Here is a 71882-nt window from a genome sequence, read left to right as displayed (position 1 = left end):
TATTTCACAAACTACCCGATGAGCGAACAAGAGACCAAAAAGAATGGAGAATATCTTTCTTCGCCTGTGTCTGTTTCTGTAAAGCATCCTTCTGGTTTTGTCACTGAGCACTGGGCAGAGTCCTGCACTTCTGTGTCACCACGTCAGCACAGAACTTGGCACAGTTTTTAAATACCTTAATTATGCAATGACAATTAAACTTTAAAATGTACTGATATGAAATTCAGTATAATCAATGAATGTCAAATATTTCTAGCTAGAAATCGAACGATTCTAAAACTCCATCATAATGTGTAGCTGTTATCTAAGAGTGCTCAACCACAGGTTTGTGATGAAAACTGGCTTCCTGAAAATTCTGTTCTGTTAGTTAAGCATTATAGAATTTAAACAATTATTCATTCGGAAAAATATTTCTTCTAACTACCTGTGTGTTTATTAAAATTTATTAACCATGAACCACTCGGGCCTTGTAAATTTTTGCAGCAAACCTTTGAACTATACTTACCTGACTCATACTGGTTTTTCATTGTGCATGCCAAGGGACAGGTTAGTGAAAATCCCCGATGCTCAGTAACTGAGAAAGCAACAACCGTAAATATTGTTTTGCCACAAAAAGTTGTGGTGTGAGAACAAAAACAAAAAAAGTGAGAGGTGACACTCATTGATGTCTAGCTTCCTACAATGGACTGTGAACTTTCACACCTAGTTTCAACAGCAAGGAGTCAGTAAAGCAGTAGTAGTTCAAGGTGTATGCAAATATGTCTGTAGTTTGTTAGAGTGGCCTACTTGTAATTAAGTAGGAAAGATGGTGGCCACACATGAAAGAATAGAATTAGACCCATATCTATCACTCTTCACAAAAATCAACTGTAAATTTATCAAAGACCTCAAGTGAAATCTGAAATGCTAAAATTGTGAGAGGAAAACATAGGAAATACCCTACAAGATGTAGGTATGGAAAAGGACCTTTTAAAAAACAGGACTCCATTTGCTCAGGATTTAGGGCCAGCAATTAACAAATGGGCCCCCATAAAACTAAAAAGCTTATGTAAAACTAGGGAAATAATCAGTCAAGTCCAGGGGAAGCCCAGAGACTGGGAGAGAATCTTTGCTAGCTATACATCTGACAGAGAAACAATATCCAGAATATACAAAAAAGCTGAAGATAGAAGAGTCAATGAAAGAAACAACCCAGTTCCTAAAAGAAGAAATAAAAACAGCTAAGGCATATCCTTAGCAATTCAGGAAATTAAAATGAAAACTATATTGAGATTTCATGTTACCTTAGTCAAAATGGCTAAGAGTAAGAAAACAATAGACAACAAACACTTATGTATGTATATGGTTGTGTGTGTGTGTGTGTGTGTGTGTGTGTGTGTGTGTGTAAGAAAGACTCAATGGACTCAGTGGATTGTATTTATATATTTATCCACATGTATATATAACAAATAATTTAAGAAAAAGTGGGTGGGGCATAAGAGGTGCTGGAGGGAGGAAAGGGAGGTGATGTAATTACGTTTTAATCAAATGGCTAAAAGAAAATGACTTGATACTGAGGGAAGTGAAAGCTATTCTTTAAAATACTTGATAATCAAAAAAAGTAAACACATGGCTAATTTACATTACAAAATCTAATCCTGAAAATCCATACTCAAAAAAGAAAGGAAAACCAAAGACTGCACCAAATGTGTAAAACTCCTGATATGAAGGACACAGAAGGCTAATTTAAGTATCTCTCATCTAGTCAAGCTGACAATAAAGATTAACTATTACAGAGTGTATATGACCAGAGACCTATCTTTTGCTTCAAATCTATTGTGAACACAAGGTGACTTAGCTTCTACAGTAGAAAATTCACCCTTTAGACCAGAATAGGAAGAACATCTTTTTTTGAGTATACTGCAAGAGGGGAGCAGGCTGGGTGGTCACCGAAGGACTACTTACAGTGTAGAACAGTGGGTTAGGTGTAGTAAACTCCATTTTGGAAGTCTTTTTCAATTAAGATGAGTCTCAGCTTTTGGAGGTTCCTGACATGTAATTGATGTCATGCAAAAGAGCATAGTTCACAAATGGATGGAAATAGAAAACACTATCCTGAGTGAGGTAAGCCAGACCCAAAAAGAGGAACATGGGATGTACTCACTCATATTTGGTTTCTAGCCATAAATAAAGGACATTGAGCTTATAATTCGCGATCCTAGAGAAGCTAAATAAGAAGGTGAATCCAAAGACAAACATATAGGCGTCCTCCTGAATATTAACCTTCATCAGGCGATGAAAGGAGACAGAGACAGAGACCCACATTGGAGGACCGGACAGAAATCTCAAGGTCCAAATCAGGAGCAGAAGAAGAGGGAGCACGAGCAAGGAACTCAGGTCTGCGAGGGGTACACCCACACACTGAGACAATGGGGATGTTCTATCGGGAATTCACCAAGGCCAACTGGCCTGGGTCTGAAAAAGCATGGGATAAAACCGGACTTGCTGAACATAGCGGACAATGAGGACTACTGAAAACTCAAGAACAATGGCAATGGGTTTTTGATCCTACTGCACGTACTGGCTTTGTGGGAGCCTAGGCAGTTTGGATGCTCACCTTACTAAACCTGGATGGAGGTGGGCCGTCCTTGGACTTCCCACAGGTCAGGGAACCCTGATTGCTCTTCGAGCTGATGAGGGAGAGGGACTTGATCGGGGGAGGGGGAGGGAAATGGGAGGTGGTGGCAGGGAGGAGGCAGAAATCCTTAATAAATATATAAATTTAATAAAAAAAAGAGCATAGTTCATGTTAGCTGATATGCAGTTTTGGGAGATTACTGTGAGCCAATGTGCACAAAATTTCCAGTTGTGTAATCTTTGCTATGTAAATAACAGCCCTTCTAGATGATCATAGTTCAGTCCCGATCAAAGGCCGAGTCATGGGCACCGGGCTTCAGCTCAGTGGTGTATCAAGTTAAAGATTTCTATGGATTTTCTTTCAGATTTCTGCACCATGTCTGTGAAATTCCCTAATGGAGACAGGGTCCATTTTCTGGTCTCTTATTAACAGTGTTTTCTTTATACCGTTGACCTCCTTAAAGGCCAGGAAAACATGGCTGTGTCAGGTAAAATTCAGTGTAAACTCAGAGAAGGAGGAAATGGCTGAAGAGAGACTGCCAGAGTCACATGGATGGAAGTTAAACCTCTGAAATTATAAGAGGACAAAATCCCTGGAGTTGAGAACAGAAGGCAATGTTAAGGTTGAGAAATATTTCCTTTTACTTTTTCAGGGTTCTCATAACTCTGGGATTAGCCATAATTTTTAGTTATGACTGGAGAGATGGCTCAACAGTTAAGTGCACTGGCTGCTTTTCCAGAGGACCTTGGTTTAATTCGTAGCACCCACATGACCACTCACAACCGTCTGTAACTCCTGTTCCAGGGGACACCTTCTGGCTTCCAAAAGTCCTGCGTCCAAGTGGTACATAGACATATATGCCAGCAAAACACTTATGCTAATAAAATAATTTCAAAGTTAAAAAAGGAAGGCAACGGAGTTCTTGGCCTTCACTGTTCTGTCTGTGTTGTAAAGTTTTCAATGTCCAGGTAGGTCTTTCACCTCTTTGTCTAGGTTTATTTCTAGGTGTTTAAAAAAAAGACATGAGTGACAGTTTCCTGATTTATATCACATTAAGTCCTTTACAGACCAGTGGTGTGTGTGTGTGTGTGTGTGTGTGTGTGTGTGTGTGTGTGTGAGAGAGAGAGAGAGAGAGAGAGAGAGAAAATAAACTCCTCATAAAGAACAAAGGGCATCAGTATAATTTAAAGATGGCAGCTTTCTAGCCACAAGGCCCACAATACATTTGAAGTTTTAGACTGCCTTGCAGGTGAACTTGGGAATACTGTGGTGGCAGACACCTTTAATCTCACACTTGGGAGGCAGAGGCAGGCAGCTATCTGTGAGTTCAAGGGAAGCCTGGTCTACAGAGTGAGTTCTAGGACAGCCAAAGATACACAGAGAAACCCTATCTCAAAAACCCAAAAATTAAAAATAAAAAGCATTTGACAAAATACAGCATCCCTTCATAATAAAGGTCTTGGAGAGAGTAGGGATACAAGGAACATACCTAAACATAATTAAGGCAATATACAGCAAGCCAACAGCCAACATCAAACTAAATGGAAAGAAACTCCCAGCAATTCCACTGTAATCAGGAACAAGACAAGGTTGTCTGCTCTCTCCATATCTGTTCAATATAGTTCTTAAGGCCCTAGCTAGAGCAATAAGACACCAAAGAAAGATCAAGGGGATACACATTGGAAGAAGTCAAACTCTCACTGTTTGCTGGTGATATGATAGTTTACATAAGTGATCCCAAAAAATTCTACCAAGGAACTTCTACAACTCATAAACACAGCAGTGTACCAGGATACAAGATTAACTCAAAAAAAAAAATCAGTAGCCCTCCTGTACACAGATGATTAAAGGGCTGGGGAAGAATCAGAGAATCAACACCCTTCACAATAGCCACAAATAGCATAAAATATCTCAGAGTAACTCTAACCAAACAAATGAAAGACTTGTATGACAAGAACTTTAAATCTTTGAAGTAAAAATTGAAGAAGACACCAGAAATTGGAAAGACCTCCCCTGCTCTTGGGTAGGCAGAATTAATACAGTAAAAACGGCAATTCTATTGAAAGCAATCTACAGATTCAATGCAATGCCCATCAAAATCCCAGGAAATATTTCAAAGATCTTGAAAGAACGGTACTCAACTTCATTTGGAAAAGCAAAAAACCCAGGATAGCCAAAACAATAAAAGAACTTCTGGAGGCATCACAATCGCTGACTTCAAACTCTACTTCAGAGCTACAGTATTGAAAACAGCCTGGTACTGACATAAGAACAGACAGGAGGACCAATGGAACCAAATAGAAGACCCAGATATTAATCCACACATCTTTGAACACCTGATATTTGATAAAGAAGCAAAAAATATCAAATGGAAAAAAGAAAGCATATTTAACAAGTGGTACTGGCATAACTGAATATCAACATGTAGAAAAATGAAAATAGACCCATATCTATCACCACGCACAAAACTCAAGTCCAAATGGATCAAAGACCTCAATATAAAGTCAGCCACACTGAACCTTATAGAAGAGAAAGTGGGAAGGACACTTGAACGCATTGGCACAGGGAACCACTTCCTAAATGTAACCCCAGCAGCACAGACACCGAGAAACAATTAATAAATGGGACCTCCTGAAACGGAAAAGCTTCTGTAAAGTAAAGGACATGTCAACAAGACAAAACAACAGCCTACAGAATGGGAAAAAAAATCTTCACTAACCCCACATCAGACAGAGGTCTGATCTCCAAAATATACAAAGAACTCAAAAAATTGGACACCAAAAGATCACATAATCCAATAAAAAAAATGGAGTACAGACCTAAACAGAGAACTCTCAATAGAGGAATCTAAAATGGCTGAAGGACACTTAAAGAAATGTTCAACATCTTTAGTCATTAGAGAAATACAAATCAAAACAACTCTGAGATTCCATCTTACACATGTCAGAATGGCCAAGATCAAAAACACTGATGACAACTTATGCTGGAGAGGTTGTGAAGAAAAGGGAACACTTCTGCATTGCTGGTGGGAAAGCAAGCTGGTACAACCCTTTTAGATATCAGTGTGGTGATTTCTCAGAAAATTAGGAAACAACCTTCCTCAAGACCCAATAATACCACTTTTGGGTATATATCCAAAGGATGCTCAATCATGCCACAAGGACATGTGCTCATTCATGTTCATAGCAGCTTTGTTTGTCATATCCAGATCCTGTAAACAACCTAAATGTCCCTCGATTGAAGAATGGATTAGAAAAATGTGGTACATTTACACAATGGAGTACTACACGGCAGAAAAAAATAACGACAGCTTGATTTTTGCAGGAAAATGGATGGATCTAGAAAACATTATTTTGAGTGAGGTAACCGAGACACAGAAAGACAATTATCACCTGTACTCACTCATAGGTGGTTTTTAAACATAAAGCAAAGAAAGTCAGCCTACAAACCACAATTCCAGAGAATTTAGAAAACAATGCGGACACTAAGAGAAACTTACATATATCTAATCTACATGGGAAGTAGAAAGTATAAAAAGACAAGATCTCCTGCGTAATTAGGAGCATGGGGAACTTGGGGGAGGATTAAAAGGGGGAGAGTAGAGGCAGGGAGGGGAGCAGAGAAAAATGTAGAGCTCAATAAATATCAATAAAAAATACCATCAAAAATCAAATGTTGCCTGAAAAAATTAATACTATTAAAAAGAATAACATTAATTTGATAGAAAAAATTGAATCCATATCTAAGGGTACTAAGAAGTTATCTTAAAGAATTTATACCATTGAATTTGATAATCAAAATTTGTTAAAAATTATAATAAGTTAGCAGATAGAGTGTCTTTCCAGGATGGCAATCTGTACACTATATAAGTAATATCCAAGGATGAGATGTTATCTTTAAAGGAGAAACTTCAGACCTTGGAATCACATGTGGAGAATGAGGACCAGAGGTCAGGTACATCAATTAAATCACTAGAAATATATACAGGCCAGGAGATTCAGGCTTTACAAAAAACAATAAAAAGATTTGAAATAATTGAGGAAATTATTGGTGCTGATCAACAGGGAAAGAAGGCACATGGACAGTATTCAACATCACTAGTAGCTGTCAGAGATAACTTACCCAAGGTTTTAGCTTCCTACCCTATAATTTACTCTGACAAAGCATCAAGTTCTAAAGGCCCAAAAGGATCCAAAGAAGGTAGATGGATACCTACAGGAATGAATGATCTAAAAGAAATTAAACAAGCTGTTGTAACGTATGGCTTGCATTCCATATTTGTTAAGGAGATGAAAAAGACTTGGGCTTCTAGCATCAAAGCAACACCACATGATTTCTTTCAGTTAGTTTCATCAGTCCTGCATGATGCACCTCAATTAATGCCACTGAGACAGCAGGACTGATCTAATGGGAGCTCACCAAGGCCAGCTGGACTGGTACTGATGGAGCTTGTGATCAAACCGGACTCTCTGAACATGGCTGACATTGAGGGCTGACTGAGAAGTCAAGGACAATGGCACTGGGTTTTGATTCTATTGCATGGACTGGCTTTGTGGGAGCCTAGTCTGTTTGGATGTTCACCTTCCTAGACCTGGATGGAGGGGGGAGGATCTTGGACTTTCCACAGGGCAGGGAACCCTGACTGCTCTTTGGACTGGAGAGGGAGGGAGGGGGAGGGGAATCAGAGAATGTTGAGCACCGAAGACACTCCACTTGGAGTTTGTTTTCTTCTTGGCAAAACTGGCCTTTGAGCAAAAAAAACGCTCATGCCTCAACCACTGACAATATACATGATATCCAGAAATGAATAAATAGGACTGTCAAATCTTGCCAAGACAGGAGAAGATGGCTTTGAAATTTTTCCTGCTTCTGAAAATGGTATATCAGTTATTCTAGGCCTTAGCCAAAGTTGGTTGCTTCAATGTTGCTAATGAGACTTTGGGTGATTGCCCAGGTAGCCAGTTGTCTCTGTCATTTGTTGAACATTTTTTGAAGTTGCTTGATTGCACTTCCTGCTTACTGAAGTCATATTATTTCCCTTCTCAGATCTTTGATGGGATTGAAGACTAGACAGTTGTAGTTACTTTCCTCTCATGGCCAAGTTACTTATTATACAAGACAAACTAGTTAGGATAGAATAATTATTGAATATATTTGTACTTATTGTATATAATTTTGTATTAGGCTTAGAACTCTCTTATTTAAACAAAAGGGGGAGGTGCTGTAGGAATTCTTACAGCTAGTGGTTACCTGCCTACTGGGGCATGGCCTCTTATACTATAGATGCCAATGTAAGGCATGTGTCCAGCCTCTTTTCCAGTCTCTCTGTTCTAGTTGTAGGATTTGTTTTCTGATCTCCATTCAAACAGAGGTTTCAGATTTGTGAGTCTACCCTGAAATAAATAAGCATATATTTCTCAATTCTGAGCTAGTGTGGAATTTCTTTTAAGCGTCCCTCCACAGACCCTGACTGCTGTTGGGCAATGGACCCAGACAAGGTCCATGGACCTAGACATGGTCCAGCAGTAGCCCAGGCTTGGCTCCATATGACTGATAGGCCACATAGATTGGCATAGCCCCTGTGGCAGCAAGGTCCTCAAACACCAACATGGCCACAGGTAGTGCTCAGACCCCTGGCATTGGCATTGCCTTCAATTATGTAAGGAGCCATGGACATCAACAGACCTTGGCTACCATAGAGACACATACCCAGACATGGCTCTCAACAACAGCCTTGGCCCAGTCAACACCTTGGCTTCAATGGCAGCATAGTCTTCAGATACCAACATGACCACAGGATATGGCCTAGATCCCATGCATCTGTGTGGCCTGTGGTGGTACCACAAGCCACAAACATCACAGCTCCCAACTTTCAGACATAGTTCCAGGTAGCAGCCCAGGCTTGGATGTCACCATGGCCCCAAGTGGTAGCACAGTCACCCAGATTGGCACAGTACCCACAACAGAGTGGCCCTCAGACACCAACATGGTCCCAAGTGGTGGCCCAGAGCTCTGGCATTGGCATGTCCTTCGATGATAACAGCTCAAACCCTGGCTATGGTAGGATCACAAACATTTCCCTTGACAACAGCCCTGGCTCTAACAATACCATGACCCCAGGTGGTAGCACAGGCTGCTCAGATTGGTGTGGCCCTGGTGGCAGCATTTTTAGGCACTAACATGGCCCAGTCTGGCATGAAACAAGCCTTACCACTAGCTTCTGTTACTAGAGATGGAACTGCCATGTCCCTAAGGCCATGATGGACTAACACCCTAAACTGCAAGCAAAGATAAAACCTTTCTCCTTTTCACCTATCATTCTGTTGCTATGACAAGTATCACGATGAAAAGCAATTTAGGGAGAACAAGTTTATTTCCCTTCACAAGCTAAAGTCTGTCATTGAGGAAATTCAGGGCAGGAACTCAAGATGAGCTTGCTCGCTCTCTCACAGAGTATTATTTTTGTGGAGTTGGAGAATGTAGTGATGAGGCGAGCAGGCCTGCTTTCCATCCCACCCAGCTCCCGCACAGCTAGCTTTACACCCGAAATAACAACACACAAATTGTATTCATTTAAACACTGCTTGGCCCATTATATCTATTCTCTTCGTGGCTAATTCTCACATCTTGATTAACCCATTTCTAATAATCTGTGTAACACCACGAGGTGGTGGTTTACTGGGAAAGATTCTAGCCTACATCCGTCTCGGGTCGAAGAATCATGACATCTGCCTCACTGCCTTCTTCCTCCCAGCATTCTGTTCTGTCTACTCCACCTATCTAATTTTTTGCCCTATCAAAAGGCCAAGGCAGTCTTTTTATTAACCAATGAAAGTAACACATAGACAGAAGACCCACCTACATCAGGAGAATACTGGAAGACAGCATAAACTTTATCTAGTTTTAATTAGTGAAATCTTATTTAAGCTGTAACTGACTGCAACTTCCTTGGTCTAATTGAAGTCTGCCGCCCTGACTGAAGCTGGGAAAAGTCTTGTTTTGTTTTGATTTTTGATTTTTAAAAACTTTTTATTTTTTCTTTCTGTCTTTCATATCATATCTCCACATCATGTCTCCTTATCTCACCCATCAACCTTCCCCCACCCTCACAAAATAAAGCAAAATAAAATTTAAGAGAAGAAAGGGAGAAGTCTTGTGATGGAAGCTGCATTGCAATACAGTGAGTTATGCAGTCAACCCCTTTATCCATACACTTTTACATGCAGGCATTCATCCCAAAGAATCACTGGTCTGGCTCAAGGCACTGGTCTCTGCTACACCATCGATGCTGGGCCTGGACATCCTTTTGCTGTCCTATGTCACAGAGAGCCTGAAGCCCTGGATCTGCAGGACTGACAACCCTCGCCCCTTCTTGTACTCCAGGAGATCACAGATGGGGTGGATGTTGGGGTGGGCTAGCACATAACCCTGTTCTGGGCTTGGATCATAGCCGGATTGGTAAGTCTGCCAGCTCTCCCCTGTTTTTGCCACCAGGGTGACCTCTTCAGCATTGACCTGGCTAGTTCACTCCTTGCAGTGATGAGCAAGGGGTAGCACCATTTCTGGGAGAAGGTTTTTTAAAACCAAAGCCACAGTCACACAACTACTTCATTTCTACAGACATGCACTTTTGCAGGTGTGAGAAAACATCCCAGGTCTTTGACCAGAGGCAATTAATTGAGTTTACAGAAATTAAATAAACAGTTTATCATCTCACAACAGTTAGGCATTGTGAGGAAGGAGTAATGGGATTTGTGAATGGTCAACATTCCTGGTTGAACATTAGTTTAATAGACTGAAATTGCTGACAGGGCTGGCCTCAGGCCTCTAAGATGGTTGCTTTGATCAAAAATGGAGTCACTTTAGCTGCTACATGCCCTGCTGGCTCTGGCTCTTATGAACCAAATCATTGATTCACTTACATGTTGGGTAAAGGTTGATATTGAGCTGGTAGGGTTTGTAAAGTTAATATCTTAACTATGTTCAATAGCCAATTTATGATACAAGGGCCTATGGTAATACTCAGAAGCAAAGGAAGGAGGGGTCCTGTTACTGCAGTTAAGAGGATGGTGATTCCTGGGGACCAAGGTAAAGAGATTGATACTGGTTAGAGGCCTCAGTCCATTCTTTTTCTTTCTGGCCCAGATTCTTTTGATTTGGTGGTAGTGGGGGGGGGGTTGCCTGAGTGATTTTATACCACATGATCATATCAACTAAGTTCTCTTGACATGTCCTCTCTTTGACCTTAGTAAAGATGGCTGTTAGCCTCATGGTTGCTCATGGTTGCTTCCATCTTGATGAAATAAGTCATCAGTCAAGTTGGTAGAAAGCCACATGGTTGTTATTTATACCAAAGTGAGCCTATCAGGCAGACAACTCCTTTTTCTTCAAAAAGCATAAGCAAGAGTTGAGTCCAAGTTCCATACATAGCACACAGTATATTTTTTTAACTATCAGCCCTTTTGCTACAAGTTTCAAGTTAATTTTTGGTGCAGACTTCACAATTTTTTATTTATTTTATTTTATTTTTAAATTTTTTTATTGAAAAAAATTTCTGCCTCCTCCCAGCCTCCCATTTCCCTCTCTCTCCTCCTACTCTTCTCGCTCCTCCTACTCCTCTCCCCCTCCCCCCACACCTCTCTCCCTCCCTCTCCATTCCGAAGAGCAGTCAGGGTTCCCTGAACTGTGGAAAGTCCAAGGTCCTCCCCCCTCCATCCAGGTCTAGGAAGGTGAGCATCCAAACTGGCTAGGCTCCCACAAAGCCAGAACATGAAGTAGGATCAAAACCCAGTGCCATTGTCCTTGGCTTCTCAGCAGCCCTCATTGTCCGCCATGTTCAGGGAGTCTGGTTTTATCCCCTGCTTTTTCAGTCCCAGTCCAGCTGGCCTTGGTGAGCTCCCAATAGATCAGCCCCACTGTCTCAGTGGGTGGGTGCACCCCTCGCAGTCCTGACTTCCTTGCTCATGTTCTCCCTCCTTCTGCTCCTCATTGGGACCTTGGGAGCTCTTTACAATTTTTTAAAACCATACCCAATGAGTTCCCAAATATCGAGGTGCAGAAAGTTTGCACAATAGTCTTATATATAGTTCCTTTTCCTGGGCTTTTCTGCTTTGCTCCCTCTTTGCCTGTCAGATGACCCTCTGACCTAGGTTGAAGATTTTGGAAGGAATTTTTAAATAAGAATGCTTGGGTTGAAAGAGGGAGGGCCATAACACAACTACAGACCAGATGTTTTAAAAAAGAGTAGAACAGCATAAAAAATCTTAATATTGTCCATATCCAGAAAATAACTGAATGTAGGCAGAATTTTCTGTCCTGCCAGCCAGCTCCCCAATAACTACACAGAGACTTATTAATTATAAATGCTTAGCCAATAGCTTAGGCTTATCACTAACTAGCTCTTAGAACTTAAATTAACCCAAATTTCTTATCTACATTCTATCACATAGGTTGGTACCTTTCCTCAGCACAGTATGCTCATCTTGCTTCTCCCAGTGTCTACCGCTGACTCCACCCTCTTCATCCCAGAGTTCTCTCTCCCTGTCTGCATGTCTCGCCTAGCTTCTTCCTGCCTAGCTATTGGACCTTTAGCTCTTTATTAAACCAATGAAAGCAACATATCTTCACAGTGTACAAAAAAATATTTCACAACACTTGAATTCCTTAAAAACTGAGTCTAATGGCAAGAGGGAGCAAGCAGAGCAGACAGAAAACAAAGAAGGCTGAGAGACAAGAGATTCTGAGATTCAATGGCAGAAGCTGTGTCAATCTTCAAGAATTTGAAAATTTAATAGTTATCAAGCTGGGATACAGGGCCTTCGATGAGGGCCACCCACAGGAGCACATGGATCAGCAGGCAGCAGAGCAGGGGTTTATGGCAGTGGAGATGCTCTGTGCTGGGGTTACTGGCATCGCCCTAGCTAGAGCAGAGTAGTGGTGGCAATCAGAGCTCCATGGTCAGAGACAGGAGTCAGCTGAAAGTACAAGCATTTAAAGAAGACAATCTTCAGAAGCAGAGTGAGGTAAAATGATCACAAATAGTAACTCCGCCAGAGGGAGGATTCTAGTAACTGAGAGGCCAAAGGTGTCATACTGAAGCACTTGTTGGCTCAGCTAACTTCCTTATACAGCTCAGGAACTCATGGAAATTGAACAGTACTCATGAATCACCCCTGGGTCAAGGAAGAAATAAAGGAAGAAATTAAAGACTTTCTAGAATTCAGTGAGAATGAAGGCACAACAAACCCAAACCTATAGGACACTATGAAAGCAGTGCTAAGAGGACTTATGTATGCACCAAGTGCATGCACCAAGTGCGTACATAAAGGAAGTGGAGAAATCTCACACTAGTGACTTAGCAGCACCCCTGAAAGCTCTAGAACAAAAACAAGCAGACTCACCCAGGAGGAGCAGACAACAGGAAATAATCATATTGAGGGCTAAAATCAATAAAATTAGAAACAAAGAAGACAATACAAAGAATCAATTAAACAAAGAGCTAGTTCTTTGAGAAAATCAACACGATAGACAAACCCTTATCCGAACTAATCAAAAGGCAGAGAAAGAACATTCAAATTAACAAAATCAGAAATAAAAAGGAGAACATAACAACAGACAGCAAGGAAATACAGAGAATCATTAGATCATACTACAAAAACCCCTACTCCACAAAATTGAAAAATGTAAAAGAAATGGAGAGTTTTCTGGATAGGTACCACATACCTAAATTAAATCAAGACCAGGTGAACGATTTAAATAGACCTATAGCCTGCAAAGTCCTCAGGGCTGCGTGTGGTGGCCTTTAATCCCAGCACTTGGAAGGCAGAGGAAGTAGATCTTTGATTTCAAGGCCAGCCTGGTCTACAGAGTGACTTCCAGGGCAGCCATAGATACATGTTGAGACCCTTAAAACTCAAAAAAACAAAGCAACAGCAAAAAAAAAAAATGTCCTCTCCTAGGACATTTTTACAAGTACTGGTTTAAAGAAACATAACTTATGTCTGATCAGAGAATTACTTATATTTTATGCTGTTTGTTAAGGTTTTAACTACTTGAGAATCTGAGTCTTAAAATTTTATTGAAAATGTTTTTTTTGTTTCTTTTTCTAAGTTTTGTTTAAATATTACACAGAAGTAGCTGACATTACTGTCTTCCGAGATGTTTAAGACCAACAGCTTTATTCCCTCTGCCACTGGGGACAGAGGGATAAAAAGGACAGGCAATATTTGAGTCCATGTCCTCCAAAGTCAGGCAGGACTCGGGATTATAACATCCTTTAAGCAGGAGTTATTAAATGAGGACATGTTTCTTATGTTTCCAAGGGGACCCACATGCATAGGTATATGGAGTTGTTATGGGAACCACAGGGTGCTCTATAAGACCCTAAGGATAATCCCTAAACATCTCAGTGGATCTTATCAGTATATGGTCATAAACACCTGGCAGGAAAGTGTAACCAAAAGACTAAATAATTAGTGATGTGAGAAAACAAAATTCTATGAGGCACTGACCAAGATTCTCATAGTGGAACCTAGTGCTTCTGAAGAAACAGCAAGACAGCTGCTGAGTAGCTTCAGCGGACTTAGAAAGGATGGTACTCTCGTGATGGTTGACCTCCAGGGAACTGCTGTGTTCACTTGTTCAGGATACAATCATATTTTCCAAAAAGGACTCAAAATGCAATAAAGAGAGTCCCACTAAAACACTAAATCAACTCGGCTTGGGTGTTTAGTTCTCCACACTCTAAGCTAGAGTTATATGAGAAGAGGGAGCCACAATTGAAAAAAAAAAACGCCTCCATTGGATTGGCCTGTAGGCAATTTTCTTAATTAGTGATTACTAACTCCTAATTAGTAATTCATTAGGCCTGTGGGACATTTTCTTAACTAGTGATTGAGATGAGAGTCCCTTCCCTACTGCACTGGTGCCATCCCTGGGCCGGTGGTCCTAGAGTATAAGAACACAGGCTAAGCAAGCCATGGGGAGCAAACCAGCGAGCAGCTCTCATCCTTGGTTTCTGCTTCAGTTCTTGCCTCCAGAGTTCCTGCCCTGACTACCCTCAGTGACGGGGTGTGACCCGAGAGTTGAAAGCTGAAACAAACCTTTTCTTCTCCAAGTTGCTTCTAGTTATGATGTTTTATCACAGCATCAGGAACCCTAACTAAAACAGCAAGTAAGGATTTGCACTTTGTCAATAAAAGTGACTCCAAGGGCCAACTTCAGATAATCTACAAACCTAAGGGTGTGGTTTGAATGAGAAGTATTCTCCAGAGGTTCGTGTATGCGAGCGAGCCTCGTGGTGTAATAGGAGGCTCAGGGGAAGGTGTTTCTGAACTGGTCCTTGCCTAATTTTTCTATTCACCGTTAGTAAAACAAGCTAATGTGAAGAAAGCAGTAGCCGCATGGTTGAGAGGGGACAGGCAGCGGAGAAGTAGTGGTGACAGCGTCAGCATGAGCCAGTAGTGAAGTAGCAGCAGAGACAGTAGAGGAAGCGTCTGTGACATTGGTAGTGACAGTGACTTAAAGGAACAAAGGTTTCGGGACTCTAAACTGAAACCATGGCAGTAGCCAATGGCAGTGGCTGAAGAACTCCACACCTGCTGGACCTAGACAAGAGCTACGATACGCGTCACTCTAGAGCTAAGGGTTCTAATACCCAAGGCCCAGACACGCACTGTATCAGCAGAATGCCACCTGCTGCTCAAACTGTTCCCAAGACTTGCTGATATCAGAAGTTGAGGGTTAAAAGTTGCCAAGCATCTAGTACTGGCAGTTTCTCTTCACGGCCCTGTGGTTTCTACCCTAGCAGAGCCAATGAACCCAGCCCAGCGGTAAGTGGGAACCTATTGAGAGTCGTCTCAGTTCACATGGAGGTACTGGCGAAGTAGGCAAGCTGAACCCACATTCCTCACAGGGTATGTTAAAGGAATGTTGACTGTGTGCCCTGAGAGGTTTACCCTCTAAAGCAATTTTACAGATGCCTCTGGGCAAGTGGCACTTGTCATAGCTCAGACAATCCCTTCTTAACAGCTGTGTGGACTGCGAGGCAGGCCTTGCATCATGGTCATTGTGGGCTACAGCCAGCTCTTCTTTCTGAACCATCTTCAGTAGTATGTTGGCCGCAGACACATTTAGTCCAGAGGACTCTAGTTCGTACACATAGGGGAATGGCAACAGTACCTATCACAGGACTGCCTCGTGATGGGAGAAAACAAGCAAACCGAGTTCTGTGTTGAAAGGGACGGGGACATCAAAACATTTGTCAGCCTCTGTCAGCACTTTGACTTGACTCTCATGACATCATGTGAGACTGGTCTTGCCCATCATCACAGAGAGGTAGAAACACCAGCCAATTATTTCTAGTCTCCTGTTCACAGTCTGGGATTCTGAAGCTCAGGGCTTCGTGTTGGACTCTTCTCTATTTCCTATGAAAGCCTCCTGTCCCGTTGATGCAGGTTTGGGATTACTCCATGTCTTCTCATTCCCAGAATTGTTTGGTTCCTAAAACTAAAACCCTCTTCAGGTAGCTCCTGTTAGAGCGCTCTGAAAGTATTATAACAATGCCATGTATTTCTTACCTAAAGCTGTTTTGCAAGGCAGGAATCAGGAAGTTCCTAGAAAATCAAAGTCATTCTGTCAACTAACTGCTTTCTCTTTGATGATATTTGGTAAAAATTGGAGTGACTGTGGAGGAAAACGCTTCTAAAAACCTGTAACACATTGTTAAATTGCAATTCTGTTATTCTCAATTTTTAAAATTATCCAAAATCTTCAGATTAGTCTGAATCCTAGACTTTTTCCCTCTGATATATGGCCACAATGGTTCAACTAAAATGGTAACCGATTTTTTTTCGAAGTCCTGTAAGCTAGACAATTTGATACCAATTTCCTGGGTCAAATTTTTTTTTTATTTTTTTTTAACTTTCTTTTTGTTTTATTGAGAAAAAAAAAACAATTTCCGCCTCCTCCCAGCCTCCCACTCCTCCCCCCCCCTACTCCTCTCTCTCTCCCCCCACTTCTCTCCCCCTCCCTCTCAAGTCTGAAGTGCAGTCAGGGTTCCTTGCCCTGTGGAAAGTCCAAAGTCCTCCCCCCTCCCATCCTGGTCTAGGAAGGTGAACATCCAAACTGGCTAGGCTCCCACAAAGCCAGAACATGAAGTAGGATCAAAACCCAGTGCCATTGTCCTTGGCTTCTCAGCAGTCCTCATTGTCTGCCATATTCAGAGAGTCCGGTTTTATCCCGTTTTTTCAGTCACAGTCCAGCTGGCCTTGGTGAGCTCCCAATAGATCAGCCCCACTGTCTCTGTGGGTGGGTGCACCCCTCGCGGTCCTGACTTCCTTGCTCGTCTTCTCCCTCCTTCTGTTCCTCATTGGGACTTTGGGAGCTCAGTCCAGTACTCCAGTGTGGGTCTCTGTCTCTATCTCCATCCATCGCCAGATGAAGGTTCTATGGTGATATGCAAAATATTCATCAGTATGGCTATAGGATAGGATCATTTCAGGTTCCCTATCTTCAGCTGCCCCAGGAACTAACTGGGGACCTCGCCTTGGGCACCTGGAAGCCCCTCTAGGTCCAAGTCTCTTCCCAACCCTAAGATGGCTCCCTTAATTAAGATATGTGCTTCCCTGCTCCCCTATCCAACCTTCCTTTATCCCAATCATCCCGTTGCCCCAAGTTCTCCCCATCCTACCCTTCTCACTTTTCTCTCCCCATCTCCCCTTACCCCCCTCCCCCCCACCCTTAAGATCCCGATTTTTGCCTGGCAATCTTGTCTACTTCCCCTACCCAAGAGGATACTGGGTCAAATTTCATGCCTGGTATGAGAGAGCCTCATAGAAAATTAACAAAACTGTCATATGCTGAAGCCAGAGACATTTAAATTTCAGCAGGAGAACTGATATCAAAACAAGAGTCCATGTTTACCGTATCAGGTATGCATTTATTCCTGTGGAACAGGCCTTAATTCTGATAAGAACCAATAAAATTAGTGCCACTATAGCACCCAAGGGCATATTTTGCCACACCAGTCATTACTACAGTTCACAGGGTTCGCAGCTGGGCAAGATTATTGGTGAGGTTCCCCCTTTCCCAGCAGCTTGAACAGCACCTTCCAGTAAAAAGAAAACCAGCCAGCAGGAAGGAACTTCCTGAGCAGTACCTACTTGATTTCTCCATGTGGTATGATTAAAGTGTGTGGTGTCTTCAGTAATAGGGTCTTTCCATCAAGTTGGGCAATGAAGAGCAATGGCAATGTCCTGTACCATTTGGGGGTGTGTTTCTAGAACACCTCTGACTGACAACTTGAAGGGAAGTATCACACTTCTGGCAGTGAAATTTTTATTTAGCAATATATGGCATCTGGGGTGATCATAAGTATCTATGTAGGGTAGCTCCCACTGAACACACACACACTATCATATAATAGGAATTTTCCACATGGCTTTCCCAAACATCGCTAGAGTTAATTATTTCTCCCCCCAGATCCCTCCTCGGTTCTACTCTCCATTCTTCTGTCTCCTTGAACCTCCTTTTCATCATTACTCATCCCCCTCCATTTAACTTTCATTCTATTCCTCCTCCCTTAGGATCTTTCTTTCTCCTCCTTATCGATGGTCCTGTTCTACTTTTCTAGATTCTACAAGTGCTCCAAATTGAACACACAAATCTGAAGACCCAATGCTGTCTTCACATGTAATATTTGTTCTACTGTGTTTGAACTGCTTCATTTTTATAACATTTCCCAGCTCCATACACTTACCTGCAAATTTCATCTTTTTTTTACAGCTGAATAAAATTCCATTTTATATAGGTACTATACTTTAATTATCCATTCATCAATTAATAAGCATTTAGGCTTCTTCCACGTTCTAGCCATTGTGAACAGAACAACTATAGCACAGCGTGGTGATGTGTCCATGAGGAAGAGCTGAAATGACCTGGCCACCAAGAGCACACCAGTTTCACCAGAGTGGGGAGTGTTTGTATTGATTTGTATATATGTAACCAGCTTCGAGAGGCTTCAATGAATGCCTGCAAGACTTGAATTCTGTGAGCCAGGCTATACGGTAGGCTCTAAAAATCCTCCAATAACAGGTTTTGAATCTAAACTTTCCAGCAGAGCATAAAGACTCACTTGGAAGCTATGGGAATCCAGAGAGGACACTCTGGGTTTAGCAGGGTTGGGGTTAATAAATCATGTGTATTTTCTAACAATGGTTTCAGTTTTCTCACTCTTCAGGAAATAAGTTTAAGTAAGAACCCTTCCCTGACAAGAGCAGTGATAACAGCACTACAGAATAGGGTCAATTGATACCGCTGCCACATTGAAAAGCCATAGCTAAAATACCAGGAATATCTTGTTCCTCAGTGTGGAGATTAGAAGTCCCGGGCCACCCGATGACACAGTGGTTTCTTCTATACTCTGAGGAGGCATCTGTTGTAGGCCTATCACCTTGGCTTGTAAATGGCCATCATTTTAATATCTATACCACACCACAACCTATATCCATGCATGCTATCATGTGCAAAACTCCTCCTTTCATGGAGATATCATCATAATGAGTTAGAGTCTGTCTCATGACATAGCCTTACTTTGATTACCTCTATTAAGGTCTCTGACTCCTAATAATGTCACATTCTGAGGTATTAAGGGTCAGTATTTTAATATGTGAATTTAGAGGGAGATACACATATTTCCTAATTAACCCCTTACTCTAATATAAGCAGTGTACAAAAGTTTTATGGCCTGTGTAGTTCACCCCTAGACATTGGCCAAGTATTCATTATGCCAAAAGTTCTAAGGGAAGCTATTGAATAAGGATTCATTGGTGGCCCAACAAAGAGACAGGTGCTGACCTAAGATCAGGTTCTGGAGATATAGCAGGAGTCTGTACTGTAACAAAAGTGTGAGTTTGTGAGTCTCTGAGCTACATGGAGAGATCCAGAACCAAAGCCCATGTAACTGGTCAACGCTTCATTCCTACCTTAAGAACCAGACTGAAAAGTAAGATGATAGTGTTTTATTTACCCTGTGACAGTTCCAAAAGGACCGAGAATTATATCAGCTGCTGAAAGTAGTAGAGAAATTCCCAAGAGCCTGTCCACACTGGCTATAGGGGGCAAACTCTTATTACTAGTTTGTGACCCTGTCTGAGTTAGCTTGGTCCTGGGGAGAGTTGGTGAGAGTGAATTTCAGCTACAAAGTTCTTCTCATTCGTACAAATGCCTTAAAATCAGAAAAATTCAAAGAGTGGTAGTTAAAATGTGACTGTGTTAACCTCCACTTTGGTCCCCATTCCCCCAAAGCTATAACTTTACTAAGGCCAATAGATATTTATGGAATACTGGATGTATATTATGGCTATGTGGAGCTGAATTAATTTCCACTTTCATATCTTAAACAAGGTGCTCTGTTATGCAAATTGCCCCAAATATGGAAAGAAAACATCATATCTACATGGATTGATACGTGAAACTATTTGCTGTACCAGGTCATGGGATTTGTTTCACCTCCCATGGTAAAAGTTAGAAGTCTGTTTTATCATTGAGGACACAGTGTATGCATCTCAGTGAGTCCTCATCGTGCTCTGGGATGAATGAATTTTGGTGCACAGAGTCTGCCTTCTTGAACAAAGTTGTCTGTAAAGACAGAAACACAAGAATGACAGGCAGTGGGAGATGACATGGGACAGTCTGCCCATAGACAGTTATCCAGAATTCATGGCATCCCATGACCTTGGCCAGTCCATTTGCTGTAGTTAATGCCAGTTTCCTAAAAAACCTTTTCTTTCTTCCTTTCATTTAGACCCCAAATTGCATAATACCTGTAGGTTCTTGTTTCCCCGGGGTTGGTATGCACGGAGGTTTGAATGAGGATAAACCCCATAGGCTCATGTGTTTGATGCTGATCCTTAGTGGAACTGCTTGGGAAGGATTAGAAGGTGTGACCTTGTTGAAGTAGGTGTGTTATGGATGGAAGTTTCTTGTCCCAACCACCTGTTCCCAAATAACTGGCATCTGCTTCCCAAATAACTGACTTAGAGACTTAATATAAGTTATAAATGCTTAGCCAATAGCTCAGATTTATTACTAAGTAGCTCTTACAACTTAACCCATTTCTGTTAATCTCTGTGCTACCCTGAGGCTCGGGCTTTTACTTCTATCCCATTTTGTGTGTTCAACTTGTTCTCTATCTGGCTGGCAATTCTTCTGACTCTGTCCTTCCTCATCTCATCATTCTCAGTTTGGTTTTCCCACCTATCTTTATACTGTTCAGCTACTGGCCACTCAGCTTGTTTATTAAACCAGTCATAACTACATATATTTACATGGTGTACAGGAGGATTATTCCACAGCAGTGTGGCCTTGTTGGAGAAGCTGTGTCACCGATTGGGAGCTCTGAGGTTTCTAAAGCTCATGCCAGGCCCGGTCTCTCTCTCTCTCTTTCTGTCTGTCTTATGCCTGCCAGCAGATCAGGTTGTAGCTTTCAGCACCATGCTTGCCTGCCTGGCACCACACTCCTTGCCATAGTGGCCATAGACTAATGCTCTGAAACTGTAAACCAGGCCCAAATTAAAGACTTTGTCACAGCAACAGAACAGTAACTAAGGCATTATATTTGCTTAGACATGTTTATTTCTCAGTCAGGGTTAGCATGATGCATTTCTGAAGTTTGGATGAATCATTAGAGTGACCTACCTCTAAAATGAGCAGGCCTCATTTCTCTTCTAACAAGATTTTCTTCTTTTCTTGCTAGTGCAAGCCATCTCCTTAACCCAAGTATAGCTCCTTCCAGTTCTTCCTAATTATGTGTCATAAGACTGATATTTATTTGTGTCCCTCTATGCCCTGCCCCTACTGTTATCTCAGCTTTTTATCTCAGCTGTCATGATTGTGTTAGATGCACCAAGCCAACTAGGAAGTTAATATTCTTGAGAAGTACCACACTTTACTGTCTTGGTCCAAGAATTTCAGACTTCCCAACTTTCTTTTTTTAAAATTTTATTTTCTTATTTTTTTATTTTTTTAAAAAAATTTCCACCTCCTCCCCTCCTCCCATTTCCCTCCTACATCCCCCTCCCCCTCCCTCTTCAGTCCAAAGAGCAGTCAGGGTTCCCTGCCCTGTGGGAAGTCCAAGGTCCTCCCCCCTCCATCCAGGTCTAGGAAGGTGAACATCCAAACAGACTAAGTTCCTACAAAGCCAGTCTATGCAATAGAATCAAAACCCAGTGCCATTGTCCTTGGCTTCTCAGTCAGCCTTTATTGTCAGCCACATTCAGAGAGTCTGGTTTGATCACATGCTTGTTTAGTCCCAGTCTAGTTGGCCTTGGTAAGCTCCCATTAGATCAGTCCCACCGTCTCCATGGGTGGATGCACCCCTCACGGTCCTGACTTCCTTGCTCATGTTCTCCCTCCTTCTGCTCTTCATTTGGACCTTGGGAGCTTAGTCCAGTGCTCCAATGTGGGTCTCTGTCTCTATCTCCTTCCATCGCCAGATGAAGGTTCTATGGTGATATGCAAGATATTCATCAGCGTGGCTGTGGGATAAGGCCAGTTCAGGCACCCTCTCCTCTGCTGCCCAAGGAACAAGCTGACTTCCCAGCTTTCTTCCCACATAACTCCCAACATCTTCTTGTCCCAAAATACCCCTACTCTCTCAGGGCCCAGATACACATACACACAACTGTCTCTGGTGTGGTGTTCTTCTATCAAATAAACAGACATGGTTCTAGCAGATGTTGACACCACCCCTCCATTATACGTGTGATGCCTGTTCCTATATCTCTCTTCCCTCACCTGCATACCCTTTCATAGCAACTTAATCATATTCCATTCTCTAACATAAAAATCATCAGACACAGTCACAAGGGTGTGGTGGTTAGAAGAAAAATGGCCCCCATAGCATAGAAAGCAGCACTATAAGGAGGTGTGGCCTTGCTGGGGTGGGTGTGGTTTTGTCTAAGGAGGTCCATCACTAGGAGGTAGGCTTTGAAGTCTCAGAAGCTCTTAAGCCAGTTCTCTTCCTGCTGCCTGAGGATCAAGATGTAGAACTCTCAGCTCTTTCTCCAGCACCATGTTTGCCTGCATGCTGCCATGATCCCTGCAATAATAATAGATTAAATCTCAGAAATCAATTCAGTGTTTTGCTTTGTAAGAGTTGTCTGACACATGCCTTTAATTCCAGCAAGGACAGCCTGGTCTACAAAGTGAGTTCCAGGACAGCCAGTGCTGTTACACAGAGAAACCTGTCTTGAGAAACCCACCTCCACCCCACCCGCCCCGCAAAAAACGAGTTGCTACTGTATTTCTTCACACAATTGAAATCCCAACTAAAATAAATGGATTAGCACTCTTAAGCCATTATCATGAGAATAGGTTTCTCAAAAGTCAATGAGATAGGTGCTGTAAGATGACTCAGTGAGTAAAGCATTTACCTCCACCACTGATGATGATCTGAGTTCAGGTTGCCTCCTCTAATGATCTGAGCCCAATCCCTGGGACTCACAGGGTAGAAAAAGAGAAGTGATTCCTACAAGTTGCCTTCTGACTTTCCATGTATGCCATGATACATGTCACACACACACACACACACACACACACACACACACACACACACACAGAGTCAGTGAAACAGAGACAACCCATATACCAGGATCAAACCATTCTAAATTTATTGTACAAGGAAAAGAACATCACAGTGGGTACAAGTGTGTCCTACTTTCAAGTCCCCAGTAATGTGTGCAGAACTATGTAATACCACCTGATAGTTTGACTAACAGTGTCTTCAGTGGCCAAGGGTATACTTCCTGGTATGTTATCAGTCAGATTCTGTCTTGGGGCCAGGATTTCTGTATGGACACGTCACCCATGCAGTGAAATATGTACCAGGTCCATATTTTCACAGTCAAACCTGACATCACCTCTCATCTATCTCCTAATTTTTAAGATTTATTTATTTGTTTATTTTATTTATTTATTAAAAATTTCCACCTCCTCCCCACCTCCCATTTCCCTCCCCCTCCCTCTCCAGTCCAAAGAGTAGTCAGGGTTCCCTGCCCTGTGGGAAGTCCAAGGTCCTCCCCCCTCCATCCAGGTCTAGGAAGGTGAGCATCCAAACTGGCTAGGCTCCCACAAAGCCAGTACATGCAATAGAATCAGAACCCAGTGAGTGCCATTGTCCTTGGCTTCTCAGTCAGCCCTCATTGTCTGCCATGTTCAGAGAGTCTGGTTTTATCCCATGCTTTTTCAGTTCCAGTCCAGCTGGCCTTGGTGAGCTCCCAATAGATCAGCCCCACTGTCTTAGTGGATGGGTGCACCCCTCGCGGTCCTGACTTCCTTGCTCATGTTCTTCCTCCTTCCTTCTGCTCCTCATTTGGACCTTGGGAGTTCAGTCCGGTGCTCCAGTGTGGGTCTCTGTCTCTATCTCCATCCATCGCCAGATGAAGGTTCTATGGTGATATGCAAGATATTAATCAGTATGCCAATAGGATAAGGCCATTTCAGGCACCCTTTCCTCAGCTGCCCAAGGAACTAGCTGGGGACCTCTCCCTAGACACCTGGGAACCCCACTAGAGTCAAGTCTCTTACCAACCCTAAAATGGCTCCCTTAATTAAGATATATACTTCCCTGCTCCCATATCCACCCTTCCTTTATCCCAATCATCCCATTCCGCCAAGCTCTCCCCATTAAGATTTATTTTTACTATTTTTAATTTTATATATGTGTGTATAAATTTGCTTGTGTGTACACATGAGTGCAGGTGCCTGTGGAAACCAGAAATATCAGATCCCCCTGGAACTGGAGTTACAGGGGCTGTGAGTTTCCTGATTTGGGTGCTGGAAACTGAACCTGGATCCTCTGGAAGAGCATGAAGCACTTTTAGACACTGAACCACCTCTTAACCCCAGTGGTTCTCAATCTTCCTAATGTTGTGACCCTTTTAATACAGTTCCTAGTATTGGTGATCCCCAACCATAAAAATATTTCATTGTTACTTCACAACTAGTTTTGCTACTGTTATAAATCATAATGTAAATATATGGTTTGCAAAAATATTAAAATTGGAATCAGTAAGCTTCCTCTGAGGAAATCCATTATTTCTATTTAAAGTATGCCATTTGAAAAGCCCTGGTAGGCATACTTTAAATTCACCCAAATCCTTTAGAGACAAATGACTTCAAAAGAGCTGCAGGGAAAACCTGCTAAGACTTGAGAAATTCCTTGTAGAATATAAATTACCACAAGCATTTTAATATTACTGGCAATGAGGATGGTCAGAATTTTTATCATGTAAATTCCTTAAACACTGAATCAACTTCCATACACCAGGTTTTAAGGCAGTTGTTCATTTGTAAACTGGTTCCTAGATTCAGTTTACCCAAGGGTTGAGTACTTCCTCTTAGGCAATGACTTTGAATAAGGTTGTTGAAACCAGGGAACAGAGAAATACAAGTAAATCAAATCTGTGGGAGAACCAGTAGGCACTTTCAGTATGTTCCAATATAGTTTGTTTTGTAATGTAATCCAAATATGAAGATTTAAAGGATGTGTTTTTGTGCTAAGTCCTGTGCTGAGAGATAGAAAATAGAGATAAATCTTCCAATAATTCAGTGATAAGGACAGAAAGATATTGTAAGAAGCACTTGCCCTTGGGACAGATGACATCTTTCCTTCATTTGCGTACTCTTCCACTGACTGAGCAGTTTCTGAAATGTTCCAATTCCTGGTACTATTCTAGGTCCTGGTGTGTCTCTTGGGTGTTATGGTTTAATTAAATGCCTCAGATCCCTGAATGGCTGCAGTGGGCAGCAGGTCCCGAGAGCAGCCAGTCCCAGTCAGGAATGGCACAGTTCCCCAAGTGGCTGCAGTGGGCCACGAGGGACAGCGAGTCCCAGGCAGGGAACCACATGGTGGGTGAGAGACCTCGACATGGCAGCCAGTCCCATGAGGAGAGATGGACAGTTGAGCAAGCCATGAGACCACGCCGCAGGTCTCAAAAGGTGGCTGGTCCCAGGCAGGGAGCCATGTGGCACGTGAGAGATAGAGACATGGAGAGGTAGGCCAAGAAGTGTGAGGTTGGATATTTATTTAATGGGTTATGGAGGGTAAAGGGAGAAGAGCAGAGAGAGGAGAGAGAGAGAGAGAGAGAGAGAGAGAGAGAGAGAGTAACAGAAGGGGGAAAGGAAGCATCCACTTTGCATAATTGCATAAAATTAAGCATTTTACTTAAACCATAACATTGGGTGCACAGAACGTACAGGGACAATTGGCACAGGGGTAGGGGCATCTACTCATTGGCCTGATACTTCAGGATGTTTGGGAAGAGGGTTGGGGAAGATGTTCCCTTGATCTTGACATGAGCTGAGGTATGAGGTAGGGTTGGGTGGAGGCAACAGTCAATAGAGACTATAAGTGCTGCTGCAGTGTCTGGACATTGTCTGATCTGATGAAGGACACGATGGTTAGTGTAGAGGAAGATGGTGATGGAGAACAGAGAAGCCCAGAAGAGGAAACTGAAGATCATACACAGGACTTCTCTCAAGTACAGTTAGGATGTTTCAGGTGCTTGTTGAATGATGGGTGGTGGGGTGGAGCCAAAGGACCAAGTGGGAGACCAATAGGGCATCATCCTGAGGATCCCCAATCTGATGCCTTCTTCAGGAACTTCTCCATTGACATCTGATCCCCCTCTGATGATCTTAAAGCTTTTGTCCTAGTGTTCCTTAGGAATATGAGTGAGACTCCTTGCCCAGTCTCTGCCAAGCTCTGCACAATGCTTGAGACCATTTCTCCTTCTACTGTCCCTTTCTGCCCTGGGAATGCACCGGGAAAACAAAACACCACAAACAAGATGAAGACGGCAATGACTTTGACCCTGCTCTGTGTGGAGCTGCTTCCAGATCCCACCAGGATCTCTGTCTCTGTATCATGATTTCTGTTGAATCCAAGAATAGGATCCTATGTGTCTCAGAATGCTCCATTAATCCTGGTGAGGGCAAGGACAGGCTCTAAGTGTCTGCTGCCTGCCATTCTGCCTTTCTGTCATCTATTTTGTCCCCTTACCCGTCTGTCCTATCCTGGCCTTGGTCTGCTTGCTGGTCCTTCCTTCTATCTGTCTTCTGCAATATCTTCTACCTTTTTGTCTCTAGGTTCCTACTTAATTTGTCTTTCTAACTATCTCCTACCTGCCTGTGTGCTTCAATGCCCTCCTCACTTCTGGATCACCTTTCTGCCCTCCACCGGTCTGCCCCTTTCATACATCTTTCCCTTTCTGTTGCTATATCTCTGCCAAGGACTGCCCTACTTTGCTGTATTGAACCAACACTGTTTTCTTGGTTTACACAGCACATACCCGTAGTCTTTTACATCTGCAGGTTAGATAGCTACATTGGCTTCCTCTGAGTAAAACCTACATTTTTTCCAGATGTTTCTCCTAGCATCTAGTTTCTAGAGCTTCACCCTCAAGGCCAAGTAAATTAGGCCCACCAAGATTATCGAGAATAATCTCTTGTAACTGAAGTCAACTAACTGTCCTCATTGTTCACAGCATAACTAAACTAGTGTTTGAGTAGCTGGATAATTCACCATAGTCACAGTTAACTTAAATGTCATTGATATGGCATTTAATGCTCATCAACTTGGTATAATTCCTCCTTTTGAAACTACTTAATCTGCAAACAAAGATTTGTCAGAGACCAACTGCCCTGAGTTTATTTTTGACCATCGGAAACACAATAGATATTGTTTCTTCCACCTGTAGATAATAACAATGAAAATACACGAATCTTTCCCCCTGAAAACAGTACAAAAGTCATGGTATGTTCACTCTTCTCCTTGGTGTTCTAATGTGATATAAGAGAAGTTGCCATATCTAAATTTAAATGTGAATGATGGAGGAGGCAAGAACAAATGTTGATACACACGAGTGTGTTTTCAAGACCGTGGAGAATAAACGAATGATCTTTACACACTCCCATTTTTTCCATACATCACAAGGTTACAGCAATTTCTAGACTTTTGTCTTTTGCCATCTGTTCCATGCTCCCTTTGCTTTGAGAAGGCTCCTTAGAAAGTTGTGTTGTCATTAATTAATGAAGTAACCCAAACCTTTTATCCTACCTGTATTGGGTTATCTTTTCTTCTACAATTTTTTTTCCAAAGAATGTGAAAGAGGACATCCTTCCCCTTCCTTCTTTAGTAAGGACTCTACCAAGGTCATATTGATAATCAGGATCAATAAATCATCAGTACTGGTTCTCTTTGATTCAGAGGTACAAGTGCCCCCAAATGCCAGGTATTGGTTTAAACTTCAAGGTCAACAAAATAGTGGTTGGATATGAGTGGAAGCTTTTCTCTCATTTAACCTTTAGGCCATTTGACAACATAATTATTAGACAGGAAGAAACATTTTTGGTTGTTTAGTCACTGAGGGTGACAGGGAAGATGTGCCATTCTTATTTCTATCCCCTGACTCTGGACCAAGCATCATAGTTGTGGGGAAAAGAGTAACATTCTAAATGTTGATTTTTATTTTTTAATATAATATATTTTGATTATATTAATTTATAAGCACACAGAACTCCAAAGAACATTGCCCTTCAATGTTCAAGGTGTTACCTCCAGCTAGTACTATATATAAAAACATTCAAAAGTTATTTCTTTGGTTCTGGAACTCACAGCTGGAGTAGATAAAATCAATAATCAGCAAAGGACTTAATAACCAGGAAAAGACTCAGCAGACTTTTAAAGGATTGATGTTGGCGGTCCTTGGAGCTTCCCCTGGTACTCAGTCCAAGTTTAAGCTTCATTACTTTCCAGTCATTGCTCTCACGTTGAAAGAAGACACCCTGAAAGTTCAAGACATTAATCAGTATTGTAATTAAGACAGAGGTAGGCTAGGTAATCTCATCTCAGTACTTGGAAGGCAATAACTGGATGACCTTGAGTTCCAAGTCAGCTTGGACCACATAGTGAACTAAACACACACACACACACACACACACACACACACACACCACACTATGGTGAGGGGGGATGGATAGACGGGGAGAGAGAGAGAGAGAGAGTGAGCACATGAAAGTAGAAGGGAGACTCTTTGGGAAAACAAAGGATTGTCACAGAATGGGGAAGACAACACAAGATAATGAATGGTAAGTGTGGTTAAAGTACATGATATATCTGAAATAAATGTCACCATGAAGCTTACCACTTGTATAATGAATGTACTGATAAAAAAATGTAAAATTCAACCAAACAAATAAAAACAACAAAAGCAAAATGGCACTACCATGATAAAGCCGTGGGTTTAGGTGTTTATTTGTTTGTTTGTTTTTATCAGCCTGCAGTGACAGGAAAAAGGTTTCTCTCAAGATAGATGGAAGCGTCTAGGTCATATATGACTACACAACACACTATGGTGATTTATTTGATTTTTTTTTATTTGCATTGATGTGAGTGTGTTGGATCCCCTGGAACTGGAGTTATAGGCAGTGGTGAGCTGCCATGTGGGTACTGGGACCTGAATCCAGGTCTTCTGGGAGAGCAACAAGTGCTCTTAACCGCTGAGTCATCTCTCCAGCCCAAGAATTCTATTTTTGAATCTCTGTGCTTATTTTTGGCTTTTCCCACTTCATCTGGTTATGAGGAAGCAGCCACCCAAAGTGTACTCCTTATTTGGACTAAGTATTCTAAGGTATCAAACTCTGGCCACCTACAAGCTTAGGAGTTTTCATTTTTTTTTTAAACTTATTAGTAGCACCCAACTGGTGGAGCTCTGCTGGTCTTTACTGCTACCTCAAGCCATGAATGACCTTCCAGTATCAAATGTGGCAGGGAGGGCTGGGAGAACACTCACTGATTCACCAGATATGCTGGAGAAAGAAGTCATTTACACTCTTTGGTGAATGGGGGAGTGCTTCATCATTTATTCTAGTTAGGAAATAAATCATGGTCTCTTTGAGTTCTTTTCTCCAAGGAAGCCCCATCCTCTTCTGGGGATACCTTACTTCCCTTCCCCTCCACTATTCCAGCTCCCTGACTTGCTGGAGAAAACCAATTTCAGAAAACCCAGAACCAACATAAAAAGTAGTGATTAAGATTGTTTCACCAAAATCATTCCTTGTACCATATCTGTATTGGTAGGGGTTTCAACAGACAATAAGACCAGGCCAATAACTGACCATTCAGGGTAGAGATTAACCCAACCCTCCTCCACTGCCTGTCAGGCTCTTTACCACCATGGGTCTTGAACCCTTTCCTACAAGGAAACTCCACCCTCTCCTGGAAGTGCTTTACCCCATAGCTGTATACAGCCTGGGCACAGATGCTCAGAAGCCAACAAACTGCCTGTACTGGAGCAGTAGGCATAGGGGAACCTTGCCCAGGCTCCTACTTCTTAATCTGAATTCATAACAGAAAACCAGGAAACTCAGAGCCCAGGGTCACGAGAAAGGTTCTCTGTCTCTGATTAAGGAGGGTGGAGGATCCTCAGGCCTTGCTCCCTTTTCTTATACCTTTAGACAAGCTCTGGACCAGTGCCCCAAAGTTGCTGTTCCAAGTTCTTATTGGTCTCTTCTCACACCCCAGTAAACTTGACAACCCCACCTGGCAACCCTGTCTCTCCTTGACACCTGCCAACAGCCCTCTATATGCACTGCACCCAGAGAGCACTTCCTTGTCACTATGAAAAGTCTTTCATAACACGGGTAGTGCCTGCTTGTTGTATTACACACACACATACACATACACACTCACAGGTGCACGTACACACGCACACACACAGAGCCCTCAAGTGTCCTTTGCTGTGCTACCTGTGCAGTTGGGGATTTCTTAGAGACAGCTCAGGGAAAACAGGAAAGAAACACGATTTGTCCTTTTATTTCTCAGAGAAGAGAGAGAATAGACAAGCAGACAGCTAGAGAAGTAACAAGCACAGTCAGCAGTGGGTGCTGGAAGGGACCAAAGCTCTAGGAAAGCATTCAACCGGTACAAGGGCACCTGCTTAGGTTCCAACAAGTCCAGTGTCCAAAATGTATGGTGTTATCATCAGTAGGACCTTACCTTCAGGTTCTGAGAGGTAACCAAGGGCAGCACAATAAACTCTGCATTGTTCTGGAGTCTCCAGACCCTCCTGACCGACAAGGCAAAGGGTGGCTTCCCATAACAGGCCTAGGGATTTATCAGACAGTCAATGGCACCTGGAGGAGTGTCATTTCCCTGTTTAGCCTAACACTATACCCAGCCCCTTACTGTGTAATTCTGGCTGATCTGGAACTCACTCTGTACATGAAGCTGACTTCAAACTCAGAGATCAGCCAGCCAAGCGCTGAGATTAAAGGTGTGTGCCCCTACGGTATGTTCTCTCATTTGTTGCTCCTAGCCCTGCTCTTCAGATTTAGATGTAAAAAACTGAAATACCCTCAGGTCCAAGAAAGTGGAAAACAACTGTGGAGGAGGGGAATAAGGAGCTGTAGAGAGGGGAATAGCGGAATAAGACTTCATAGTGACAAGGAAGTGCTCTCTGGGTGCAGTGCATAGAGAGGGCTGTTGGCAGGTGTCAAAGAGAGACAGGGTTGCCAGATGGGGTTGTCAAGTTTACTGGGGTGTGAGAAGAGACCAATAAGAACTTGGAACAGCAACTTTGGGGCACTGGTCCAGAGCTTGTCTAAAGGTATAAGAAAAGGGAGCAAGGCCTGAGGATCCTCCACCCTCCTTAATCAGAGACATACACACACACATACACCACACACACACACACACACACACACACACACACACACACACACACACACTATGTATTTCTATGCAAGCCAATGGATCAATATGTTTTTCTGTGGCTTTCTCTGACATCCTTAGTGCCATTTATCTCTCTTTTGTTCCTCTGCCATTTCATTTCCTCCCCCACTCCTCAGTTAAAGTATCTCCCCATATTCCCCACTTCGTTTCTATAGCACCCAGGACCCGCGATTCCCCTCTCTACAGCTCCTTCTTTCCCCTCCTCCACAGTTGTTTTTCACTTTCTTGGCCCTGAGGGTATTTCAGTTTTTTACATCTAAATCTGAAGAGCAGGGCTAGGAGCAACAAATGAGAGAACATACCGTAGGGGCACACACTTTTAATCTCGGCGCTTGGCTGGCTGATCTCTGAGTTTGAAGTCAGCTTCATGTACAGAGTGAGTTCCAGATCAGCCAGAATTACACAGTAAGGTCATGTCTCAAAAAAGGAACAAAAACAAAAATGATGCTCTTTGATTTCAAATGTGTAACTATTACCTTAAAAATAGTCCATTTTATTCATGACATCTGTCCATACTTGTACAATATGTATTCTACTATGGAGTCAGGAGTAAAACTGATATGTTCAGTGGTTTCAAAAATGCAAAAATATTAATGTGCATAGATTTTTTTCTTGTATTTTTTCTTTAAAAAGGCATGCAAGCTTTCTTGACGTTAATTAAGCTACTAGATTTGTCATAGGCATCTTGTCAATGCTGTTAGTAATTTCACAGGTACATAGTTATATTGGTTTCTCAATGTAGTTTTTTTTAACCAGGGACTTACTCATTTTGGAAAAGTAAAAATTAAAAGGTAATTTGAAAACAAGAGGTTTACCTGAGCTAGTTGGCCTTTGGAAAGGCATAAATGTAAGTGACCTATATACAATTGCATTGATATCAAATTCAATTTTGCCAAACCCATGAATATGTTCAGTTCATGTGAGCAATTACAAGCCTGAGTTTGAAGAACTCAAGAAGGAAAATAACCTCAAAACTCAAAATATTGAGTGGATTAGGTATACATAGCTGCATGGGTTTGACAGAGACCATAATTCAGGGATCAAATGCAGGGCAATGAAGAATGTGTGTTCGGAACAAGAATTTGAGTGTGCAAAGAAGCAGGTCAAGTTGCTGCCTCAGGAGAGATGGCTTCCTTAGGATTCTTCCTGAAATATCTTGTTTTTGAACTTTTCCTGTTGACCTTAGAGAACCGTGGAAAACTGAGAGTGAAGTCCCTGCATATGAACATATTTCCATTCTGTGCTCTGCCCACTTCATTGGTCCCTTCACGTTGGTGATTTCCAGTTCATCCTTTAGGGCTCTATTCCGTTTTAGTTTTCCCTTCCGTAGTAGACATTTGTGGTGGTTTAAGTGACAAATGTTCCCCACTGGTTCAGAAGTTTGAAAACACAGTCTGGACCTGATGGTGCAGTTTGGGTGAGGAACCCTTGCTGGAGACATTTATCATTAGTAGTGACCTTTGGGAAATTAGAGCCTCAGCCCACTTCCAATTCTCTCTCTCTCTCTGCTTTCTGCTCGTAACTGAAGATATGAATTCTTAGCTTCTTGCTCTAACCACCATACCTCCCTGTCATGATAGACGCACATCCCTCTGGAACCATAAGTCCAAATGAGTCCTCATTCTATAAATTGCCTTGATCACTATGCTTTTTCTTTTTCTGTTTTTTTTCTTTTTTTTTTCTTTTTTTTGGTTTTTCGAGACAGGGTTTCTCTGTGGTTTTGGAGCCTGTCCTGGAACTAGCTCTTGTAGACCAGGGTGGTCTCGAACTCACAGAGATCCGCCTGCCTCTGCCTCCCGAGTGCTGGGATTAAAGGCGTGCGCCACCACTGCCCGGCAGTATGCTTTTTCTTAACAGCAGGAAAGTAGTTAATTCAATGCTTCTTCCTCTGATACAGCCCTTTCAAATTTTATTGCATGAATACTGTCTTCTGCCATTGATCACAAGAATGTCAGTTCAACAAATATTTGTGAAATTTGTTTAATAATGGGAAAAACAGTGTATCTTATTATGTATCTAGAAAGGGATCAAGATCTCACATTGTAAAGGAAGACGCTGAGCTCAGAGAGGTTACATTGCTCACGGTATATGTAATGAGGCTGACCTCTGTCTTAAACATCCTGAATCTAAGTGCAATACACCATTCACCAGCCGTCACTGTGGGTCACTGGACTCCATTTAGTCACTGGATGGTGACTGCCACAAGATCAGAGGTCTATTTCAGAGGATGCTGGACAGTTCTGACATCCGATGCTGGCGCAGACAGTTCTGACATCCATTAGGAAACCCTATAGCACACTTTCAAGTCTTTTCCCCATGTAACCCCTCAATTCACCTTTTTGTCATAATTTTCCATTCCTAAAATCTTGGAAATAGTACAAGCAGCCTCTTCTAATGAACGTTTGGTAAACTAAGCCATGAACTCCTTGAAGGCAGCCTTCACCAGTTCTTTTTGTAGCTCTTTTACAAATACTTGTAAGCTATGTGCATAAAGGGACATTTAACCACTGTCACTTGATATGTCTTTCATGTCACTGCTTCCATAAGTAGGTTGTTCAGGTTGGTCAACTCTGATATTGAAATCAAGCTCTGCTCACACCCATCTCCCTCCCACAAGTAGGTGGGGCAGTCTTCCTGGGGCTTGTGGACACCAAGGTGTTAGTGAAAGTGAGGGAGAGTCAGTGATCCAGAAGCCATTTGCACCATGAGTGTCTCTGCTTTGAGTCTTATCAGATTCCCAGGCAGCATTTCTGGCTTCCTGCAAGTGGCCTCTGTGCTCAGCCTGCTCCTGCTGCTCTTCAAGGTGATCCAGTTCTATGTGCACAGGCAATGGCTACTCAGAGTTACCCAGCAGTTCCCATCCCCACCTGCCAACTGGTTCTATGGGCACAAGGTATGAAGGAAAGGGAAGGTTGGGTGGGGGTCTCAGAGAATAGCCATCAACTTTACAGAATAGACTTTGCTATAAAATAAGCACAGGTCCTTTATGGGTCACTCTTCTCAGAATGGGACACATCTCAGGTTGTGCTCACTTCAGCAAATAGGGGCTCACTGCTCAAAAGAGCCTGGTCTTAATACTGTCGACTCTGCTGCACCCTTCTTCCTTATGCAGATCTGTCATCAGTTTCAAGAGCCCTGGATTTGGGAGGTTGTAGTGGGTCCTACCTAAGCCTTTTCCTTTCTAGGCAAAGTAAATCCCACAGCCTCACCTGTTCTAAAAATGCTGGGCTTCTTGGTGGTACCCCTGCCCTCGTTTCTCTTCATCCTCTCCTCCTAGCACAGAGTTTGTCTGAGAACATGGCTATTAGTGTGATAGAATCTGTCCTGTGCTTGGTAACAACAGGCAGGAATCGTAGAGAGTGCCAAGTGTGTTAAAGGGATTCACTTTGCTATTGGGTGAAGCAATTGATTACATAGATATATCTAAGACTGACAGAGCTGACGGGTAGATGATTTATAGGTTTAAATCCTAAGGGTCAGGAAAGTTGTTCAGCAGATGTGAGGGCCATTGCTAGAGATACACTATTATTCAGAGTTCTTTTATTTATGGGCTCTACTCCTGCACAGCCTGTAGTGTGTGTCCTCCATGTTGTTAAGCACACTGTTCCTCAAAGCCCAACCAAGGGCCTGGCACAAGTGTAGTTTTCCCAAAAAAGCAGCCTAGGGGCTGGGAGAGCCTCTGTCACCTCTGGAGGAATAGGCACAGAACTAGGTAAAAGGTTGCAGAGAGAGGCACATGACAAAGGTTGACCACATTTAAGAAGATCTAGAATATTTGGAATATGAGACAGAGTTGAGGTTATGGGGTAAGCTTTATCTAACAGGACCACAGCATCTGGCTAAAGTGGGAGAACAAAGTCTAGAAGACAGCAGAGGAGGCCATCAAGCTGCTCTCTAATCCTAGGTTCTGTGGAATCATCCTCACCACATTCCTGAGGTTGTTCTGCCCTTTCTTTATTTAGGACCAAGAAGTAAAAGAAGAGATGATTTCTTCTTATTTTACTTTGAGGTTTTGAGGTTTTGCTACCTTTTTTTTTTTTTTGGCAATGTGTTGCAAGGTAGCCCAGTCTGGCCTGGGTCTCATTATGCAGCCTATATTGGCCTCATTCCAGCAGAGATCCTCTGATTTCTGCCTCCCAAGTGATGTGTTGAGATTACAAACATAAGTCACCAAGTACATGTGGCACCAAGTATTTTTAGTGATTCATTTTTCACCTGATATCAGATCTCTGAGGACCAGGAGTTTCAAGAGATTCTAACACGAGTAAAGAATTTCCCAAGTGCCTGCCCACGGTGGTTCTGGTGGTCCAAAATGCGCTTACTGGTGTATGACCCTGACTACATAAAGGTGATTCTGGGGAGATCAGGTAAGGGTGAAACTCCATCACCATCGTGGATCTTCCATTCTTGGTTTATATCTGGGTCTGTGAGGTACAGGAAGAAGTGACAATTCAGTTACTAATGCCTAAACAGTACTTTTCATGTTTCCTGGTCATGACCTTGCACGGCCAACAATACTTACTTAATACTTTCTTGCTGCTTAGCACTACAACGTTAAAATAGTAGTATGAGTTCAATTTATTTACCATTTTTAACTGAATTGGGATGGCCAGTTATAGATAAAATCAATTTCGTATCTCTAGTGACTTGGGTTTGAATCTTCTAATTGTTCTGTTCTGTATTGTGGATGACTAAGCTATTAGCAACTGCAGTTAAATCACAAGGTTGTCTTATTCCTTGGGGTTGGGGACCTAATAATTGATGTGTCTTGCTAATACACCATCCTAATCCTTGGGATATTTAGCTTCTGTTCTAGAGAGGTTGCCTCCCTAAGTCAGACTATCAAGGGGGATGGAAAACAGTGGGAAGTAGCATGAGGCAAACTGGCAATAGACAGTTGTTAAGATTTCGTGGTGCTCTCTGGGCTTATGTAGCCAACTCAGGTCACTACATCTTTCTTTGTTTCTTACTAATGCCTTACTTCCTTTTCCAGACCCCAAAAGTCACGGTTCCTACAGATTTCTAGCTCCTTGGATTGGTATGTACAGTCATTTAAACACCAACTGTGGTCACTCTCCACTTGGGTTTACCAAAACCTGTATCTTGATTCATTGAGAACAATGGAGATGGACCATTACCTTCGATATATCCCTTCTTTTTAATTTCATTTCTCTTCTAACCAGACGTGAACCTCTTCCGTGTGTTGTCATATTTCCTATTTGCCAACATTTTTAGCCTGCCATGCTTGTCTTTCTACATCCTTCCCTCGCCATTTTAAATCTTTATGTTGTAGCTATCATGATCACATCATAAGTGTCAGGTCAACTAGGGAAAACCAATTATTGAAAAGTACTAGTCTTTTTTTCTTTCATCCTTCTTTGTCTTCCTGTTCTTCCAATGTTTGTCTCTCTGAGTTTTCCCTAGGCTTCCAATCCCATTGCTCATATGCTCAGTCACACAATCATCTCTGTCCAGGGTACGGTTTGCTTTTGTTGAATGGAGAAACATGGTTCCAGCACCGACGAATGTTGACCCCAGCTTTCCACTATGATATCCTGAAACCTTATGTGAGAATCATGGCAGATTCTGTTCATGTAATGTTGGTGAGTCTTCTCTTTATGTGCGCCTCTCTTTTTCTTGCTCCCTCTCTCCTTCACCTCTACCCTTTTCACTCTCATATCCACATACCCACTCCTAGGACATGCTCAGATTCTACTCTTTAATGTAGAAACCTCAGACACAGTCACATGGATTAACACTCAATTTATCATGTGAAATAGGTTCCTCAAAAGTCAATGCACAGAGAGGATCCAGATGTGGGGAGAGAAAAGGAGTGGAGAGGAGAGGGTAGGAGAGGAGAGGAGGGAATAGGGAGGACAGAAGAAATGAGGATGTCATGGATGGTAATGCCTCCAGAAGTTCCTTTATCCTATAGGATTGTTTTGGCTATCCTGGGTTTTTTGTTTTTCCATATAAAGTTGATTACTGTTCTCTCAAGGTCTGTGAAGAATTTTGTTGGGATCTTGATGGAGATTGCACTGAATCTATAGATTGACTTTAGTAGGATTGCCATTTTTACTTTGTTGATCCTACCAATCCAAGGGAGATCTTTCCATTTTCTGGTATCCTCTTCAATTTCTTTCTTCAAAGACTTAAAGTTCTTGTCAAATAGATCTTTCACTTCCTTGGTTAGTGTTACCCCAAGATACTTTATGTTATTTGTGGCTATTGTGAAAGGTGATGTTTCTCTGATTTTCCTTTCGGCTTCTTTATCCTTTGTGTATAGGAGGGCTACTGATTTTTTTTAGTTGATTTTGTATCCTGACACATCACCGAAGGTATTTATCAGTGGTAGGTGTTCTCTGGTAGAGTTTTTGTGGTCACTTATATGCACTATCATATCATCTGCAATTAACAAAAGTTTGACATTTTCCTTTCCAATTTGAATCCCTTGATCTCCTTATGTTGTCTTATTGCTATTGCTAGAACTTCAAGCACTATGTTGAAGAGATATGGAGAGAGTGGACAGTCTTGTCTTGTTCCTGATTTTAGTGGAATGTCTTTGAGTTTCTCTCCATTTAATTTGATGTGAGCTGTTGGCTTGCTGTATATTGCTTTTATTATATTTAGATATAATCCTTGTATGCCTAATCTCTCAAAGACTTTTATCATAAAGGGGTATTGAATTTTGTCAAATGCTTTTTTAGCATTTAACGAAATGATCATATGTTTTTTTCTTTTAGTTTATTTATATGATGGATTACATCGAAAGATTTTCATATGTTGAACCAGCCCTGTATCTCTGGGGTGAAGCCCACTTGATCAGAATGGATGATTTTTTGATGTGTTCTTGGATTCGGTTTGCCAGTATTTTATTGAGAATTTTTGCATTGATGTTCATGAGTGAGACTGGTCTGTTATTCTCTTTCTTGGTTGAGTCTTTGTGTGGTTTTTTGGCATCAGAGTAACTGTAGCTTCATAAAAAGTGTTCGGCAATGATTCTTCTGTTTTATTATGTGAGACACATTAAGGAGTATAGATATAAGCTCTTCTTGGAAGTTCTAGTAGAATTCTGCACTAAAACCATCTGTCCCAGGGCTTTTTTTTTTGGTTGGAGGTTTTTGATGACAGCTTCTATTTCCTTGTGACTTATACATCTATTTAAAATGTTCACCTGGTCTTGATTTAATTTTGGTATATGGTATTTATCTAAAAAGTTGTCCATTTCTTCTACATTTTCCAATTTTGTGGAATACAGGCTTTGGTAGTAAGATCTAATAATTCTCTGAATTTCCTCAGTGTCTGTTGTTATGCCCCCCTTTTCATTTCTGATCTTGTAATTTGCATGTTCTTTCTCTGCCTTTTGATTAGTTTGGATAGGGGTTGGCCAATCTTGTTGATTTTTTCAAAGAGCCAGCTCTTTGTTTCATTTATTCTTTGGATTGTTTTCTGTGTTGATTTCAGCCCCCAGTTTGATTATTTCCAGTCTTCAACTCGTCCTGGGTAAATCTGCTTCTTCTTCTTCTTCTTCTTTTTTTTTTTTTTTTTTTTTTTTAGAATTTTCATGTGTGCTTTTCAGTCTCTAATTTGAGCTTTCTCTGTTTTCTTTATGTGGGCCCACATAAAGTGCTATGAACTTTCCTCTTAGCACTGCTTTCATAGTGTCCCATAGGTTTGGGTATAGTGTGTCTTCATTTTCATTGAATTCAAGGAAAACTTTAATTTTTCCTTTATTTCTTCCTTCACCCGGGGGTGGTTCAGTAGTTGATTCTTCAGTTTCCATGAGTTTGTAGGCTTTCTGGGGCTGGTATTGTTAAATTCTAATTTAACTCCAGGGAGATCCGATAAGACACAGGTGGCTACTCCAATTTTTTTTGTATCTGTGGATGTTTGTTTTGTTACCAAGTATGTAATCAATTTTTGAGAAGATTCCATGAGATGCTGAGAAGAAGGTATATTCTTTCTGATTGGGTGGAATGTTCTATAGATGTCTGTTAAGTCCATTTGATTCATTACATCTGTTAGTTCTCTTATTTCTCTGTTAAGTTTCTGTTGGGTTGATCTGTCCATTGGTGAGAGACGAGTGTTGAAATCTCCTACTATTAGTGTGTGCGGTTTGATGTGTGATTTCAGTTTTAGTAATGTTTCTTATACATATGTGCGTGCTTTTATATTAAGGGCATAGATATTCAGGATTGAGACTTCATCTTGATGAATTTTTCCTGGCATGAGTTCTCCATCTCTTCTGATTGATTGTAGTTTGAAATCAATTTTGTTAGCTATTAGGATAGCCAGAACCTGCTTATTTCTTAGATCTGTTTGATTGGAAAACCTTTTCCCAACCCTTTACTCTGAGGTAGTGTCTGTCTTGAGGTTGAGATGTTTTTCTTGTAAACAGTAGACTGCTGGATCCTATTTTTGTATCCATTCTCTTAACCTGTGCCTTTTTATAGGTGAATTGAGATCATTGATATTAAGCAATATTAATGACCAGTGGTTGTTAACTCCGGTTACTTTTGGTGGTAGTGTTTTGTTCCTTATTTTCTGTTTCCAATGTGGGTCTTAGAAGTATGTGGTGGTGTGTTTTGCCTATAAGAAAATCTTCCAGGTCCTGATAGGTGTGGGCACTGGGGGTTCCAGGTAAAATCTGTTTCTGAGTACTGGGGCATAGGAATGGTGATTGAGCTGGGGATGATGGAGGAGTTTCACAAGAGGAAAGTAAGCAGATGTTCTACCAGGATCTTCTTAGTCTCCTGGGAATGAGGATGGGGATTGAGGAGAGGCCATAGTAGTATGATACTTAAGAGGTGGGCATGAGATTAAGTGATTGGACTTGGAGGGATGGAGGGAGGGGTGAAGACCTGCAGCTTGCGTCCCTACTTGTGTCCCTGGTTAGGGTGGCCAGTAGGTTCCCACATAGTTTGGGGCTAGGATAAAGCTGGGTTTGGGGGAGGGAGTTTAGGAGGGTAAATCGTTGGGAGTCACTGGATCTGGGGGCAGAGGGAAAGGGGGGCTGCAGGAGGTGTTCTATTACAGAGCTAGGGGGTTAATTTGGAGGAGAAGAAGGAGAGTAAAAGTCTGTAATTAGCATACCTGCTTCCTTGTTAGAGTGTCCTGTGAGTTTCCTTGGTGTATTTTAATCCAACTAAGTTGACAATGGAAATCAGCCATCTGGCACAACACCTGGTACAGGGAGATAGAAAATGGTATCTAGAGATGCAGGGAATGAGTCTACTCTAGGTAGCACCAGCATTCTTGGATACTTGGGGCCAGGTTTCTACTTCCTCTATAGGATAAATGGGAACAGATTGTTGGCCAGGATTCCACCCTGGAGATCTTCCAACACATCTCCTTGATGACCTTGGATACCATCATGAAGTGTGCCTTCAGTCATGAGGGCAGTGTCCAGTTGGATGGGTGAGTAACATCCCTGAACTCTAGGGTCTTTGGTCTTGCCAACTAATGTGGCTTTCCCTGAGAGGCAGATGGAACATATTAGATACCAACATCCATAAAACACAGGATCTTTCCTTATACAGCAAGAAATTAGGCCATGCTCTAACTCTATATCAGGCACTACCCTACCTCAGATGTACCATTAATTCCCAGGTGGCAGCCTGAATGGCCATGTCATCTTCTAAAGACAATGGTGGTTACAAGGATATAAGAGAGAAATAACATGTGTTCTGGTGTTATCTCTGTCCAAATCAAGGAACTTACTACCCTGTCTCTGGGTCATATCTCCTTATTGTCACTGTGTTGTGTTCACAGAAAATACCAGCCCTACATCCAAGCAGTTGAGGACCTGAACAATCTCTTTTTTTTCCGTGTGAGGAACATCTTTCACCAGAATGACACCATCTACAGTCTGTCTTCTAATGGCCGCCAGGCTATCAGTGCCTACCGACTTGCCCATGATCATACAGGTCCTGTTTGTTTCTTTTCTCTCCCTTCTTTTGTCAGGCTCAGCCTAAAAACGATAACCATGATCTTTGAGACAGGACCAGGTCCTTTGCTCCTCTGAAGGATGTAAAATGAACTTATGTTGGATACTTTCCAAGAACAAGGAAGCTAAGATGTAGGGCACTAGATGCTATGCAGTGGTTACCTGGGGCATCACATTGGTTATATTTAATGAAATCCATCCAAACATCATTAGAAAAGATCTTTTCCAGTTGTTATCCCAAGGGGCAACTTGGTGTCTGGCAGATGTTGCTGTGGAACAATGGTTTTATTTTGTAAAGATTTGTTTTTTGTTCTTGTTTAATAAACACTGATTGGCCAGTAATCAGGCAGGAAGTATAGGCAGGGCGACGAGGCAGGAGGTAGAGGCAAGGCAAATGAGAACAGGAGAATTCTGGGAAGAGGAAAACGCAGTCTGCAGTCATGACCCAGCCACAGAGCAAGCAACATGTGACTGCCTTGCTGAAAACCAAGCTAACACAGACAAGAATTATGGGATAAAATAAGTTATAAGAGTTAATAAGAAGACCGAGCTAATAGGCCAATCAATTTATAATTGATGTAGACCTCTGTGATTTTTTGGGACTGAACAACTGTAGGACCAGGTGGGACAGAAACCTCTCTCAACAAGATGTTCTAGACCCTAACACCTTAGCCAACCCTAGACCATATACACGCTGGCCTCTGGAATGAGTAGAGATTGACATAGAGGGTCCGTGGACTTCTTGGGAACTGTGCTCTCATTTCTGTCTGGTAACTACTCTCCTTGGATAGATCAAGTGATCAAATCAAGGAAGGCTCAGCTTCAAGATGAGGGAGAGCTGGAAAAGGTTAAGAAGAAAAGGCGACTGGATTTTCTGGACATCCTCCTGTTTGCCAGAGTATGTGAAACCCGAGGAGAGGCTTGAGTCCTGACCTAAATCACAGAGTGGCCACCAAACATTATTCTCTCATCTGTGGTCTTCACCAGATGGAAAACGGAAGCAGCTTATCTGATAAGGACCTGCGTGCTGAAGTGGACACGTTCATGTTTGAAGGCCATGACACCACAGCCAGTGGTATCTCGTGGATCCTCTATGCTCTGGCCTCACACCCTGAGCACCAGCAGAGATGCAGGGATGAGGTGCAGAGTCTTCTAGGAGGTGGAGCTTCTATCACCTGGTAGGTGGGAGCTCATGATAAAAGAGATTCCTATCTTCCGGTAATGGGGAGGTCCTGCTCAACCCAGCTCTATGTGACTCAGATGGGCCTCATTTCAGGGACCACCTGGACCAAATGCCCTACACCACCATGTGCATCAAGGAGGCCCTGAGGCTCTACCCACCTGTCCCAGGTGTGGGCAGAGATCTCAGCACACCTGTCACCTTCCCTGATGGGCGCTCTCTACCCAAAGGTATGAACTCCCCAGATAAACTCAGGCAAGGCAAAGAAGAATGGGATTTTCTTGTGTCTTTAGGAGTTCTGAGCTAGTAAAGTCTCTAATGGCTCTCCCATTCCATATCAGGAGTTGTGAAGGGATTTTACTTTAAGTTAGAATGGAGTGTGTGAATTGATTTACATACAGTTAGAATTCAGCAAAATCTCAGTAAATAAAAGCCAACTTCTATATTGAATTTCAGCCTTTAGGCATTAATTGTTAAATTATTATTTGATGCAAAAGAGAATTAGGTAAGTGCTGGGAAGATGTGTTTCTTTCTATGGGTGGAGGAAAATGGGAAAATTCGGGCACTCCCAAATCATGGATAGATTGTGGTCTAATGTCTGAGGATACCTCAAGCTGATAGAAGAGTTCAGCTGATCACCAGATCCACCAGATCTTAGTCCCACATCATGGTAGAAAAAAATACATGGATCAATAATCATTGGTATAATTTTCCAGTCTGCCACACTGAAGCTTTGTGAACAAGAAAGGCCAATCAGTCTGACTGAGACTCCATAACCTCATCCGGAAAAAAGGAGAATACAATAGTGCATTTTTGAAAGTCGCTTGTGACTGTTGAATGCAGCGAAGGCTCATGAAAAAGTTATCATTTCACTTAATGTAATAGTGATTCTCAAAGGCTTTCTTGTCCTCACACCTAGGTGCGTGGCTTTTAGTAACCAACCTGTGCTCAGTGCTTTGCCAAGCCCATCCTACTTCCCTGTGGTCAAAATGATGGTTTCTAGCTTGTGGGCCATTTACATGTGCGTGTTCTCTGCTGAATAAGGGAACAAGTGCCATCCCTACCCCACTGACATAACCAGTCTCTCTTTGTACTACTCACCCCACAGGTATCTCAGTCTTGCTCTCCTTGTATGGCCTTCATCACAACCCAACTGTCTGGCCAAACCCAGAGGTATCGGGGCAATGGGAAAAGGTCAGGGGAAGGTATCTCAGGACCAAGACTTAGCCCTACTCTTACTTTTGGATATTTGGGTTTGCTTATGAGTTGAAAGCAAACATTTGATTCTTACTTGCCCTGGCCCCTGTATTCCCACTGCAGGTGTTTGACCCCTCTCGATTTGCACCAGATTCTTCTCGACACAGTCACTCGTTCCTGCCCTTCTCAGGTGGAGCAAGGTGAGGTGTCTACTGTGTGTCATGAGTGGAGGAAAGTGTAGTCTCTGGGTATATATCTAGTGTTTATGATTCCCTGGGCTCCTATGTGACATCTTCAGGTGTTTGTGGGTGGGATGCATTTTTTTTGTAAAGATTTGGTATTTAAGGAGACACCATGGTTTTTTTTTGGCAGACTACTTTTCCCCAAAGCCATATAAATTTGTGTCAGTTTGTATTTTAAACTTCAATATATGTTGAAATTTTCACTATTTCTAGAATATGAATCTTCATACTTATGTTTTCCCATATAAACTTACTCCCATTCAGCTGTTTTTCTCATCTGTCAGATATCCTAAAGGATAAATGTATGTCACATCATTCTCCACTCATCCCACCACTTTGTTTAATTCACCAATCAGTCACAAAAATAACTATAAAAATATTTTCATGTCTTTAGAATTATGTTGAAGCCATGTTAGGAAAAGTACAGAGCCCACTGTGGTAGGATGGACATCAATTAATTTTTTCTTACACAATTTTGATTTCTAACCCAACAAAAATTTCACTGTGTATTAATATGTATAGCTTCCCAAATGAGCAAAATTTGGAGAAGGATTTTACACTGTAGGGCGGTGATTCACTTAACCAGTTCTGAAAAATGGGGACAGTACATTTGGCATGACCTAGCTATAACACTAACAAACATTCCTCAAACAGCTGTTGAGTTCAGAAGCTACAGTCCAGAGAGCTTCTGTAGAAATGAATAAAGGCTGGAGGATGAATCCTCTTGTGGAATGTGCATTGTCAAGGAAGTAATGAAGAGAAGGAGGGTTTCTGTGTAGCCACAGTTCTGTGACCTCTGCCATGCTGAATTAATTGTCACAGAACAGGCATATTGTTTACCTAGAATGAGTCTAGGGGTGAACAGGCATATTGTTTACCTAGAATGAGTCTAGGGGTGAACAGGCATATTGTTTACCTAGAATGAGTCTAGGGGTGAACAGGCATATTGTTTACCTAGAATGAGTCTAGGGGTGAACACTTCCTCTTAGGGATCAATGATGAGGTCATCGATGGATTGGAAAGTATCAGTTAGCTCAGTCACTGTATAAAATATTTACCTTTTGTGTATTCTAGTACATTTTATTTTTTTATTTAGCTAATTTTCACACTTGCATTTATTAAAGTTATTTTTTTTTCTGTGCCAAGTCCTTTGCTGTGACAGAAACACAGAGACATTGGGTTCTGCCTCTGGCTCATCAAGAGCAGAAAGGTGGTCTACAGAATCAGCCACCTCTGTGTGAAACGGACACATCTTTCTTCTTTGATACTTTACTTACTGAGAAGTTAATAGAATGATCCACATTTCTGGCACTGTCCTAGGCCCTGGACTATGCTGTGGCCCTAATAAAGCACCAATGATGCTTTGAGTGTCCAAGTAAGAAACAACAGGCATAAGATAGGGGCTAGCTGCTCATTGTTCTGAGCCTTGAGCATGTGGAAGGAGAGGTGGGGGGAGGGAGACAGAGGAGAGAGAGAGAGAGAGAGAGAGAGAGAGAGAGAGAGAGAGAGTTCTCCTTGGTCTCTGCAACATTTACTGAGACAGAAAGTAACTGAACAGGTAAGAGTTAGGGAGCCAGCCACACAGGGGGTGTGGGGTGTGGCTGCATTTGAGACATCTAGACACTTATGCTACCAAATTCTAAAAATTAAATCCTTCTCATTTAATTGTTTGGATAGGAACATGCTATACATTTTTCTCCACTCCACTCCACTTCCCCCATCCCCCCTCTCTCCTGTCCCACCTACCTACCATCCTCCCTGCTTCCAGATTGAAAGGATGGGAGGGTCAATATGAAGAGAAGAGACTGGGGTACCAGTGAAGTCTGGGACAGGAAACTGAAGGCAGCACACAGGGCCAACCCTGAAAGAGAACTCGAGGGCTGCAGGTGCTACTGACTGAAGAGGAGTTGGGATCCTGACCAATAAGTGGGAGGTGGATAGGCAGGAGCTTGAGGATCCCCAACCCAGTATGTTCTACAAGAACTTCTCTGTCAGCCCCGATTCCGCATCAGGATCACTGCGACTTTCCCCCTAGACAGTGATTTCTACCAGTGAGATCCATCACTCCACGTGTTGCCTTGACCAGTGGAATCCACATTGTGGGGTCAGAAAGACTAGCTGATTCCTTGCCTCTCAAAGCAGGCTTAGAGTCAGTCTCAGAAAAGAGGGCTATTTGTAAAAGATTAAGACAGCAGAATCAGCTGGGCAGTAGTGGCATGTGCCTTTAATCCTAGTACTCAGGAGTTCAAGGCTAGACTGACTATCTACAAAAGCTAGTTCCAGGACAGGCCCCAAAGCTACAGAGAAACTCTGTCTCAAAAAACTAAAACCAAAACAAAAACCAAACCAAAACAAACAACAAAAAAAGACAGCAAGTATCAGGGCCCAGTGACCCGTAAGGAAAGGGATCAGGCTGAATGCCATGAATGAGTGCCCCAAATGCCCAGTTCTATGCTAGGGCACAAAGGACAATGCCTATACGGCTCAGAACAGGACCTGAGGCCTCTTAGTTTATTGTCCCTTTCTGACCCAGGAACTGCATTGGGAAACAGTTTGCCATGAATGAGCTGAAGGTGGCTGTGGCCCTGACCCTGCTCCGCTTTGAGCTGCTGCCAGATTCCACCAGGATCCCAGTCCCCATACCGAGAATTGTGTTGAAGTCCAAGAATGGGATTCATCTATGTCTCAAAAAGCTCCAATAATCTTCTCAGGACAAGGACAGCTCCAATGGCATGCTGCCTGCCATCTTGTCTTCCTGTCACTCATTCTTGCTCCGGCCCATCTGCTCACATCCTTTCTTCCTTTCCTCCTTGTTCATCTCCGGCTGTGTGTTTCCTGTCTCCTTGTCTACCAGTCTTTCTTCCTCATCTTCTTCCAGGATCACTACCTGCTTTTCTCCCTACCTATCCCCTACATGAATGCATGTCTGACCTTCCACCTTAATAATCTCCCTGACATCCCCCTGCCTGCTCTTCTGGGTCTTTCATTCTTTTCTGTTGCTCGTCTATCCTTGAATGTGCTTTATACTGATGCTGTAAGTGATTACAACAGAAGCACGTGCTCTTCTGGTTCTAAATACCAGACATTTTACATGATTTCATTCTTAGGACTGGAGGGCCATGCTAGCCCCTTGGATATTGCTATGTCTCTTCTTTTTCCCTTTCCATAATCCAGAGCTGCATTCCTGGGTTTCAAAAACCCTCCTAAGTGTTAAAATCCAACACCATTTTTCTGCTTCTGTCTCCAGATCATCTCTCCATCTTTCCTAGGTGTATGCTCGCTTTGTGCCTGAAATGGAAATATTGGCCATGCTTGTGGTTCTACCAAGATCAGGACATGCCTTTTTAACCACCCTAATATAGTCCTTCCCTGACTGTCACCTCATATATCCTTCTAAATCTCTCCTTCAAAGTCTCCATCTACCCTCTTATTTTTAAAGCAAGCTTAGCCATCTTTTCTCCTCCCTGCAATAAAGTTCACAAGGTGGCGTGTTGTTCCTATCTTCTTTGGAGGAATGGGAAGGAAAAGAGAGAAACTAAGAGGGAGAGTGCTGTAGGAAATCCTACAGCCAGTAGCTTTTAAGTTACCTGCCCACTTGGACGTGGCCTCTTATACTATTTATGCCTACTTAACCCGTCCGACCTCTTTTCTGGATACAGGATTTGGTTGCAGTTCTCCATTCCAGCAGAGGATAATGGTTTGTGAGTCTACCCCTAAATAAATAACCCTCTATTAGTCTCAATTCTGAGCTAGTGTGGGAATTCTTTTAAGCGTTCCTCTTCAGGAGAGAGACATTAGGAGGTGATAGGTCCCTTTTGAGGCCAGGGAAGGAGGTGACATCTGCTTCCTGGTATTATGGATCCTCTCTAGACTGTCAAGACAGATGCCATGGACTCCAGGAGGCATCGCCTATTTGACATCTGATACCTACACTTGCTCAGCTGTAAGGTTCTCATGTGACTGAGCTTAGACAATGGGCTCTTGTCTATGAGCTCAGAGGAAGAAACACATCTCCTGTGGAAAAATAATCAGGCCCCTTGGCTATTAAAGGATTAATGTCACTCACTAATCAGCCTCCAGTCTATTCAAGGATTAACAACCCTCCCATCTGATTCTTCAGAAGAGTACCAAGGCAGAGCCTGATTTGACCCAAGCAAGAAAGGGTTCAGGGTTGGTTAGTAGGTGAGCCTTGGGAGCCTTGCTCTTCATAATACTAAAGCAGTGTAGCTCAGCCATGGTATCTGCCAGTTTGTCTCACGCTAGGGTTAGTCAGCTCTTCAGAAGGCTTGGGCAATGGACAGCTGCCCCAATGAGGGATGAAAAGAGTTCAGACGGGAAAATCTGCCTTGCTAGTGGGAGATCCGAAGCTGATCCTCCCACACAGGACTCCTTGGTGACCCTCTGCTTCCCTCTCTGGCAACCCTGAAGGAGAGAGAACCTCATCAATCCTGCTCACATCTGATTACTGCCTGAGTGTTGTTGCTCATGACCCTGGCGACTGTTGCCTACACACATCACCCATACACTTGCATTAAGTTTGCTGGGATGCTGTCTCTGCCTCTAATACCTCATTTGAACTTGAACTTGCTTCTTCGTTTCTTGTAAACACAAGTTTCTTGCTTTTCCAAACCATTTCTAGATCAAAACCCTGGATGTCATAAGCAGAACTCCCTGAGGCCCTCTGCTTGGGATACGACATCATTTTTTGCCTCCCTGAGTGGGGTTCATGCCACTGTACTTCCTTTAGGCAGGACCTCGCTCTCAGGTCCTTGGATTTTCAGTAGCTAGATAAGGTCAGCTATGTTCTGAGAAGGAGCAGAAACGGACAGTTTGGATATCCATACAGAAGGTTTTGAAAGCACCCTGAAAACTGTATAGAACTATACAAGTAGCCAGAGAACCTTGATCAAAAAGAGCAAAGTTGGGGGAATTATAATAATTCACATTAAATTGTGTTACAAAGGCCCATAAGATCCATTACATAGGCAAATGGAACAGAACTCAGAACCCAGGAGCAAAGCCACACATTTACAACCAATTGAGTTTTTTTTTTTTAAAAAAAAAACAAAGTCAGTAAGTATGAATACATTGAAGAATGGAAAATCTCTTCAAAGAAAGGGACTGGGGAAACTGAATCCCAACTAGACCTATACATTTCAACCTGTAACTACTAGAACAGAATTATATAGGAAGGCGACTTTGGGACATTGGACTAGACAGAATTTTTGGGATATTCTCTAATAGCATATTCAACAGACGTTAGACTAGACTAACGGAACATGTCTAACTAAAGCAGCTTCTGCGCAGCAGAGGAAACAACACAGACAGCAGAGACAATGTGTGTTCCGCTAGTCATTCAACAGAATATGCCGCAAATTCAGCAGCAAAAACCCAGAGAAAGTCGGATTTTAAAATGGACCCAAATTAGAGATCCCTCAAAGAAGGATGTACAAAGGGAAGGAGATGTGTGAAAAGTATTCAACATCACTGATCATTAGGGAAAGACAAATAACAACCAAAATGGAGCATTGTCCCCTCACAGTTTACATAGTTATAATCAAAAAGAAAAGAAGAAATCTTAGTAAATTTCAGTGAACATTCATATAAAGGTATTGGAGTGTTAGTAGAGTCTCTGTGTAAAACAGAGGCTAGTGATATCGTTTCCGGTACAGTGTTTGCTTACATTCGTGAGATCTTGGATTCAATCTACAACACCACAAAAGGAAAAAGGAAAGAAAAGAAATGAGAAAGAGCCAAGGTATATTTCAACAATCTTACTGATGGGGTACATATGAAGGAATTGAAATTAGCGTGTTGAAGGGATATCTGCACTCATGTGTTCAGGACAACTCTTTCCATAAGAGCTAAGACATAGGCCCAACACTGGGTACCCAGAAACATGTGAGAACACATCTGTTATGAGTTGTGTTGTATGTATGCATGATTAATATTATTTTGGAATAAAATACATAAAATTCTGCCATTGGTAGCAATATGGATGTAACTGAAGGACATTATACTAATGAAATGTTGAACACAGAAGAGCAAAGACTGCCTTTTCTAATATATGTAGAAGATAAAAAACAATCTCAGAGAGGCAGAATAGAGAAGTGGACATTAGTACCTGGGAATGGCATGAGGGGAGGAGTGATGGGAAGAGAAAGGTTAACAGATGAAGAGGTGCAGTTAGGAAGGAAGACTGACCTCAAATATGTAAAGCTCTATAGGAAAATTATGGTTGACAACAAGCAAGCAATTATATTAATATATTTATTACAGAGGATTTTGAATATTGAATTATTTAATGTTCACAATGCTAAGAAATGACAGATGTCTGGGGTGATAGGTTGCCAGCTACCTTTATGCGGTGACAACTACACATTGAAATATCGCAGTGTGCCCCATAAGTATGCCCATTAGTAATAAATACTTCTTGTGTTTGAATGTTTGCATTCATATGCCACCACTTAATCCATGGCGGTCCACTTAGGTAATTCTAACTTTAGGTGGTCGTATGATACTGATGGTGACATTTTAGCATGGAGCATGTATTTCTTGAAGTTCCCCTTTTCTTTCCCTCCTCCTCTTCTTCTTTTTGGATGTTACAGTGTATCTCAGGCTGAACATGAGCTCTTCTCTCTTCCATCTCCCAACTACAAAGGGTTATAGGTTTTCACCACCATGTCCAGCTTAGGTATGATCCTAATAGACAGAAGGACACGATTTTGCTAGCTTTTAGCTGTTGAATATTCATTTCCAAATTTGAATGATAAAATTAGAATGCTCACTACTTAAGTGTGCTATGGAAGAAAGGCGTTCGGAATGCCTCTAATCTGTCTGTGGCTTTAGAAGCAAAATCTTTGCATTGTCTGGTATCTGGAAAATTAAGAATTCTCAAAACACAACAGTAGCATTGGCTTTGAAGCATTTTGGAAGAACAGGAAATGTTTGTACTTGTTCAGATAATAGGATAAAGAAATATTGGGGGCAATCAGGGCTGATGAGAAGCCAAGGACAATGGCACGGGGTTTTGAACCTACTTAATGTGCTGGCTTTGTGGGAGCCTAGCCAGTTTGGATGTTCACCTTCCTAGGAATGGATGGAGAGGGGAGGACCTAGGATTTACCACAGGGCAGGGAACCCTGACTGCTCTTTGGACTGGAGAGGGAGGGGGAGAGGAGTGGGGGAAGGGGGAGAAGGGTGGGAGGAGGGGGAGGGAAATGGGAGGCTGGGAGGAGGTGGAAACTTGGTTTTTTTTTTCTCCTTTTCTCAATTAAAAAAAATGGAAAAAAAAGAAATATTGGGGGTATCTTTTCACAGGTTTCTTTTGATTCTCTGTTTACTGGGAACAACAGGGAAAAGGCTGAGGCATGACCTTAGACATTCCTAACACCATGAGGATCTGGAGGGACCTAAGCCTGTAGGTGGGAAGGTGGTTAGAGGATCTGAAAACCTATAAAAGTAAAAGGAACTCCGCACTCATGGTGTGCAAGATGAAGGAGTTATCCCAGTTATGGAGGTGATCAGAGATGGGTTAAGTAGCAATGATAAAAAATACACAGAGAAGATTCCAGTAGCTTTACCAGGCTGTCTATCAGGAAACGGTGCCTTGTAAAGCAGAGAGGGGTTTGGGCTACCAAGGAAATTCATGCGGTTATGGTTCAATGATGCCTTTTGGTTTTGAGTTCAGAAGGTCTAGAGTCATTTTGGATTTATGTGTAATAATTTGGAGGCCCTGTCTGTTGACATAATGGTGCACTGTACCAGGTTGAACAAATGTAATACATCTTTACATAGTTAAATAAATCAGCATAAACAAAAGTAACACATCTTTGTCTAGTTAAAATAACATTCTACAGCAGCATATTCTCATTCAGTAAAGACAGGTCCCTTTTGTTTTGACAGCCACAGTGACAACTATAAATTTACCCAAACTGGCAAGAAGAGACAAATAGAGTTGCATGAAATCAACAAGCTTTTTGACAGCAAAGGGGAAAAAAATAAACTGTAACAGACTAGAGAATTGGAGAAAATCTTTGTCATTTGTACATTTGACAAGGGTTTAAGATCTAGAATATACAAAGAACTAAAAAAAGTAAACACCAATGATAACTCTTTTTTTTAATTGAAAATAGATTCTTCTCTTATACAATACATCCTCAGCACCCTCCCTCCACTCTTCCCAGCATCCCTCAACTCCCTCTCCCCCAAATCCACTCACCCAGCTGGCCTCCAAGAGATGACAGCCAAACAGAACAAAACAAGATACAATAAGACAAGGTGAAAACCCCCATATTGAGGCTGGACAAGGCAACCCAATAGGAGGAAGAGTCTCAAGAGCAGACAAAAGAGTCAGAGACGCACCGCTCCCACTATTAGGCATCTCACAAAAACACCAAGCTAGCAATTCAAAACATACATAGAGGACCTGGTACAAACCCATACAGGACACATGCTTCCTGCTTCAGTCTCTGTGAACCCATGTGATCCCTGTTTAGTTAATTCAGTGAGCCATTTTCTTTTGAGTGTCCTCCATCCCCTCTGACTCCTACAATCTCCCCTTCCCCATTCCACAATGTCCTCCAATCTCAGAGGGGAGGGACCTGATGAAGACCTCCAATTTAGACTCTCTTTCTGCATAATGCCTGGCTGTGAGTCTCTGCACCCCCTCCTATCTACTGCTGGAGGAAGCCTCTCTGACGATGAGTGGACAAGGCATTGATCTATGAGTATAGCAGAATATCATTAGGAACTGAGTGACAAAAAACAAAATACAAAAAGCTGCTGCACCAGTTAAAATGAGGCGCTTTGCAAGCTTGTACCCATTGTGCCTGGGACACACCATTCGGTTAATGGTCATGAATTTTCATTCAGCCCTTATGGACAAGTATGTGCACACATTTCTTAAGAACATACACCCTAGATCTAAAGTTCTTTTCAATTAGATGAGACACTAGAAGTAGTAGGAAAACAATACCACAGAGGAGCAGCTCAGTCTGAGCAATATGTGGTCCCAGAAAACAAATCAGCTGTGGTTTCCTTGTGCTCTTCTCTGTTTTGGATTTGATACGATACTTGTAGGCTTGAAGGTGAATTGAATGTAAATGGTACTGGTTAGAGGAGCATTATATTGTTATTATTACTATTATTATTATTTACTGTATCTTGATATTTTTATGACATGATGACTGGGTTGGACATAACCAAAGTACATTAGCAACTGATTTACCCTTCTCCCTGAATGAGTGAGGAGATGACTAAGCACCGATGTGAGTGTCCTTTAGCAGATAAAAAGAGCAATGTTTGAGTGATGATTTGAATAGGAATGGCCCCATAAACTCAAATATTTGATTACTTGATCCTCAGTTGATAGAACTATTTGGGAAGGATTAGGAAATGTGGTCTTGTTGAGGATGTGCATCACTGGGAGCAAGTTTTGAGGTTTCAAAAACCTACACCATTCCTCCCCCCTCCCTCCGCCTTGTGGTTATGTCTCAAGATGTGAGCTCTCATTTACTCCTTCAGAACTATGGCTACCTGACTACTGCCATGCTCCCTACCATGATATCCATAGACCCTAACCCTCTGAAACTGTAAGCTGGAAACAAACTCTTTGCTTTAGAAGTTGCCTTGGTCATGATGTCTTATCACAGCAATAGAAAAGTAACTAAAGCAGTTTGACTTCTGTTTCTGTTCGAAATGGTATCGTTTTGACTATGGCCTGAAGCATTGAAACACTGGCCCGCACCTCCTTTCTCTCTTGGAGCTCTCACTGTTCAAACAGGACAGATGTGCTGAAATGATAGGCTGAGCCTTGCTTGCCTCCATTTACTTATTTTCATATGAGCTCAATAGTTGCAGAGTCTTGTTTGGAAGGGATTTTTTCCTATTTATATAACATATTTCAGTTATTATTCATGAAGAGAGTAACTACTTAGAACTGTGCTGAAAATCAAAAGAGATGCTAAAGTGAATTTGTTTCCAGAACTGTATCATACCACCTCCCACACCCCCCCCCTTTTTTTTGTAAATGTGCTAGCTAGTTTTATGTCAACTTGACACAAGCTAGAGTCATCAGAGACATCAGAGAGAAGGTGGCCTCAATTCAAAATATGCCTTCAGAAGATCGGGCTGTAGTCAGACAAGTCTGTAGGACATTTCCTTAATTAGCAATGATTGGGGGTGAGGCTATGCCTGGATTAGTAGTCCTGGGTTCTATAAGAAATCAGGCTGAGCAACTATGATGAGCAAGCCAGTAAGCAGCACCCCTCCATGGCCTCTGTATCAGGTCCTGCCTTGAGGTTTCTGCTCTGAGTTCCTGTCCTGACTTCCTTCAGTGATGAACTATGATGTCAAAGCATAAGTCAAATAAACCCTTTCTTGCCCAACTAGCTTTTGGTCATGGTGTTTCTTCATAGCAGTAGTAACCCTAGCTAGAATAATTAGTCATTTTCTTTATGTCAGTCTCTCATTTTAAACACAACTTTCACCTTCAAAATGGTATTAATTTCTTCCTACAAGACACACACTTACTCTGGGGCATGCATTGGAGTTTAAACAGACTGTGTGCTCCTTGAGAATAAATATGTAGATCTAAATCTAAAATTTTTCATTTTTTGCTTGTTTTTGTTTTTCAAGACAGGGTTACTCTGTCCTAGGCTGGCCTTGAGTTAGCCGCCTGCCTCGGCCTCCTGAGTTCTAGGATTAAAGGTGTGCACTACCACCCGGCTCCATTTTCTCTCATTCACCACAACTCAGCACATCACAAAGAGTAAATCATTAATAAGCCAAGCTTTGATAAACATGTTTCTTCCAGGGGTATTTTGGACTTTTTATTAGTTTCTTTTACTGGTAATCATATAGTAGTGATCAGTCTTTCTTTTGGGCCACCAACCAACTCCCAAATCATGACATGGAGACTTGTTGTTAGTTATGAATGCTCTATCTTTTTTTTTTGGACAACTTATTTATTTGTTTATCACAAAGCTAATAAATACACAATAGGTATTATTGGACATTATGATCCAAATACATATTTTATATCCCACATTTTCCCATTTTGTCAGTATTTGATGAAATTATTTTATGATAATCAAAACCGTCCTCAAGAGAAGAGTAACTTCTTTGTTGTTACTGTGAAGAAAAGGTCTTGCTGCATTGCCTGGCCTTGAACATGAGAGTCACCTGCCTCAGCCCTCAGAATGCTGGAATCATAAACCATTGCTCAAGAAAAAAGATTCCAGTTCCTTTTTACAATAAAATAGCATGGAAAAAGTTCTTATATCTTACATTTAAAATAAAAGCCCCAGGATATTAATCTATAGGAAATTTCAAAATAACTAATGCATTTTGCACATTTTAAACAAACCAACTGCAAATGTTTACAGAGTTTATCAAGGACACTGAATGGAAAAAGAAACATAGGAATATATTAAACTCTTCTCAAAGACACATACTGCTATGCAGTTATTTTCATGGTGTTATCTAATGCAGGGCCAGCTTCCTTGTGGCTATTTTAATCATTCCAAAGACAAATTATTTCCTCCTTTGAAATCACACACTTAGAGATTCTTTTATCTGCAAAGTTTCTCTTAGTTGCTAAGGTGTTCGATGTTAATGTGATTCTGATTCAACCTACAGGAAAAGCCCCTCCCCCTCATCCGAAATAACTTAGAGAACAAGCATTTTGGGCACATTGGACACTCCATAATCACCAAAGAGCTATTTTCCTTTCATTCTTTTGGGCCACCAACCAGCTCCCAAATCATGACATGGAGACTTATTGTTAGTTATGAATGCTCGATCTTATCTTATGCTCGTCCCACTAGCTGTTACAACTTATATTAATCTATTTCTCTTCATCTATGTTTTACCTTGGGGTTTTTTACCCAAAAAGGGAGTTCCTGGGTTTGGGGAAGGGAAAGCAACATGGCCCTTCCCAGCAGGCAGACCTAAAATGGCAACTGATTTGCCACCAGTGTGGGGGAGGGAGCAGGAAGTTTAAACTATTTACAAACTCTAAACATTTGTAGAAATAGGGCGAGGAAATAGTATTCAACTGTCTGTTGAATTTACTTGGATGTATTTCGATAGCCAAAGGGTTGGGGTAGAGCAGAAACAGATACAGAGATTTTTAGAGTTTTACTCTTAAGTTATTTACCTTTTATCCAAGCGCTCTCTTTTTACCTACACCTGCAGTGTATTATGCATCTGCAGTGTCTATCATGCTCTCCCTTGTACCACTGGCCACACATCTGGGAACCATCTATCATAGCCCCACACTGGTACAACCACTGTTGGGGTCCAGCCTTGCTGGATTTGGGGGTTCATACATTCCACGATAGCAGCATGTGGATTAGAAATGCTAGGCAGAATAAACAGAGATACAAAGGAGATACAGAGACATAGGATAGTGTCGGAGGGCAACCCAGTGAATTCTGATTCTGCCCCTGTTTATTTCTTATGGTCTTTAAATACCCCAATTCAAAAAAGCAGAAGAAAGCAAATAAAGTGATTACCATCTTAATACCCAAAACACTAAATAACCACACCCAAGGCTAAGATATCTTTGTTAGTAGTCAGACCTTAAGTCAAATCTCCTGTCAATAACCTTGAAGGAGCAAGAATAGGCTTAAACTCTCTCACCTTTAGTCAAGGTGGAATGGATTCATTTCTGTGGACCCCTACAGACCCCAGGGACAAACCATCCCCTCTGCTTGTCTTAGGTATAATCTCCATAAGCTGTAGGGATCCATCTTAGCACTGTTTGGTCGGTAAACGAATAACCTTTCAGGACCTTATTTTTCTATTTTTGCTTTATTTATCCTCCCTGGACAAAAATTACTCAAGCACAGCCCTAACAAACATCTTTTTCAGAATTTACCAACTTCGAGCTCAAGAAGTGTAATGGTAAAAGTAAAATGCTGAGGATCCCCAAGTGGCTGCAGCAGGCAGCTGGCCATGAGACCATGCCAAAGGTTCCAAAAGTGGTGGCAGGCAGCAGGCAGTGGGTCCTGAGAGAAGCCAGTCCCAGGCAGGGACAGTGCAGTTTTCCAAGTGGCTACAGTGGGCCACGAGAGGCAGTGAGTCCCAGGCAGGGGGGCACGTGGTGGGTGAGAGACCTTAATGGGCAGCCAGTCTCACAAGGAGAGACAGATGGATGGGTATGCCATGAGACCATGCCGCAGGTCTCTGAAGGTGGCTGGTCCTAGGCAGAGAGCCACACAGCAGAAGACAAAGACATGGATAGGCACGTCATGCAGAGTGAAGTTGGATATTTATTTAGTGTGTTGTGGAAGGAAAGGGGAAAAGGGGAAGAGGAGAGAGAGAGAGAGAGAGAGAGAGAGAGAGAGAGAGAGACAGCAAACAGAAGGGGGAAGGGGAGAAGTGGGATAAGGGAGAGACAGAAAAGGAAAGACTGAAAGATCCGCCTGCCTCAAGGGTAGATGGGCTGGGGAATGGGCAGGGCTTGTCTCTTAAAGGTACAGGACAGACTATTACAAGAAGTACTTCTGTAATTAATTCATGGTTAAGCTCATGATGGGCATTTGGGAAATGTATAAATATCTCACCCAATTAAAGAAGTCACTGAGACACAGAGAGGGCAAATTGCTAACTGCCTAGTAGTGAGATTCATCTGGACCTTGAGCTTCCTGAGTCCACTATTCCATTCTCCAGTAGCCCTGGGTTAAGATGGTAAGGTGGCTGATACCAACTCTAGGGAAAATATTATACACACACACACACACACACACACACACACACACACACACAAACACACACACCAATTTATTTGGAATTCAACGCATACTTTTGGAACTTCAATAACTATATTTAGTTTGGATCACTAAACTATTCATTTTCATCTCTGAAGTCATCATAATAAACAAGTAACTACAGCTGTTAGGCATTCAGAAAATTAGAATATGAATCCCTTGCTGGAGGCTAGGAATGCAGGAGTTTTGACTCCTTTCTCTTAGTTATAGCCCAGTGAGTGCCTTTGCCTGAAGGCAGTACGTGATCATGTGACTGGAACTGAGAGGAGATGGGTGGTTGGCCTCAGCCTCCTCCCTACACCTCATCTTTACTTCTTCCATTAAGTCCTTTAAAAACCCCTCAGATTACAGCTGGATGATAACCTTCCTTCAATACAGAAACTATTCTATCTCTCTTTCTCTGTCCCCCTTTCTCCCCTATACGCTCATTATTAACCAAAACTCTAAAACTCATCCTCTTGGCCTATGAATGTTATTCCTCACATCTGAGAGGCAAGAACCTGAAAGTCACTGAGGTGGTTTGGTGGCCCTCAAGTCTCTGAAACTCTACCTTCTAAGAGAGGGTCCATCATTTTCAAAGGTACCCTAGTAATACAGTATCATATCCATGACTATTCCCACGACCAGCTGATAGAGCATTTATAAGGGCTCAGACATGTCAGAGAGCATTCAGACTGTGTCTTAGGACACAAGATTTATTTGACACCAGAGAGAGAGTATGGTGAGTCCATCGGGAAATAAGAGGATTTCTTCTTCTTATTATTATTATTAAAAATTTCCACTTCCTCCCATTTCCTTCCCCCATCCGCCCACTTCCCCTCCCTCTCCAGTCCAAAGAGCAGTCAGGGTTCCCTGCCCTGTGGGAAGTCCAAGGTCCTCCCTGCTCCATCCAGGTCTAGGAAGGTGAACATCCAAACAGACTAGGCTCCCACAAAGCCAGTACATGCAGTAGGATCAAAACCCAGTGCCATTGTCCTTGGCTTCTCAATCAGCACTCATCGTCCGCCACGTTCAGAGAGTCCGGTTTCATCACATGCTCCATCAGTCCCAGTCCAGCTGGCCTTGGTGAAATCCCATTAGATCAGCCCCACCGTTTCAGTGTGTGGGTGCACCCCTCGCAGTCCTGACTTCCTTGCTCATGTTCTCCCTCTTTCTGCTCCTCATTTGGACCTTGGGAGCTCAGTCCAGTGCTCCAATGTGGGTCTCTGTCTCTATCTCCATCCATCGCCAGATAAAGGTTCCATGGTGATATGCAAGATATTCATTAGTATGGCAATAGGATAGGGCCATTTTAGGCTCCCTCTCATCAGCTGCCCAAGGAACTAGCTAGGGACATCTCCTTGGACACCTGGGAACCACTCTAGAGTCAAGTCTCTTGCCAACCCTAAAATGACTCCCTTAATTAAGATATATACTTCCCTGCTCCCATATCTACCCTTCCTCCATCCGAACCCACCCATTCCCCCAAGCTCTCCCCATCCTCCCCTTCTCACTTTTCTCTCCCCATCTCCCCTTATCCCCACCCTACCCCCACCCCCCAGTTCCCAATTTTTGCCTGGTAATCTTGTCTACTTCCAATATCCAGGAGGATAACTATATGTTTTTCTTTGGGTTCACCTTCTTATTTAGCTTCTCCAGGATCACCAATTTATTTATGGCTAGAATCCACTTATGAGTGAGTACATACCATATGAAAAATATCAGAAAGGCAAAACATATCCACTTGAGGAGTTGGTGAGATGACTTGGTGGTTAAGAGTTCTTACTGTTCTTACAGAGGACCCATCACTCTAGCTCCAGAGGATCTGACCCTGTCGACCTTCCTGGGTACCAACACTCACATGAACATGCCCACTTGTGCACACACTAATGCATATACATATTGCCAATAAATAAGTAAACAATAAAGGCTGTTGAGAGGAAGAGGGAAGGAAAATTTTGAATTGTGGGGTGTTAAGGAATGACCCTGCTTACTGTGTGACATAAAGGTGTATTGATTGGGCAGCATATGCACCCTATCAAAGATCCAAGAATCAGCTATGTGAACCAAGCTACCACAGATGAAGCGAATTGCCTCATCTTTGGGATGTGAGGCTTTCTTTTCTGAAGCCCAGAAACCCCCAGATAGATTGTAGACTTGCAGACATATATTCTGCAAGGTGCCTGCTCATGATCACAAGACTAAAGGAAATAAGGTCTGATGAGTTCTAAGTTCAAATATAACAGCTTTGAATTCACTATTGGCTAAAGTGGATCTTTTTGATTAATCACCTCTGGACCCTGAGGCCAATGCCCGTCCTCTTCTTTTTCCCTCCCACAGGGAGGTGGGACAAATTACACAACACCTAAATGTAAGTGTTCAGGGAATTCAGCCACAGTCAGTTATCCACAGGTCATTCCATTATGGGTTTCTTTGAGCTGAACCACATCACAAATGTGTTTGGTATCTCTGGACTCCTCCAAGTGATCTCCTTGTTTGGTCTGCTGCTGCTGCTCTCCAAAGCTGCCCAATACTACCTACACAGACAATGGCTACTCAAGTGCCTTGAGCAGTTCCCATCCACGCCTTCCCACTGGCTTTTTGGGAACCTCATAAAGGTAAGAAGACTCAGCCTGTTATAGGATAAGCATGTGATCTCTGAGAACTTCTCAGTCTACTTCTTGTGAGATAAGTGTACAGCCTCTTTCTGAGGGCTGATCTGTTGTCAGTGTATTTCAAATGTGTCAAGGCAAAGAGGAAAAATAAAAAGAACCAGACTTTTTTGTGGGGGAATGATATGAGGTACAGGCTACAAGTGACAAGACTGAGGTAATTTCTGGAAGTGGTGATTTGGGGGGGGGGGTCATGCAAGCACTGCCCTACTAAGCAGATTGATTTAATTTTGTGCTTTATTACACACTCCCAGTACCATGAGCTCCTAACCATCAAGAACAGCATCTCATTTACACTAGTACCTAGCACAGAACCTGGCACATATATGAAGTCATGAGAAATGACTGCAAGGTGCTTCCTGAAGGATGGGGTGGGCATCACCTTGCTTCTGTGTCTCCAGCTCTCGTGTAGAGTACTGTTTGGTAAGTGACTGTATGGAAAGGCACTTGGCAAGACTTCTGCACTGACCACCCTCACGAATAGAAAGAATATGTGGAGCTCCTACCCAAGGGTGAAGTTCTTACTGAGGAGGAGAGCTCCATCCAAGGCTATAGCACCCAGTGAAGACAATCTCAAGACACAGCAAAGGTCTGGATAATAATGCATACAGGTCATCAGGCTGATCTGAGCCCCATTTTCTGCTGAAAAATTCTAAGTTGTCCCTGTGGAAGTCCTTCCTTTCTCCTTTCTTATAGTAAAGTAATTACATGATTATTTCAAAATTATTTCTTTTTGTGTGTCTGTTCCCCAAGGACCAGGATCTCCAGCAGACACTTTTATGGGTAGAGAAATTCCCAACCACCTGCTCAAAGTGGTTTTGGGGGAACAACCCAAGTGTCATGATCTATGACCCTGACTACATGAAGCTGATACTGGGGAGATCAGGTGAGAGCAAACCACATTGTGGTTCTGTGGGGTTCACAACCTGGGTCTGTGAAATTCTAGGCACTCAGCCAACAATTCCTAAGTACTGCTAATCATTCTCCTTGGTCTAACCCTCATGTGCATAATGACTTAGATGTTAAAGCTCTTATTGCTGATTTTCTGGGGTCATAGAATTACTAAAGCCACAACTAACTACAGAAGAGCCATAAAGCTCTCTTACTCGTTCCCTTTGAAGACATGACTTGTATTTCTTTCTGAACATCACAGTGACAGAAACAATAAAGCCTGCTTTCTGAAGCCAGCTTTGAGAACTGGGATAGAAAAGGATGAGGGGGGTGTATAAAATAGCCACTGAAAGTCATCCGGAGTTCCTGACAGGCCAGAGTCTGAAAAGCAGTCTGCTTAGGGATTTTTTTTATCTGATCTTCGATTAGCTGTTCATATCGGTCTTCTCTTACAGATCCAAAGCCTATAAAATCATATGGTTTCTTTGTTCCCTGGATTGGTATGTATGACTAAACCAGGACTGAGAATACTACCCACTTAGTTATCCCAACAGCTGTCTTTATATCATAGGGTAACTGGTGTCTGTGGCTTCTGTCATGGTCTCTCCCTAAATCAAGTCTTATTTTTCTTCTTGTAGCCAGACTCACTTCTTTCTAATGCTGAGCCCACCTGAACTTCAACTTTTGGCACATCATTCCTCTGAAATTCCAATCGGCACTTCTGTTCTTCAGGGCTACTTTCCAACCTTGAGCTCACCCCTGTCACGATCATGGCAATCACACCACCCTATCTCTACGACTTCCATTTCTGAAATGCATTATGCTGTTTAAGCCTTTGCCCAAGAAATTCTACCTTCTTTGGGAATTGTTTTGCATATTTCAAACCATAGTTCCTTCCAAAATGTCCAAATGGTCTCTGGTTACCTCTTTCTTCAACAAATATGTATACATACCTCTGGCCTAGGCTATGGGTTGCTCCTGTTGGAAGGGAAGAAGTGGTTCCAACACCGGCGGATGTTAACTCCAGCATTCCACTATGATATCCTTAAGCCTTATGTGGGAATCATGGCAGACTCTGTCCATGTGATGCTAGTGAGTATCTGTCTACTTATATGTCAATGTATCATATCTATCTATCTATCTATCTATCTATCTATCTATCTATCTTCCCCCCTTTTCCATACCATTTTATTTCCTCTGTTATTATTCTTTCATACACATACAAATATTCACGGTGCCTATGACTCAACACTCACACACTGGCCCAACCACACCTATTATACACAGTCACAAGGAGTGCCATTCATCTCATCATTGTAGTGAGTTTCCCCAATGTGGATTAACAGAGAGGTCACCATAAGCGGGACCAAGCCATACTGGAATCATTTTCTAAGACAGAGAGCATCTCAGTAATTATAGGCCAAAGTCTTTATCACAATGGAATCCCAGCAGAGAGCATGACTGTACATTCCAGGGTGACCTGAGCAATGCCAGAGTCACTGTCAGAAAGGACAACTTCCAAGGATGTCACAAAATTAAGTTTTTTGGTGGATATCTTGAGTGACTCAAGGCCAGCACCTTTCTATCCAAATGTTCTGCACCATCACCATCTGTTAGACCCTGATTTCTGATTCACAGTGCTCAGAACATTTTTGGTAAGTGAAGAAATTAAAGTCTGTGATAGTCCTGATGAGGCATAGCAGGCTCCCTTCCGTTCTCACTTGTGTCCTCATCCATGTGTTCCCTCTGATTCTATGGGCCCAGTAATCCATCAGAAAACTGAAGGGCGACCCAGGCCCGTTTCATCAAAAGTCCTAAGTACTTTCACAAAAGTGAAAACTATGATCTGACATCATGAAATGATGTATTCAATTTTGCTAAATGTTTGTAATAAACAGACAACAGATTATAAAACTTGGATTCATGCTGTTTTTTCCCCCCTGATCTCAAAGATGTGAGATTCTGATCAGATAATCTGTAGATTCAAAGACAGACCACAGTCTCTTTAACGCAGGTATTTAGTAGAAAATAAGGTAATTCCCCATTCTTATCACAGGACAAGTGGGAGCAGCTTGCTGGCCAGGACAGCCCCCTGGAGATTTATCAACACGTCTCCTTAATGACCATGGAGACAATCATGAAATGTGCATTCAGTTACCAGGGCAGTGTCCAGCTGAATGAGTAAGTAACCACCCCTGAGCTGCGTCATCCTTGGTGCTACCAACTGTTGTGAATTTACTTGAAGGCATTTTAGAGGGACAGTTCAGATGCTCATAGCCACAATAAGCAAGGTTCTGACCCAGTTCTGGGCCAAGTTCAACTCCAAGCCAGATACAACCTAGACACCAAACAGGAACCCATGGGAACAATAGCAGAATGAGTGCAGAAGCCCGGGTGTAGGCAGAGTTTTTCTGTCCCAACTACCTGCTCCCAAATAGCCAGCAGCCGCTCAAATACCTGGCATGATTACTTAATATAAATTATAAATGGTTGGCTGGTAGCTCAGGCTTGTTCCTCACTAAGCTCTTTCACTTAAATTAACCCATATTTTTAATCTAAGGTCTACTATGTGACTCATGGCTTGTTACTTCATTTTCTACGTGTCCTGCTTCCTCAGCGGCTGGCTGGTGTCTCTCGGACTCTACCCTTCTTCTTTCCTGTCCTTCGTTTGGTTTTTCTACCTAGCTTTATCTTGTCGAGCTATTAGTCAATCAGTTTCTTTATTAGACCAATCACGGTGTAAAGGAATATTCCACAGTACCTGAGTGTTCACCCATCTTCAAAAGCTTAAGGATCAAAACTTCTGTAAGATAGAAGTGGTCTGTACCCCAGTGTTATAGGTTCCCACAACTGGGGGAATATCTACAGATACCTTACTATGTCTGTGAATCAGGCATCACTGTGACCAATATTTTGTGCCTTTTAAGCTGCGGAAATTTCAGATCCTACGTTCAGGCGGTTGAAGAGCTGACTCATGGGGTTCACTCAAGAGTGAGGACTCTCTTTCACCAGAGTAATATCATCTACAATCTGTCCTCCAGTGGCCGTGCATTCCACCATGCCTGTCGGGTTGCCCATGAACACACAGGTTCTGACCTCCCTCCCTCCAGTCTCTCTTCCTTTCTCAGGCTCATGACAAAAATATGATTGTGTCCTCCCTCAGGCTCAGTCTACCAGGCCTGGCCCCTCTGTAGGACCTGGTATACATTTGTGTGAGGTGCTGCTTTAGCACAATTTGGGAAGCTATGGTATTAGCATGAAATGCTTTCCAGGAATTACCAGTGTCATTACATTATTGATGCTTTGCGAGACCCATGGGACAATGTTTGCCATTGTTTCTGTGGGCTGTGAATCTGAATAGAGACATGGCCTAAATAATCTGATATTAGACTCTTAATCTTGATCCTCATACTCATGTTTACATGCACCCTGGGTTCTGCTGGTCATAAAGATTGTAGAATTAAGAGTACTTGCATTGCACTAAAGTTTACCTCAAGCTGGTAACTGTTGTCCTTGGACAGACAGAATGATCAGTATGAGGAAGGCTCAGCTAGAGAATGAGGGAGAGCTGGAGAAGGTGAAGAAGAAGAGGCGCTTGGATTTCTTGGACATTCTCTTGCTTGCCAAAGTGAGTGGAGTTCAGGGAAGAGGTTTGGCCCGGAAACACAGATCAGATACCAACGTTGCTCTCTTACCTATGCCTTTACTCAGATGCAGGATGGGAAGAGCTTGTCTGATGAGGACCTGCGTGCAGAGGTGGATACATTCATGTTCGAGGGCCATGACACCACAGCCAGTGGAATATCCTGGATCTTCTATGCTCTGGCCACACACCCTGAACACCAACAGAGATGCAGGGAGGAGGTGCAGAGCATTCTGGGTGACGGAACTTCTGTCACCTGGTGAGAAAAACTCAAGATGAGGGAGACCCCTGCCTTCTTATAGGAGAGGGTTCTAGCCCTCCCAGATTGGTGTGACTCTTGAAGATGGGCCTCATTTCAGGGACCACCTGGACAAGATACCCTACACCACCATGTGCATCAAGGAGGCCCTGAGGCTCTACCCACCTGTACCAGCTATAGCCAGAGAGCTCAGCACACCTATCACCTTCCCAGATGGACGCTCTTTACCCAAAGGTATAAACTCCCCAGACCCAGGCCCCCAAGCAATCATGTGTTTCTGATGTTCTCAACCTCACTTGGTCTCTCACTTCTTATTATATTGGATCTTTGCTCTGAAGCTGGAAGAAGGCTATAAAATCCCAGATACTAATATAGGATGAATTCTAATTGGTCTTAATAATAAAATCCCAGAGTCAGATATAGGGGTTAATGATGAAAGATCAGAGAAACAGAGTCACTAGTCACTGGCTCTTATCTCTACTGACTCCTCAGACTATAGGGGCAATTCTGTCGCTAGGAATCCTCAGACGGAATGCGTCCTCTCTCTATGAAACCTCAGACTGCATCTGAGCTCCTGTCTCTGCCCAGCCATATCACTCCTGTCTCTACCTCCTCAGTGCTGGGATTATAGGCCTGTGATCCCAAGTGGTGGGATCACCTTTGTGTGAGCTGTTTCTCTTTTTAGACGGATTCAACCTCGTGTAGCCCAGGGTGGCCTTGAACTCACAGAGATCCATCTGCCACTGTCTTCTGAGTGCTGGGATTGAAGATGTGTGCCACCACTGCCTGGCTTCTGTGGCTAACTAGCGACTTAGCTCTGTACTCGGATCTTCAGGCAAGCTTTATTTGTTAGATTACAAACAAAATATTGCTACATACTAATGCTTTCCTCTGCAATGTTTTGAGAAATAATGTGACCCACTAGTTAAATGTCATTCTCAGCCTTGAAACATCCATTAATTTAAAAAATCAGGTCTAGAGCCGGGCGGTGGTGGCGCACGCCTTTAATCCCAGCACTCGGGAGGCAGAGGCAGGCGGATCTCTGTGAGTTCGAGGCCAGCCTGGTCTACAAGAACTAGTTCCAGGACAGGAACAACAACAAAAAAAAAGTATGGAGAAACCCTGTCTCGAAAAATCCAAAAAAAAAAAAAAATCAGGTCTAAAAAGGAATGAGACAAGTCCTTGTGGGGATGAAGTTTCGTCTGTGAGTGAATGCAAATGAGAGAGATAAGGCTGAAGAAGAGAGATAATTTGGTGAAGAAGAGAGGTGATAGTGATACAATCTGAGTTTCCTATTATGGTAGTGAAACACGAATTAACTAACTCTCCACTAGGTGTGATCTCACCTCTGACACGTCCAGGCTGTGTGAACATAAGAAATATAACTAGACTCATTGAGACTCTGCAAATGAATATAAAACAATGCCTTCCTTGGCTGGGCAAGGGTCTTAGAGGTGTCATATGAGCTAATGTATCATTCAGAGCTGGTGGAAGACTGTGTATATGTTTTCATTTATGAGCCTATCATAAGCAAGACCCCTTGATTCATTATTGCTAGGTGCACTTTTTTTCTAATGGATTCTTTACTCAGCTCCTCATCCCCAAAAGGAACATTTTGCTCTGTGATGATTTATGGGATGCAAACCGTTAATGGACTTTTATCCCTCACTTCCTGAGGGTCTAAAGCCTGCATATTTTTTTTGCTATTATTTTTTAATTGTTTTTTGTTGATCTCTACATTTTTCTCTGCTCCCTTCTCTGCCTCTCCCCTCCCCTTCAACCCATTCCCAAGGTCCCCATGCTCCCAATTTACTCAGGAGATCTTGGCTTTTTCTACTTCCATGTAGAATAGAACTATGTCTGTCTCTCTTAGGGTCCTCATTGATGTCTGTTTCTTTGACATAATTACCTGCCCATCTATGTCCTTCCTGCCCCACAGGTTTCATGGTGAGTCTCTCCTTCTACGGCCTTCACCATAACCCAAGACTGTGGCCAAACCCAGAGGTATGAAAACCCTGGGAAGAGAGGATGCTCTCCCACTTTATAAAAGGCATTCTGTTCTTTTATGCATTGGAAATAGGGTCTTAACTCCCATTCGTCCTGGCCCTCATGCTCTCTCTACAGGTGTTTGACCCTTCTAGATTTGCACCAAATGCTGCCCGTCACAGCCATGCCTTCTTGCCCTTCTCAGGAGGAGCAAGGTAAGGAGAATGGGTTAGTGGACATGGTTGACATATGCCAATGTTTGATATTTCTCATTGCTTAGGGCTTTCTGAGGCCTGTTTACACAACAGTTCTCATACGCATTTAGACGACATGTGTGTCCGTTTCAAAAAAAAAAGAAGGCATTTCAGTACATAACTCAGAGACTTAACCCACTGCTCTGTGGTCACTGAAAAAAAAATCTGTGTTAAATTAGTATATTTTCTTATATCCCTGAGCTTTGAATATCAAATTTTCAGAATTTCACATGAACCAACTTTAAAGTGTTCTTTTCAATTGTCAGAAACTTGATGGGAGAATTTCTTTCCCCCAAATCTCACTAGAGTCCAACATATTTTTTCAATTAATTCAGCAAGTCAATACTAAAAAGAACTTATGAGTACTCACTTATACATGTGAAATACATATAAAGCATACATATTTAATACTGTAATGTGACACGTTAGGTAGCATCCTATATTTCAATATATTGAAAATCAGAGCTGTGCTGGTCCGTCTGTTAAAGTCGTGTATGTGTAAGTTTACATCATTGTAGGCTGACCCAGTAACAGTCATCTCACACGTTTCTGACCTTTGGCCTCACAAATATTCACCATGTATAAAAGTTCTGGCAATTTGTATATGGTTTTTCCCTGTTTGAAAAATTAGGCATAGCCGGGCGATGGTGGTGCACGCCTTTAATCCCAGCACTCGGGAGGCAGAGGCAGGCGGATCTCTGTGAGTTCAAGACCAGCCTGGTCTACAAGAGTTAGTTCCAGGATAGGCTCCAAAGCCACAGAGAAACCCTGTCTCGAAAAACCAAAAAAAAAAAAAAAAATTAGGCATGAGGAAAGGGACTTAGTAAACAGGCTTGGCCTGCCTAGGAGTGTGGTGGCAATAGGACTGCTCCTGAGAAAATCCCTCAGCAGTGCTGTTGCGGAAACCCACCTCATAATGAATGGATCCTAAGGATGCTCTTCTGATTCAATAGTTCTGTGACTTCTACAATGCCAAATCAACTTCCGTCGAGTAAGTTAGAGGTGCAGTGCTTCACTGGAAGGAATATTTTTAGGATAAAGCTTATCCAGGAATAAGAATTTCATCTTAACCGGCTTCAAAAACAAAACAAAACAAGGTGCAGCCACTGGATATCAGGAGGCTAGAGGATACTTGAAGGGCTGATGGATGACTCTGCCCCCTAATGGGAAGAGGATTAAGAGAGCAACTTGAGGAACACCAAGATGATGTTTAACTTTTCACTAATGCTGGGTTAATTTATATGTTTTATGTAAAGATAATAATGTCCAGGAATGTGACCCACCCCTTAGTGTATTGCCCCAAACGGGAGAATCCAGACTGGAGATCCAGAGATTGTTAGTGGGGGAACTGACTGACTGTTAACTCATTAAAAGACTCGTGTGGAAGGACTCTGAGCCCCACAGTGCTGGCACTATTCAAATGATATGCCATGTGTCTGAGGGCAGTACCAGGGGCAGAGCTAGTCCTGGAAGAGTAAAAGACTTTGTCAAAAATCAGGAGTCAGTCTAAGACCATGAAGGAGGACCCTAATGCCCGGCTCTGAATGGGGCTCATGGGCCAATGCTTGATTAACTAAGAACAAATCTTACTTCGCTGTCTCTGCCTGGCCCAGAAACTGCATCGGGAAACAGTTTGCCATGAATGAGCTGAAGGTGGCCGTGGCCCTGACCCTGCTACGCTTTGAGTTGCTGTCAGATCCCACCAGGGTTCCAGTCCTCGTGCAAAGAAGTGTGCTAAAGTCCAAGAATGGAATCTACCTTCGTCTCAAGAAGCTAAAATAACACCAGTGGAGAAAAGCACAGCCTTGGAGGCCAATTGCCTGCAGTACTTGCTGTCTATCACCTGCTTTTGTTCCTGGGTTTTCTATACTTATTTTGCTTGCTTTCTGGCCACACCCCTTCTCCTATGCTGTCTATAATGTCTCCTGTCATCCCATCTTTCTGCCCGTTCTCTAATTCTCCCCAGACTCCTTATAAGATTGTTTGTGTACCCATTTTCCACCTGGCTATATCTCTGACCACATAATCCCTGAACACCTGCCTGTCCTCAGTTAGTTTACCCTTTATAACCATTGCTCCTATGGATAAATGGATACTTTAGAAGAAGACACCTGTGTCCCTCCTTATGGTTGTCCGACTATTGAAGAGATGGACCCAAAGGAATTAAAATGTCCCTAGAAATCCTACACTGTCAGTAAAATAAGGCTAATATTCTTGGTGTCAGCTAGAAGAATTCGACTCTTAAGAGGTGGCTTTGCACAATTCTGAAAGTTTATTTTGTGATGGAATTAATATATACAAATTTCTTGGGGTGTAATTCTTATATTTTCTATAAAATGATAACACTGCTACCAAAAAGATGGAGGGAAATCAGTAGCATTTATCATGTTGTTTTGATCTAGGTGTAATTAAATTCATTTTCCATTACCAATTTTCTTTCTTTTCTTTTTTGAAAAATTTATTCTTCTCCCATACATTGTATTCCACCTGAAGTTTCTCCGTTCTCCACTCCTCCCAGTCCTTTCCCCACCTCCTCTCTCCCTGAGATCCATTTCTCCATTTCCCTTTTGAAAAGGGCAGTCCTCCCAGGAATACCAACTAAACAAGCATAATGAGTTACAATAAAACTAAGTATAAGCCCTCTAATTAAGACTGTAAGAGTTAACCCAGAGGAGGAATAGGTTCCCGCGAGCAGAGACATCCCCCAGCCCTCCAGCGTTAGGAGTCCCACAAGAACATCAAACTACACAAATGTAGCAAATGCAGAGGACCAAGCTAAGACCCATACAGACTCTGATTGTTAATTCCGTCTCAGTGAGCCCTTATGAGCCCTTCTTAGTTGATTCAGTGAGCCATGTCCTCATCGTACCCTGTGCCCCTCTGTAGCTCCTACAATCCTTCCTCCTCCTGTTCTGCAAGGTTCCCTGGGCTGTACCTAATGTTTGACTGTGGGTCTCTGCATCTGCTCCCATCGGTTGCAGGATGAAGCCTCTCTGATGACAATTCAGCTAGGGTCCAATCTATGAGTATAGAAAATACCATCAAGGATCATTTAATTGACTTTTTATTTTATTGTTTGTCCAGTCATGTTTGGTTCTAGCCTCTGTTCCTGGTCATCCAGGCTATGTCTGGCATGGGCTCCCTCTAGTGGTGTGGGCCTGAAGTTGGACCTGTCATTGGTTGGCCACTCCCACAAGTTTTGCACTCCCTTCCCCAAACAGGTCTTGCAGACCTTACAAATTGTAGGTCAGAGGTTTTGTGGCTGGGTTGATGTTCCATTTTCACCACTGGAAGCCTTGCCTGGTTACAGAAGATGGCCAGTTCAGGCTCCATTTCCCCATTACTAGGAGCAGTCCCTAGGGTCACCCTCATAGATTCCAGGGAGTTCCTACTGCACTAGGTTTCCACAAAGCCCCCCAAATCTAGTCCTCTCTCCCAGTACTCTTTCTGTCCATCCCTCCCCCAATATCCACCTGACCCTTCCTGTTTTCACCTTCACCTGCCCCCAGCCCACCCAAAAGATCTATTCTATTTCTCATTCTCAGGGAGATCCATGTGTCCTCCCTTGAGCTCTCCTTGTTACATGGTTTTTTTTTTGGGTCAGTGGATTGTAGCATGATTATCCTTTACTTAACAGCTAATATTTACTTAAAGTGAGTACATACTCTGTTTGTCTGTCTGGGACTGGGTTACCTAACTCTGGGTGATTTGTCTAGCTTCATCTATTTGCCTGAAAATTGCATGGTGTAATTGTTTTTAACAGTTGAGTAACACTCCATTATGTAAATATACCACATTTTCTTTATCCATTTTTGGTTGAGGAAACCTAGGCTATTTCTGGTTTCTGGCTGTTATGAATAAAGCTGCTATGAGCATAGGTGTGCAGGTGCCCTTATGGTAAGATGGAGTGTCCTTTAGATATGCCCAGGAGTGGTATAGCTGGGTCCTGAGGTAGATTGAGTCACAATTTTCTGAGGAACCACCATATTGATTTCCATAGTGGCTATATTCTTCCAGCAACGGAGGAGCATCCCGTACTCCAATCCTCTCCAGCAGAAGCTGTCACTTGTGTTTTTGATCAGTTTTTTTTGACAGCTGTAAGATGGAATCTCAAAGAAATTTTGATTTGCATTTCCATGACAGCTGAGGATGTTAAGTGTTTCTCAGCCCTTGAGAATCCTCTATTGAAAATTCTTTGTTTAGATATGTACCCCACTTTTATTGGATTATTTAGTTTCTTGATATCTAGTTTCTTGAGTTCTTTCATTATTTTGGTTTTTGCCCTCTGTCAGATGTGGAGTTGGTGAAAATCACTTCCCATTCTGCAGGCTGTCTTTTTGTCCTATTGACTATGTATGTCCTTTGCCTTAAAAGTGTCTGTTACCACTGCCTTGTATGTGAGGCTGATCAATGGCTCTGTTTTTTCTTCTTCTTTTCCTTTTTCCACCC

At 42.4% G+C, this 71882-nt stretch overlaps 2 protein-coding genes across 3 annotated transcripts; both read left to right on the top strand.

Annotated features, from left to right (window-relative positions):
• Nucleotides 1-34091: 34091 nt before the first annotated feature.
• Nucleotides 34092-51993, top strand: LOC121448312 (cytochrome P450 4A12B). Of its 2 annotated transcripts, none has more exons than XM_041652213.1 (12): nt 34092-34302; nt 35635-35776; nt 36403-36447; nt 36885-37012; nt 40702-40826; nt 41181-41335; nt 42147-42253; nt 42343-42533; nt 42632-42765; nt 43644-43708; nt 43856-43932; nt 51880-51993. In XM_041652213.1, the coding sequence occupies exons 1-12, from the start codon at nt 34114-34116 to the stop codon at nt 51983-51985; spliced, it is 1464 nt and encodes a 487-aa protein (XP_041508147.1). In that variant the 5' UTR covers nt 34092-34113; the 3' UTR covers nt 51986-51993. The 2 variants fall into 2 exon arrangements, with proteins under 2 accessions (XP_041508147.1, XP_041508146.1); XM_041652212.1 differs by lacking the exon at nt 51880-51993 and adding an exon at nt 46508-46827.
• An 8124-nt stretch (nt 51994-60117) lies between these two features.
• Nucleotides 60118-69860, top strand: LOC121448311 (cytochrome P450 4A2-like). The gene is made up of 12 exons (XM_041652210.1): nt 60118-60346; nt 61154-61286; nt 61747-61791; nt 62256-62383; nt 63348-63472; nt 64219-64379; nt 64813-64919; nt 65003-65193; nt 65294-65427; nt 67133-67197; nt 67318-67394; nt 69047-69860. Exons 1-12 carry the CDS (start codon nt 60152-60154, stop codon nt 69213-69215), a joined length of 1530 nt encoding a protein of 509 aa, XP_041508144.1. The 5' UTR covers nt 60118-60151; the 3' UTR covers nt 69216-69860.
• Nucleotides 69861-71882: the final 2022 nt, after the last annotated feature.

Source organism: Microtus oregoni, unplaced genomic scaffold (genome assembly GCF_018167655.1).
Source record: "Microtus oregoni isolate MIOR12 unplaced genomic scaffold, Mior012 000005F_ref0000423, whole genome shotgun sequence".
NCBI lineage: Eukaryota > Metazoa > Chordata > Mammalia > Rodentia > Cricetidae > Microtus > Microtus oregoni.
This window is presented reverse-complemented; position numbering and strand designations above follow the sequence as displayed.

Excerpts from the sequence above, each read along its gene's own strand:
- LOC121448312 (XM_041652212.1), top strand. The coding sequence starts at position 34,114 with ATGAGTGTCTCTGCTTTGAGTCTTATCAGATTCCCAGGCAGCATTTCT. Across the intron at positions 42,254-42,342 it reads ACATCCTCCTGTTTGCCAGA|ATGGAAAACGGAAGCAGCTT; the intron begins GTATGTGAAACC and ends GGTCTTCACCAG. Across the intron at positions 43,933-46,507 it reads CCCTTCTCAGGTGGAGCAAG|GAACTGCATTGGGAAACAGT; the intron begins GTGAGGTGTCTA and ends TTTCTGACCCAG.
- LOC121448311 (XM_041652210.1), top strand. The coding sequence starts at position 60,152 with ATGGGTTTCTTTGAGCTGAACCACATCACAAATGTGTTTGGTATCTCT. Across the intron at positions 62,384-63,347 it reads ACTCTGTCCATGTGATGCTA|GACAAGTGGGAGCAGCTTGC; the intron begins GTGAGTATCTGT and ends TTCTTATCACAG. Across the intron at positions 65,428-67,132 it reads TGGACGCTCTTTACCCAAAG|GTTTCATGGTGAGTCTCTCC; the intron begins GTATAAACTCCC and ends CCTGCCCCACAG.